This window comes from Martes martes (assembly GCF_963455335.1).
Source record: "Martes martes genome assembly, chromosome: 8".
NCBI lineage: Eukaryota > Metazoa > Chordata > Mammalia > Carnivora > Mustelidae > Martes > Martes martes.
Genome location: NC_137895.1, coordinates 131,891,346 through 131,963,434, shown reverse-complemented (window position 1 = coordinate 131,963,434; position 72,089 = coordinate 131,891,346). Strand labels below are relative to the sequence as shown.

The 72,089-nt window shown below is 38.0% G+C and overlaps 1 protein-coding gene across 1 annotated transcript; it reads right to left on the bottom strand.

Annotated features, from left to right (window-relative positions):
- Nucleotides 1–38,287: 38,287 nt before the first annotated feature.
- Nucleotides 38,288–71,306, bottom strand: MTPAP (mitochondrial poly(A) polymerase). The gene is made up of 9 exons (XM_080811230.1): nt 71,125–71,306; nt 64,370–64,542; nt 62,468–62,701; nt 61,132–61,356; nt 53,413–53,624; nt 51,057–51,283; nt 41,123–41,215; nt 40,965–41,038; nt 38,288–39,307 (listed from the first exon to the last, which is right to left on the bottom strand). Exons 1-9 carry the CDS (start codon nt 71,276–71,278, stop codon nt 38,945–38,947), a joined length of 1,755 nt encoding a protein of 584 aa, XP_080667356.1. The 5' UTR covers nt 71,279–71,306; the 3' UTR covers nt 38,288–38,944.
- Between the last annotated feature and the right edge of the window lie 783 nt (nt 71,307–72,089).

Genomic DNA, 72,089 nt, shown 5'->3' with positions numbered 1-72,089 from the left:
ATCAAAGGTAAAGAAATGGACGTGGCTGACACCATGTGTGGGGGTAGGAGAAGGAAGACATCTTCTGCCTACCCTGCGCGGTAAGAAACTTCTTTGTTTCTGAGGCTTCCTGGTCCTGCCTAACCAGCAGCCACACTTCCCTGGCACCCAGGCTAGCCAGGTTCTTTTCCATCACCGCCTCCCTCTCCCGCCCCACCGCGGGTGTCCAGCTGCGTCTCTTGGCAGCTGTTATCCTGGGTCAACTCCCTAGCCTCTCGCCCTTGATCCAATCCAAGACACTAAATTACTTGGGGGGGGGGGGTTGGTCACGTGGGTATTTCCTTTATGTCATGGCAGGAAATGGGCCCAGGTGTACAGCCCACAGTGGGAGACAATAGCAATTCATTAAATACACTCAGCAAATGTTTACTGAACTCCTACCATGGGACAGACACCATCTTTCAGGTCAAGCAACCTTGAATTCAAGGAAGTCCACTAGATCTGCCTCTTCCAATATACACCTCTGGTGCCCTTTTTTTTTTTTTTTTTTTAAATAAAGATCCCAACAATAAAGTTGCCTTTGACATAGATAAAATCATAATCTCCTCCTCTGGCAACAGTATACAAGTTTTATGTCCGAGAGTAAGACTTCTCTGATCCATAGATGATAAGCTCATGCATACTAACAAAAGTTCGAGTAATTATTTGATTGCAACTCCTTTAGATTCTTAATTAAGTTCCTCAGTCTTTAGTTAAGCTCTCCAGCATCCATTCCTATCACTAAAATGAAATGAAGGCTGGGGCACATTCGATCTCTTCACCTACAATATTACTTTCTAGCCTCACTTTTTTTTTTATTTTTATTTATTTTTTCAATTTCTTTTCAGTGTTCCAGAATTCATTGTGTATGCACCACACCCAGTGCTCCATGCAATACGTGTCCTCCATAATACCCACCACCAGGCTCACCCAACCTCCCACCCTCCTCCCCTCCAAAACTCTCAGATTGATTTTCAGAGTCCACAGTCTCTCATGGCTCATCTCCCCCTCCAATTTCCCCCAACTCCCTTCTCCTCTCCATCTCCCCATGTCCTCCATGTTATTTGTTATGCTCCACAAATAAGTGAAACCATATGATAATTGACTCTCTCTGCTTGACTTATTTCACTCAGCATAATCTCCTCCAGTCCCGTCCACGTTGATACAAAAGTTGGGTATTCATCCTTCCTGATGGAGGCATAATATTCCATAGTGTATATGGACCACATCTTCCTTATCCATTTGTCCATTGCAGGGCATCTTGGTTCTTTCCACGGTTTGGTGACTGTTAGCCTCACTCTTTAAGCAGTGAACTGTTAGTGTCATTCGGATGGAAATATCCTGTATAATGGAAGTTTAGAAAATGCTTCCTGCTGAAAGCACATTTTTCATCTCCAACTCTACCCAAGTCTGTAGGAGGCTGACAGCCCTTTCAGGTTCAACCACACCCTCAGGAAATATACACTTGGCCTTTTTGGATGCAAACCTGAGGACAGTCTTCCGAGCAAGCACCACATTTTTATTTATTTATTTTTTTTACCTTTTCTGACTCATCTAGGACCTTGTAGCAGTTCTTACAAAAGCAGCAGGTGGATCAAGAGCATCCCAAACTCTTTACAACAGGTATGCTTTTCCTCCAATTAAAATGCTGCTGATAATGGAGGTTAGTTTTTTAGCCGTTACAAATTCTAGTTTCTTGGGGCGCCTGGGTGGCTCAGTGGGTTGAGCCTCTGCCTTCGGCTCGGGTCATGATCTCAGGGTCCTGGGATCGAGCCCCGCATCGGGCTCTCTGCTCAGCGGGGAGCCTGCTTCCTCCTCTCTCTCTCTGCCTGCCTCTCTGCCTACTTGTGACCTCTGACTGTCAAATGGGTGAATAAAATCTTTAAAAAAAAAAAAACAAAAAACAAATTCTAGTTTCTTAATTGTTGAGATGCTAAGCAGACCCCAGTAAAGCAGGGAAGCATTTCAATAAGAAATCAATCTGAGAAGATGCAAACAAAATGTATTAAATGATTTTTTTTCTTTTCCCTACCTTTTAATAGTATTTATATTTATTGGCTGAATTCATTTAAGTAATTTAGAAAGCAACTACATCGTCATAAACTCTACTTTCTTAGGACCCATACACTGGTCTCAACTGAACTCCGAGTAGATTATTGCTTTTCTGAGCTTTGGGGGGTGGGGTGGGGAGGTAGGTAGTTCCCCATAGTTATTAAGGATTCATATATAGTGATTTTAACTTAAAAAATTGTTTTTTCTTACATAGCAAATACTGAAAGAAGCCCCACGTCAAGTCCTATATGGTGTTTAACTGGGTTAAAGAATCAGGAAGCATGCTCCATGCTGACCCCTGTCTCCCTGTGTCCATCTCCCTCTCATATGAAGAAATGAACACACATCTGGAAATCAGACCCAGGCATCCTGCTTGCAGTGGTCTAAGCGTCCACTCCCTCAAAGCTAGAAGACTAACAGACATCAGGTCACAAATGTCATAGGATTGGGAGACTTCTGAAAGTACTTCCATTCTCCCTAGGGGACCACAATGCTCAGCTCTTTTCTAACCTCTAGTGTCCCTGAGGCAAAGAAATATCTCCTCCCTGAGAAAAGTATGGGCAACAAGATTTTTTTTTTTAAATTCACATTTTTCTCCCCATGGACATTAGCAAGTGCCAGTGGTAGTCTTCACCCTGCCTACCTTCTCCAGATACACAAGAGTGGACGGGCGGTATGGCGCTGTGGGCAGGCGTGGCGGGTTGTGTCAAAGGTGCAGTTTCCAGTGCGACATCTGTTGCCTCAAAGGCTAGGTGTGTCCTGCCACATCATGTGGAATCTCAGGGTTGTGACCAACACTGTGCTTTGCCATCACAGAGACAGCATAAAGATCAAGAACTGGATTCTCAACATCTGCGTAGGACAGGCTGGGAAACTGAGTCTCACGCAACCCTAGAGCCAACCACTCAACCTCAGACCATCCGCTGAATTCAGGGCCCTGAGAGAGAAGGTTTTTATTTTCAGTTAAGCTGGGTTCCCGTGACAGAGCCTTCTGTGGATGCCAAGACGTCCTTGCCTCGACCCTCCCCAGCTCAGGAAGTTGTTGGGACATGGATTTCAGCGAGAAGATGATTTTTCAAGTAAAATTGCTCACCCTGAAATGTTTTAAGCAGTAAGGCTTTCTATTACAAGACTAGAAGGAACTATATTAACAGGGAGTAGCTTTGGGTTGGATATTACGAGTGACTTTTTTTCTTCTTTTTTAATGTGTTTTCAATTTTCCAAAATTGTCTACCACAAGCATGTATTACATGTATAATTTTAAAAAACTAATTTAAAGGGCAGATGGCAAACTATACAGAAAAGGCAATGGCTCTTCCTAGAGACCCCCAAAATGCTGAGGTCTCTGCAAGCCAGATTTCCTGTGGCCTGTCCCTAGAAGAGATTTTCAGAGACTTTCAGAAACTCTGGAAACTTCTGGAGCAAATTTGACTAAAACCCTCTATGCACTGTACCCCACTTCCAGGGTGGTAATCCATTACAGGGGGAAGCAGTAGATAAAGCAAAAACTACCTCGACTCTCTAAAAATATATAGTTCATAAGTCACGGTGTGATGGATACACAGCTGTAAAACCTACATTAACTAATTCAAGGGGGGAAAAAAGCACTGAGCTCCCTCTGCAGGTCAACGCTAGCATTAACTGGCCAGCTTTCCATTCTAGGTCTCCTTGAAAGAATCTGAGACCCTTATCAACAAAACTGCAGTTATTTTAAAATGAAAATGAAATGTACTGATATTACTACTACTACTACTAGTAATGGTAATAACAAAAATAACAAAATTAAAAACCTTTCTCTTGTGCATTCTATAATAACAGCAAAATAGCATTTAAACAAGAATAGGAAATAGAAACAACCCTTACAAAATTTCAATTCCATGAAAAAATTCAGCAGGGGGTGATTAAAAAAGCAATACTAACTAGAAAGCCAAAACCAGGGCTGCAAGACATTATTTCCAGCTCCGACGGACAAAGGCCTCCCTCATGTTCTCAAGCTGCTTCACAGAGAAGGGATTGGTAAAACTTAAGTGACAGAATCACATGGAATCTATTTTTCCTTCTTTCAACTGTAAATTTTAGTCACCTCTTTGATAACCCTGCATCATTCTCCTCCTCGATGAAAGGCCATATCTTGAGATTCCGAGAAGCCCTAACAGAAAAACACCGAATCTATGGTAATAATATATGTTACTGAGGTATATACTAAAGAATTGAATTATATTAAAATGGGCAAATCTTCGGGGCGCCTGGGTGGCTCAGTGGGTTAAAGCCTCTGCCTTCGGCTCAGGTCATGATCCCAGGGCCCTGGGATCGAGCCCCGCATCGGGCTCTCTGCTCCGTGGAGAGCCTGCTTTCTCCTCTCTCTCTGCCTGCCTCTCTGCCTACTTGTGATCTCTGTCCATCAAATAAATAAATAAAATCTTTTTTAAAAAATGGGTGAATCTTCAAGCTCATCTCAGGAGAAGGGTTAGAGGTGATAATTTTACATGAAGTATGGAACACAACACACAGCCGGTGCTCACCAAAGGGTTGCTGAAAATGAGTGAGCACTGCCATCGGGGATAGGGACTCTGCCCCTGGTCACAGTGGCTGGTGGTCTCAGCACCTCTGGCCTCCGCTCTCCCTGGAGGAGACCCTCCAGGCACGCAGCAAGATCTCTGCCTGGCCTTCCTCACTATTCTTTCAATATGTTTGGATTCTACATTAAACATGACTTTGGATCAACCTCTAATGATCAGCTAGCATTTTTTTTTTTTAAGACAGAAAATTGAATCATGGCGTTCATGCTAAGAAAATTGAGAGGCAGGAAAAACCTTTGAGAGACTGTCTATAAGATTGGAAAACCAAAACCAAATAGATTAACCTAGACTTGACAGACGTGAGAGACCACGCAAACAGAACTGGGGCATGCATGCACAGATGTGTTTACTGGACAAATCCTGACAGGACCTTTAAGCTGAAAGATGACAAGAAGGAGATCCACAAAAATGGAAATGAATGTATTAGGCACAGGAAATACTAATGCAAGTTTCCTAAAGAGAAACCAGTTTGGTATTTTGAAGTAAAGAAAATGGCAGCAATAAGTTGGAAAAGGACCTGAAGAATTTCTGTTTCTAGCTATATGGTAGAAAGCCTGACTATCCCTCCCAACTGAAAAATAAAAATCTCGGTAAAATTAGGGATTCTTTTAAATGAACTGTTGAACTGAAATGAATGAAAGTATTCATCAGAAGTAAAAAATATATAATGAGATAGGCTTTTATCCTGAATGTTTCCTCTGAGCCTTAGAGACTTGAATTTCTGCTTCAGCGACCACATGGGCTTGGGGGATAGGTGGTGTAATGATTCATTTTATGTGTCAATGTGGATGAGCCACATTGCCCAGACATTTGGTCACACATTACTATGGATGTTTCTGTTAGGGTGTTTTCGGATGAAATTTACGTCAGTGGACTCTGAATAAACCAGATTGGTCTCCATATGGTGGGTGGGCCTCATCTAATCAGTTGAGGTTCTGCATAGAACAAAATAGAACAAACTCCTGCCAGCAGACTGGCATTAGACTTCATTTGCCACATCAACTTTTTCTGGTTTTCCAGAAAACTGCCTTTGGACTTGAAGTGCAATCCCTTCCAGAGTCTCTAGTCTACCAGCTTACTCCATCAGATTTAGGATTCAAGCCTACACACACACACACACACACACACACACACACACACACACACACACAAAACATACACACTGTATGGGTTCCATTTCTCTGGAGAACCCCAACCCCAACTAATTATAGAAGGGAAAACCTAAATGGAGAGGATAGTAGGAAACCTATTACATAAACCTGAAATCTCAAAGAGGTATAACCTCAATATATGGATATTCAAGAAACAAACTTACCACACGAAATTAACTCAACTTTGACACCAGCTGGTAGTGGTGAAATAAAATAACTAGAGAGATCACAATTATAAGCCACTTCTCATATGGGTCTGCAGTCCAAATTCATATCACTTGTGTGATCCCAAAAAAAACCTTCAAGGGCAGATTTTTTAATCAATAATTTTTAAAGTTTTTGATAAATTTCAACACAGTAAAACTCAGTCTTTGTGATATACAGTTCTACAGGTTAACAGACATACAGTGTAGTGTCTCCATAACTATAACCAGGACACTAAGCAGTTCTGTCATCCCCCCCAAAATTCCTGTGTTACCCTTTTGGAGTGAAACATTTCCCCAACCACCAAATACTTGCAACCAATGCTATAGCTTTTTCTCTGCTCTCCACTGCTATCATTCTGCCTTTTCCATAGCACATACAAATTGAGTAATAACGGAGTAAGAAATTTTTTTGGTAAATCATCACCCTTGATGGTTACCATCATGCATGGCAGCTCAGCAATTCATTTTAAAGGATTCTTAAAATATTTTAAATATGAAAATGTACTTGAGAGTCACACATGTTGTTACATGTATCAATAGCTCTTCTTTTTTATCGTTTAATAGTATTCCATTGTATGAATGCACCACAGTCTGTTTATGCATTCACTGGCTAATGAGTAACTGGGCGGCTTTCAGGTTTTGGTTATTATGAATAAAGCTGGTCTTTTTCATGTAAAGTTTTATACATTCACATAAAGATTTTTACGTGAATTTAAGTGTTATTTCTCTTGGGTGACTACCTAGAGGTAGAACTGCTGGATCATATGGCAAGTATATACTCACCTTTATAAGAAATCACCAAACTGATTTTCAAAGTGGCTATACCTGTACCATTTTGTATTCCCACGAGCAATTTATGAGTTCTTCCTCATCTTTGCCAGAACTGGGTGCTCTCTGATTTTTTTAAAAACAAACCATTCTCTTTTTTTTCAAAGTACCACAAAATTTAACAGAAACAGCCAACTTTATTTTGAATAACATTCTTAAATCTGCCCATCAAAATCGTAGTAGATAATGATTTAAGAATTTTTATTTTATTAGTGAAATTAGATTTTTACATAAAAAAAATCAGCCAAATGACTTTGTTTTCAAAGACAATAAGAACTTTATTTGCTGTGGAAAAATAACCATTTTGATAAATGAAAAAAATGGTTTTCTTCTCATCTGTTTGGTTGTCTCTCCCATTTTCATTATTACAAGTTAAGAAAGTCAGAATGGTTTTGTTGGCTTCATTGTCTATGATCTAGTTTGACACAAATGGGGAATACTTTGGTATTTGGTAAAACATAAATGATAAGTTTCCTAAAGATTGAATAGAAGGTTAAGTTGGGTGTTCAATATTTTGAAAGCTGAATAAACTAAACTAATTGGAGCTTGTGGTCACAAAGGATTTGTCATTTTTCTTCTTTTGTCCATTTGAAAACATATGAATGGAAAATTATCAATGGAAAAACATTTTAAAATTTATGTTACATTCCTGTCAACTTTAATAATAATACTTAGTCAGCAATTATATCAATTTCTTTCACTTACTAATACTTTGCCTAGAATTAGAGTAGAGGTAGACTGATAATTTTTACTCAAACATTCTGAAATACACGAGTTTTAAGTGCCATATAAGGGATCATAGAAAATTATATTTTTTATATTTGGGATTTAATACTATTATATTAAAAAATAAATGCCCTTTTTAAAGATTTATTTATTTACTTACTTATTTGAGAGAGAGCAGGTGAGCAAGCATGAGGGGGAGGGAGAAAATCTCAAGCCAACTCTACACTGAGCATTGAACCTGACATAGCGCTTGATTTCACAATCCTGAGATCATGACCTGAGCCAATACCAAGAGTCAGATGCTCAACCAACTGAGCACTGAGGCATCCCCAAAGTAAATTTTTTTGATGCATAATAAGTTGTTGCTTAAAATTCATTTTCATTCGGTTGAAATTATTACACTAAGGAACTACTTTAGTTACTTTTAACTACTAGCAGTCTTTATAAAACAAGAATACCTAACTTCTTATATGGATTTTCATTTTTGGAAAAAAAAGTTTCAGTGACATCAGTACACTTATAGATCCTCCTATAACAAAGAACTGGGTGCCAGAGTGACTACTGATATCAAAAATAAAATTTAGAAATGCAAATTGGGTTCAAGACAAATACTTGTATTACATGTTTAGTTATTTTAATCTTAAAATGCACCTTATACCTATTAAGAAGTAACTTTTATTTTTTCTCTCATTCTTGTTAGCATCATGTTTTAGAATAGAGGACAGAAATGTATGGATCCCTCTGCGGTTCCTCTGTTCCTATGAAGGCATCCCTGAAGCCCCCAACAACATAAAAGTTCATTCCGGTGGGTGAGATGGGAAGCTATCTGCCAGAAATAAGAAAAAGGGCTTAGTAATAAAAAATCAGGGGAAGAGGGCCCGAGTGGCTCAACCATTAAGCATCTGCCTTTGGTTCAGGTCCTGATTCCAGAGTCCTGGGACCGAGCTCCCGCAAGGTAGTCTCCCTCTCCCTCTGACCCTCGCAGACTTGTGCAGCATAAAGGAATAACACGGAGGACATCAGGAGAAGGAAAGGATAAGTGAATTGGGGAAAATCTGAGGGGGAGACGAACCATGAGACTGTGGACTCTGAGAAACAAACTGAGGGTTTTGGTGGGGAGGGGGGTGGGGGAATGGGTGAGCCTGGTGGTGGGTATTAAAGAGGGCACGGATTGCATGGAGCACTGGGTGTGGTGCATAAACAATGAATCTTGGAACACTGAAAAAATAAAATTTTTTAAAAAACGATTTTTTTAAAGTCCAAAGAAATACTTTCGCTTTGAACAATTATAAGGTTATCAATATTAGTCTAGCTTATAGGATAATCGGTAAAAACCCAAGTTTACTAATAAGATCCAAATTTAATAGGCAAAAAAATTATAACCCTAACCCATTATGTGACTTTATGAATGAATAAATTTTAATTAATAATGGCTTCTGCTTCCAGCCAAGATGGAGTAACAGGGATAGGACTTGTTTCCTCCCCTAGAATAACTAAAATACTAAACAAACTATATGGGGAAAAACAAAAACAATAATGAAAAAAAAAAAAAAGCTTTTATGACTTCGGACCTAAAGGAAAAAACAAGTGAGCTCTGAGAAATGAGAAAGAAATGAAACAAGCCCTAAGTTTTTCCCAGCCTCCTGTCTTGAGAGTTTCCAGCTCAAGTTCAAGGCAAGGGAAGTCAGGCAGAACGATGAGGACTTCCTGAATCAAGGCACTGCAGTTTGCAGAGCAGAATACTTAGGATGTTGGTATGCAGACAGCATATAGTTGGATCTTGTTTCTTAATTCATTCGGCCATCTCTGCCTTTTAATTTTCACTTAAAGCAATTACTGATAAAGTATTTATTTCTGCCATTTTGGTATTTGTCTTATATATGCCATATCTTTTTTTTTTTTCAATTCCTTCATTACTGCCTTCTTTCGTTGTAGGATAAAATTTTTAATGTATTCTTACTTACTTTTCTGTATACTTTATAGTTGTTTTCTTAGTGGTTATCCTGAAGTTTGAAATTAACATCTTAAAAATAAAACAATCTAGTTGGAATTAACACCAGTTTAGCTTCAATAGTAGAAGAGTAGCTTCAATCTCTGTTCTTATATAGCTTTGTCCCCTATGTTTATAAATGTCACAAATTGTATCTTTACTGTGTGTCCATAACATAATTTTATTATTATTTTATGCATTTGTCTCAAATCATATATAAAATAAGATCAGAATTACAAACAAAAAATATAATTTAACACTGGCTTCTCTGTTGCCCATGTAGTTAACCTATATTGGTGTTATTTCTTCATATGGCTCAGAATTAAGTCTGGTATCCTTTCATTTAAGCCTTACGTTTCCCCTTAGCATTTCTTGTAGGGCAGGTCTACAGGTGACTACCTGAGCTTTTGTTTATCTAGGAAAGTACTATTTCTCCTTCTTGATTTTTGAAGGGTAGTTTTGCCAGATACGGTATTCTTGTTTGACAGGTTTTTTTCTTTCAACACTTGAAATTAACCATCCACTACCTCGGGCCTCCATGGTTTCTGGTAAGAAATTAGCTGCTAACCTGATTGAGGATTCCATCTACACAATAGGTCACTTTTTTCTTGGTGCTTTCAAGACTCTCTTGAGCTTTGACAGTTTCACTTTAATGTGTCTTGGTGTGAATCTCTTTGAGTTTATCCTACCCAAAGTTTGTTGACCTTCCTGGATGCATAGATTCATATCTTTTACCAATTTGAGGAAATTTTCAGTCATTATTTCTTCACATAATCTTTGTGCCCCTTTCTCTCTCTCCTCTCCTTTTTGGATTTCTATTATGTGTGGGTTGGCAAGCATAGTAAGTTTCCATAAGTTGGTCAGATTTTGTCTCCTTTTCTTCATTTTTTTCCCCCTGCTCTCCAGACTGGATAATTGCAACTGATCTATCTTCAAGTTCACTGATCCTTTCTTCTGCCTGATCATATCTATTGTTATGCCCCTCTGAAGCATTTTTATTCTGTTATAATTTTTTAGATCCAAAAATTTTTAGCTCCATTTATTTGATCCCTGTTTATGGCTTTTAATCTCTTTGATATTCTCTACCTGGTAGGACACTTCTCCTTGTTCTCTTTACTTCTTTGTCTGATTTCCTTTATCTCTTTCAGCTTGTATAAGATGATTTAAAGACTTTGGTAAGTACAATTTCTGCTTCCCTGGGGATACTTGCTGCTAATTTCTTTTCTTCCTAATAGTGGTGCTACTTTGTTTCTTTACATGCCTCATCATTTTTTGAACGTGGACACTTTGAATATTATAGTGTGGTAGCTGGAAATCAGGACTTTGTCCCTCCCCATGATTTGGTGTTGCTGTTTCAGGAGGATTTTATTGGCTTTTTAGTGAGTCTTCTAAACTAATTTTGTAAAGACTATATTCTTTCTTGGTAGTACACACATTAATCTCTGTTATATAAGCTTACTGGTCAGCTAGTGACTTGCCAAAGATTTCTGTAAGTGACTTCAGCCAGTAATCCTTGTCCTCATCGTCATCATCTCCCAGTCTTTGCAGACTGGCTCCACTTGGACACTCCTTCAATTCTTAGCCAAGCTGTGTATAACTTCATTTCCTGCTTTCAGGAGCCTAAAAGTCAGCCAGAGATAAAAGTTCAGGATCTGCTCAGGTCTTTTATGAACAAGCCTCCAGTCCTGTGTGTGTGTATGACTTTCTGTATACCTGAGAGCTTCCCATAACTCTTACATTCCTACATATCGATCCTCTTTTCCCCCTTTCCCCAGGATTTTTCAGCATATCTACTGTTTGGTGTAACTGTTATCTCTTGCCCCAGGCAATTGTAGCTAGTATATTTGCTATTAAGTGTTTTGACAAATGCTTCCCAGACTCTGTTTTGATTCTGATAAACTCTGAGGAAAACAAATGAAAGCCAAGCCTTTGAGCTGATTCTTCAGGGAGTCACCAAACAAGTCAAAACACGTAACACAGTTCTTTGAGAATAGGGTCTGTATTATCCCCTCTGCACCAGGAAGCTACACAAAGAATGCAGGCTGCTGTTTTCATAGCCACTGTCAAGCTGAAGACTAGGGAATAGTAAGCAGGTGAATGAAAATGTCACAGAGTTCTCTTACTGAAATTCATCAGCTTCCTTCTTTATTATGTATCCTTCAGTACATCGTATAAAGTGTTTGTTAGATTGCAAACTTCCAGAAATATTGATTCTGAAAATTGTCTCTAGCTTAATCACTGTTTCAGGAAAGGGATGGAATTTTGGAGTTCCCTACTAAAACATTTTAATAATGGCTGATCAGGAGTAATGTCACTCACAGACAACTGATTTTTGACAAAGATACAAAGTCAATTTGATGGATATCTGTATGCAGATATGTATCTGAATTTCAATGCATACTCTATACCATATATAAAAATTAAGTCAAAATTAAAGATAAACTAAATTTAAAATGTAAAATAATAAAACAGTTAAAAGAAAACAAATGAGAAAAATATTTTTCCTTGGATTAGGCAAAGATTATTTACCTATGCCTCTAAAAGCATGATCCATAAAGGAAATATTTGTATATTGGACTTTATCTAATTTAAAACGTTTGCTCTTCAAAGATACTGTTACATAGTATAGGGAGTGATGTCAACAACATGGTGGGATATGTTCCTGCTTTTTATCACCCTTTTTAGTAAAACGATTAAACATCCATACACTAACAAAAGTACTTTCATGGTTATTTTTGGACCGGGTACTTTAGCCCAAGAGGCTCTTTAGGAATCTTGCCCCTGAGTACAGCCCAGCCTGTAAGATGCAGACAGAACTCTGTAAGGGCTGCAGAACCATGGAGCCAGTGAAATTGCATAGAGCCCTCTAACTGCTGAGTGTCATCCTGGACAGGTACTAATGCAGGAGAGAGAATCTGCAGAAGTATTGGACTTCCTAAAGGGAGGCTGGACTTCCCAAAGGGAGACTCCAGGACACCACTGGGAAAAAAAGAAAAGAGAAAAAAGGAAAAGGAAAAAGAAAAGAGATACCAATTTGGTTGCAGTGGAGATAGTAAGAGAAACTTTCCCAGAGCCACCCCTCTCTCAAGGCAACACTGACACAGACTGAATTACCAGGAAGCAAATTCTCCCCAGGGAAATAAATAGGAAAGTGGTGAGTGACAGCTGAAATATACCAGTTGGGCGATATATTTCTCCCCATCAATACCTGCAGTACTAAGGTGGGAGCTCTGCGATGGGGGAAGGGAGCATAATGAGAAAGAGGCAGATAGGAATTTCAAACAATGTTAGATTGTGCTCAATAGAAAGTCCACCCACAAGCCTCTGGGAGTACCACCCCTGGAGATCTCTCTATTAGGTCCAGGGACACCCCAATGCATGAAGTGCTAAACCCACATCTCCCCGCCAACTCTGCTACCAGATCTTTGTGCATGATTAGGCGTGGACCTGGGAGAACAAGGTCCAGTACACAGGGAGCTGGCTAAGGAAAAAGGCCAGGGCTGTGGCCAAGGGGCAGGCCACAAACTTCAACTCTAGGGCCACTTGATGGGAAAGAAGAAAGGCTTCCAATATCCAGCAGGGTGAATTATAAGAATCAGAGTAGACATAAAAGTTTAAAAATTCATCCACAAGACGGAACAAGAAAAGTGAGACAGATAAACTTTCACAGAGACAGAGAAGAAAAAAAAAAAAACCCTTAGATAATAACGACACCGCAGAACATAACACTCCATCTGTTGAAGGAAAAGGGCAAAAAGTTAAAGGTGTCTGCTACTCCCAGTGCAAAAGCATAAGCACATAACTACAAAGAATATGAAAAATCAAGGTAATATGGCATCACAAAAGAAATGGTAATTCTTAAGCAAACAAATTCAATGACATAAAATATTGTGATCTAACTGATAAAAAATTCAAAATAGTTGTTATGGTCTTGAATGAAATACTTCCACTTAGATATTTGGACTTTTTTCTGTTGTAGATCTTCAATTAATGTCTATCTTCTCCCCCAACACTGTAAGTTCTTTGACAGCAGAAGCGGTTTTGCTTTTGTCATCATTCTATCACCCAGCACCTACAATGTATGTGATGCATAGCTACATAAAAATGAAATTAAAAAATGGATTATCTTTAAAATATGCATATGAATATATTATTAAAATTAATTTCACTTTTTTCTCTCAGCTTTTTTTTTAAAAGATTTTATTTATTTATTTATTTATTTGTCAGAGACAGAAGAGAGAGAAAGAGCATGCACAAGCAGGCAGACTGGCAGAGGGAGAGGCAGAGGGAGAAGTACACTCCCTGCTGAGCAAGGAGCCCGATGTGGGACTCAGTCCTGGAACCCTGGGATCATGACCAGAGAGAAGGCAGCGGCTTAACTGACTGAGCCACCCAGGCGTCCCTTCTCTTACCTTTTTAATGTGGTTATTAGAAAATATTAAAGGGGAGGTAGGTAGCAGGGATGGGTGAAATAGGTGATGGGCACTGAGTGATGTATGAAGTGTTGAATCACTATACTGTACACCTAATATAATATTAGGTGTACTAATATAATATAATAGACTAATATAACTATAGTTACAGACTAATATAACTAATACAATGGAAACGAATATAACATTGTATGTTAGCTACACTGGAATTAAGATTAAAAAAATAATTTAAAAAAGAAAATATTAAATAACCTTAATTACTTTTAAAGGTTGCTATGAAGAAATTCAACAAGCTACAAGAAAACTCCAAAAGACAATTCAATGACATCAGGAATGAAGTATATTAACAAAATGAGTTCTTAAACAAAGATATTGAAATTATTTGAAAGAACCAAACAGTGATTCTGTAGCTAAAGAATTTAATGAGTGAAATGACAAATGTAATACAAAGTGCCCGTAACAGGGCAGACCAGAAGGAAGAAAAAAATAAATGACTTGGAGAATGGGAATTTTGAAATAACACAAATAGAAGAAAAAATGGAACTAAGATTTTAAGAGTAAAGAAAGCCTACCAGAGCTATGGGAGTCCATCAGAAAGACAAAATAATAATAATTTGGGTTCCAGAAGGAGAAGAAAGGGGAAGTGGGCCGGGAGTCCATTTAAAGAACTAACAGCTGAGGTGACTTCCGGGGAAGATGGCAGAGTAGGAGGATTCTAAGCTCACCTCCTCCCACGAATACAACTAGATAACTCCCACATCAGTGTCAAGAACCCAGAAAGGAGCCTAAAGACCGGCAGAACAGATTCTCCACAGCAGAGAATAGGCCACATCTTCGAGGGTAGGAAGGGCGGAGAGGTGGTGGGGAGCTGAACGGGCCTGTCCGCGGGAAGGACGGACGCGGCGTCTCAGAGAGGGGAGAGGAGCAAGCCCGCGGGGGACCCACATGAGGAAGACGAATCCCCATAACATTTGCTGTGAAAACCTAAGAGGTCTAATAATCAGTGAAGCTTAACACCTGGAACTTTTAAAAAATCAGAGGGTTCAGCTCTGCGAGAGCTGGGAAGTCAGAGTCCAGGCCCTTGAAGAGAGCGCAACAAACAGCCCCGCTAAGATGAGCACTCGAGGCAGCGCTTTGGAAAGCACCTGTGGTATACGGGAAGATTTATTTACTAATCTTAGACTGCGCTGGAGGGCAGGGATCTCTGGGAGACTTCTTCAAGAACAAAACAGCTGGCGGGTGTCATTTCATTCCTCCACCACCCCCCCCCCCCAATTCTAGATACAGGTAACACCTCCTCCTACCTTGCCAATAGTGCAGCCCACCCCCACCTGCTTCTACAAATCTGCCCCCTCGAACCCTGTCCGCCTCAGCCCGAGGCTACAGGTCCACTCCCACAATGCACCAGGGCGCAGCTTGCTGGCACAGCACACCCCGCCCCCACATTCTCTTGCAGACCTGCCCCCCTCCAATTTGCCTTTGGCTGGAGCCCATCTAAAGTAGTGCCACAAGGCTGGCAGTGCACAAGCAGCACTGACAGGAGTTAGCACTACTCCAAATTGACTCCTGCCCTGCGGAGACGGGAGGATAAGGACGCACCATCCAACTTTGGCCCCAGCAGTGGGCTGGAGGCAGACATCGGTCTGACTTCAGGACCTGCCCAGCAACAAAAGCTTCTCAAGGGACAACACAGGGAAAATGCCTTGCAGATCAGTGCTACTGCAACACTGGCAAATGCCTAGTCTGATACAACTCAAGCCCAAGGTGGCTCCATACTGACCTGCTAATGACATAGGGACCAAACACTGCCCACAAGAGACAAAGAGAGCCACTGCAGATGACTGAACTTAAGGCAAATGCAGCTCAGCCACACACTGGGCACATGCTACACACACAGGACATACCCCTGAAACACCAAGTTCTGGAAAAGGGGACATTCCACTGTAGGGCACTGCAGGAACTCTTCATAAAGCCACTACTTTGAAGAGTGGGAGACATCACTGACTTTCCTAACACACAGAAACAGAGACAGAGATTTAGAGTGAATGAGGAGACAAAGGAATATATACCAAATGAAAGAACAGGACAAAATCACAGCAAAAAAGCTAATGAAATGGAGATAATAATATGTGTGATAGAGAATTTAAATTAATAGTCATAAAGATACTTACTGGGCTTGAGAAAAGAGTGAAGACCTCAGTGAGACCCTCCACAAAGAGACAGAAAACATTAAAAAAAATCAAAGATGAAGGACTCAATAACTGAAATTAAAAATACATTAGACAGAATAAATAGTAGACTAGAGAAAGGAGAAGAACCAATCAGTGAACCTGGAGGACAGAGTAATGGAAAGCCATTAAGCTGAGCAAGAGAGAGAAAAAGTAATAATAAAAAATGAAAACAGATTAAGGGAACTCTGTGACAACATCAAACATAATAACATTCACATTACAGGGGTCCTAGAAGGAGCAGAGACAGAAAAGGGGGCCCACAATTTATTTGAAAAAATAATAACTGACAATTTCCCTAAACCAGGGAAGGAAACCAGGAAATCCAGATACAGGAGGCACAGAGAGCCTCCAACAAAATCCACACTAAGAAACATAGCAATTAAAATGTCAAAAAGTACTGATAGAGAATTTTAAAAGCAGCAAGGGGAAAGAAAACAGTTTCATAGAAGGGAAACCCCATAATGCTATCAGCTGATTTTTCAGCCGAAATTTTGCAGGCCAGAGGGAGTGCCATAATATATTTAAAACGCTGAAACAGAAAAACCTGAAGCCAAGAACACTCTAACCAGTAAAGGTATTATTCAGAATAAAAGGAAAGATAAAAGAGTTTCCTAGACAAGCAAAAGTTAAAGAAAGGAGTTCATCATCACTAAACCAGCCCTATAAGAAATGTTGACGGGAACTCTTTGAATGGAAAGGAAAGACCATAAATAGGAGTAAGAAAAGTAGAAAGCACAAAAGCAGTAAAAAGCAGTTAAAAAAAAAAGGTAAGTATATCTATAAAAATCAGTCAAGGGATTCACAAAATAAAAAGATGTAAAATATGACCCCATATACCTAAAATGTGGGGGAGAAGAGTAAAGAACAGGTTTGAACTTAAGCAACCATCAACTCAATATAGACAGTTATATGCAGAAGATGATAAATAGAAACCTAATGATAACCACAAATCAAAAACTGGTACTAGACATGCAAAAAATAAAGAGAAAGGAATCCAACTATATCACTAAAGAAAGCCAGCAAACTGTGACAGAAGAAAGCAAGGAGAGAAAAAATACAAAACCAACCATAAAACAAGTAACAAAATGGCAATGAGTACATGCCTATCAAAAATTATTTTGAATGTAAATGGACTAAATGCTCCCATAACAAGATATAAGGTGATTGAATGGATACAAAACTAGGACCCATCTATATGCTGCCTACAAGAGGCTCATTTCAGAAACTATAGACACATGGAGATTTTTTTTAAGATTTTATTTATTTGACAGACAGAGTTCACAAGTAGGCAGAGAGGCAGGCAGAGAGAGAGGGGGAAGCAGGCTCTCCGCTGAACAGACAGCCCGATTCAGGGCTCGATCCCAGGACCCTAAGATCAGGACCTGAGGCAAAGGCAAAGGCTTTAACCCACTGAGCCACCCAGGTGCCCCTAGACATATGCAGATTTAAAGTGAAGGGACACTTACCATGCAAATGGAAGTGAAAAGAAAGCCAGGGTAGCAATATTTACGCCAGACAAAACAGACTTTAAACACACAGTAACAAGAGACAAGGACAGTATATTATCATAAAGGGAACAATCCAACAAGAAGATATAACAATCGTAAACACTTACTCACCCAATGGGGGTGCACCGAAATACATAAAGCAGCTAATAACAAACACAACGGAAGTAATCAATAGTAATATAATAATAATAATAATAATAATAATAATAGGGAACTGTTACACCCTATTTACATCAATAGATAGATCATCCAAACAGAAAATCAACAAGGAAACAGTGACTTTGAATAACACATTAGACCAGATGGATTTAACAGACATATTCAGAACATTCCATCCTAAAACAGCAGTACACAAACTCTTCTCAAGGACACAAGGAACACTCTCCAGAATGGATCACATAATAGGCCACAAAACAAGACTTAACAAATTCAAAAAAGATCTTAGTTATACCATGCATCTTTTCTGACCACAACCCTATGAAGCTACAAATCAACCGCAAGAAGAAATCTCAGAAGAATATAAATATATGAAGGTTAAATAACATGCTACTAAACAATGAATGGTTCTACCAAGAATCGAAGAGGAAATCTAAAAACACATGGAGAAAATGAAAAACACAACAGTCCATAATCTTTGGGATGCAACAAAAGCTTTAGTTCTAAGAAGGAATCTCATGGCAATACAGGCCTACCTCTAGAAGCAAGAAAAATGTCAAACAAACAACCTAATCTTATGCCTAAGGGAACTATGAAAAGAGGAACAAACAAATCCCAAAATGAGTAGAAGAAAATAATAAAGATTAGAGTAGAAATAAATGAAATAAAAACTAAAAAAACAGTAGAGCAGATCAATGGAACGAGGAACTGGTTCTTTAAAAAGATCAATAAAGTTGATAAATATTTAGTCAGACTCATCAAAACAAGAGAGAGAGAGACTCAAATAAAATCAGAAATGAAGGAGAAGAAATAATAACCAACACCAAAGAAATACAAAGGATTGTAAGAGAATATTATGAAAAATTACATGGCAACAAATTGGACAAACTAGAGAAAAACAGATAAATTCCTAGAAACATATAACCTCCCAAAACTGAATCAGGAAGAATTGGAAAATTTGAACAGACCAATTCCCAGCAATGAAGTTAAGTCAATAATCAGAAAACTCACAATAAACAAAAGTCCAAGACCAGACGGCTTCACAGGTGAATTTTACCAAACATTTAAAGAAGAGTTAATACCTAGTCTTCTCAAACTATTCCAAAAAACAGAAGAGGAAGGAAAGCTTTCACATTCATTCTATGAAGTTGGCTGATAACAAAATCAGATAAAGACACTATAAAACAAAACAAAACAAAAAACAATACAGGCCAATATCTCTGTCGAACATAGATGCAAAAGTCCTCACAAAATATTAGCAAACCAAATCTAAGAACACATTGCAAAAATCATTCACCATGAACAACCTGGATATTGAGATACATTAAAAAGTTGCGGTAATCAAAACAGTATGGTACTGGCACAAAAAAAAACACATATATCAAAGCAACAAAATAGAGAGCCCAGAAATAAACCCATGATTATATGGCCAATTGTTCTTTGATAAAGGAGGCAAGAACATAAAATGGGAAAGACAGACTCTTCAACAAATACTGTTGGAGAACTAGAGGGTGACGTGCAAGAGAATGAAACGGGACCCTTTCTTACACATACACAGAAATAAAAGCCATATTGATTAAATACCTAGATGTGAGACCTGAAAACATAAAAATCCTAAAAGAGGGCACAGTCAGTAATCTCTCAGACACCCAGCTGTAGCAACTTTTTTCTAGATATGTTTCCAGAGGCAAGGGAAAAAAAAAGTAGTAATAAACTATTGGGACAATATAAAGATAAGCTTTTGCATAGTAAAGGAAACAATCATCACAACTAAAAGACAACCTACTTAATGGGACAAAATATTTGCAAAAGTTGTATCTGATAAAGGGTTAGTATCCAAAATACATAAAGAATCTATAAACCTCAATACCAAAAAAAACAAATTAACTGAATTTAAAAATGGGCAGAAGACATGAACAGGCATTTCGCCAAAGAAGAAATCCAGATGGCCAACAGCCACATGAAAAGATGTTTGACGTTCCCCATCACCAGGGAAATGCAAATCAAAACCATAATGAGATACCACCTCATACTTGCCAGAAAGGCTAATCTCTAGAACACAAGAAACAACAAGCACTGGAAAGGATGTAGAGAAAAAGGAACACTTGTGCACTGTTGTTGGAAATGTAAACTGGAGCAGCCACTCTGGAAACAGTACGGAGATTCCTCAAATAATTAAAAACAGAAATGCCATAGGATCCAGAAATTTCATGATACATGTACCCCCATGTAGCATTATTTACAATAGCCAAATTATAGAAGTAACCCATGGGTCCATCCACAGATAAATGGTAAAGAAATGTGGTATATATATATATATATATATATATATATATATATACAATGCAATGTTACTCATCCATGAAAAAACAATGAAATTTATTTGCAACAACACAGAGAAAACATATGAAAGTACACAACACACTCGTAAAGGTGAAAAATATACAGTCAGACTTAGAAAAATACAACTCTTTATTAGGATAGTGTATTGACCACTCAACTGTAGTTTAAATATTAAAGGAAAATAGTAGTAAAATTAACTATATAAATTATTAACAAAAACACAACATAGTGACATAAATAAGTAAAGAGTAACATCATTAATACAAACATGAAGACTAAAATGCTGAAGCCTTTATAGGTGATTGAAGATAAGTTGTTATCCGTCTAAAATGTTATCAGTCTTATCTATAAGATGTTTTATGTAAATTCCACGGTAACCAAAAAATGAAAGTAGTTAATAAAATGGCATTAGTAAGTACTTATATATCAGTAATTACTCTAAATGTAAATGGATTGAATTCACTAATTAAAAGACATAAAGTGGCTGGGATGTATTTTAAGAAAATAAGACCCAACTATCTACTACTAGCTGTAAGAGACCCACTTCAGAATTAAGGATGAATTTAGACTCAAAGTGAAAAATTAGAAAAAATATTCCATGAGCAACAGAATCAAAACAATAAAACACCTAGGAATAAATCTAATCAAGGAAGTGTAGTATCTGTGGAAGTAAAGTATCTGTAACACTTTACTGAAAAAAACTGAAGAAGACAAAACAAATGTAAGGACATCCTGTGTTCATTGACTGGAAAAATTAATATTGTTAAAATGTCCATTCCAGCCAGAGCCAATATAGATTCAGTACAATCCCTATAAAAATCCCAATAGCAATTTTCACAGAGAAAAAATAACCCACTAAAATTCATATGGAACCACAAAAGACCCCAAAGAGCAAAAACAATCATAAGAAAACAACAACAACAACAACAACAACCGGAAACATCACACTTCCTGATTTCAAACTGTACTACAAAGCTATAATAATTAAAACATTATGGTTCTGGCATTAAAAAAAAAAAAAAACCCACACAGACCAATGGAACCAAATAGAGAGCCCAGAATTAAACCCCTACATGTAGAGTCAACTAATATTGATAAGGGAATCAAGTACACTAATGAAGAAAGGATAGCCTCTTCCACAAATGGTGCTGGGAAACCTGGAAAATCCCATACAGAAAAATGAAATTAGACTCCCACCATCATCATTCACAAAAATTACCTCAGAATGAATCAAAGATTTAAACATAAGACTTGAAACTAAACTCCTAGAAGAAAAAGTGAGGAAGAAGATTTTTGACACTGATCTTGGCAATGATGAGAAATCAAGAACAGAGGCAACAAGGACAGAAAAAAAAAATTAACAAAAAAAATTTAACAAAGTGAGACTGCATCAAATTTAAAAGCTTCTGCACTGCAAAAGAGATCATCTATAAAATGAGAAGGTAATCTACAAAATGGAAGAAAATATTTGCTAACCATGTATCAGATAAGCGGTTAAAAACCCAAATTCATAAAGAACTCCTATATTTCAAATAACAAAAATATTAAAAAATACAATTTAAAAGATGGGCAAAGGAACTAATCAGACATTTTTCCAAAGAAGACATCCAAATGGCCAACATATACCTGAAAAATGCTCAACATCACTAATCATTAGGGTGATGCAAATCAAAACCACAATGAGCTCACCTCATACCTCTAAATATGGCTATCATCAAGAAGACAAGAGATAAGTTATTAGTAAAGATGCAGAGAAAAGAAAATCCTTGTGCACTGTAAGAATTATAAACTGGTTCAACCACTATAGAAAATAGTATGGAGTTTCCTCAAAAATTAAAAATAGAACTATCATATGATCCAGTGATTCCTCTACTGGATATTTACCTAAAGAGAACAAAAACACTAACTCAAAAAGATATGAGCACTCCTATGTTTATTGCAGCATTATTGACAATAGCCAAGAAACGGAAGCAACCCCAGTGTCCATCTGATGATGGACATCTGTTGATGGACAACAGACGAATGGATTGAAAAGGTGTGTGTCACACACACAGGATATCAGCCATAAAAAAAGAACGGGATCTTGCCATTTGCAACAACATGGATGAACCTAGAAGATATTATACTAAGTGAAATAAGTATGACAGAGAAAGACAAATACCATATGATTTCACTTATATGTAGAATCTAAAAAATAAAACAAACAAAACAGCAAGAGATCCATAAATACAGAGAACAAATCAGTGGTTGCCAGGGAGGAGGGCAGTGGAGAGATGGGCAAAATGGACGAATGAGAATAGGAGATACAGGCTTCCTGTTACAGAACAAATACCTCAAGGAGATAAAATGTACAGCATGGGGAACACAGTCAATGACGATGTAGTAACACTGTAGGATGGTAGGACAGATGGTAACTACATTTGTGGTGAAGGTAGCACAACATACAGAGTTATCAAGTCACTATGTGGTACACCAGAAACTCGTGTAACATAAAAAAAGATACTGTTAAAATAATGTAAACATAAAGTAAAGAATGGGAGAAAATATCAGCAGCTCATGTATCTGATAAAGGACTTATACCCAGAATACAAAAATAAAATACTTAAAACTCAGTAGTAAGAAACAAAAGGTTGAAGGTTGCCAAGAGTAGATCTTAAAAGTTCTCATCACAGAAAAAAAAAATTGTATGTTTGGTGACAGATGTTGACTAGAATTATTGTAGTGATTATTTAGCAATATATACAAATATCAAATCATTGTGTGTACACTTGACACTCACATAATGTTGTTATAAGTCAATTATACCCCAATTTTTTAAAAAGTAAAGAACTTAATATTTTAATCATAAAATATTTGGTCAAACACTTTAATAAAGAATGTATATAATATAAAACATACATAAAGTATATTTTATGTAGGAGTAAGAATAAAGAAGGTATAAATAGGATATCAGCAACATGGCAGATTAGGAGTTCCAACCCAAACTCTTCATAAAAATGATCATTTAACAACTACTCACAGATTAATGAAGGTCTGGGAGGGCTCTGTTAGAATGGCTATTAACAACAACAAAACATAGTAAGTGTTGGAGTTGATGTGGAGAAAGAGGATCCCCTGTACACGGATGGGAATATAAACTCATACAGCCATTATGTAAAACAGTATGGTGAATCCTCAAAAAATGAAATAGAATTACCATGCGATCCAGCAATCCCACTTCTGGATATACAGTCAAAGACAACGAAATCAATATCTCAAAAAGGTATCTATGCTCTTACATTCGTCACGGCACCATGCACAACCACCTCGATACAGAAACAACCTAAATGTCCATCCATGGATGAATGAATAAAGAAAGTACAATTACACACTCAAACACGCATACACACAGGAATATTACTCGGCCTTAAAGAAAGGAAACCCTGTCATTTGTGATAGCATGGATGAACATGGCGGACACTATTAATGAAGTCTGTCGGACAGAAAGACACATACTGCATGATCTCACGTATGTGTGAAATCTCATACAGTCCGACTCACAGAGGCAGAGTGGAATGGTGGTTCTCAAGAGCTGGAGGGAGAGGAAAATGGGGAGATGATCAAGGGGTGCAAGGTTTTGGTTATGCAAGGTCAGTAAGTGTTGAAGATACAGTGTACATCAGTGGTACTATAATTAATACTGAGAGGTATACTTGAAATTTGCTGGAAGAGTAGATCTTAAATATCCTCACCACAAAAAAGGAAGGAAGGATGGAAAGGAAGAAAAGACAGAAGGAAAGAAGAAAAGTAGGAAGGAAGGGAGGGAGGAAATAATAACTATGTGAGGGGATGGGTATGTTAATTAGCTTGATTGTGGTGATTATTTTGCAATGTATATGCTCATCAAAACATCAAATTATATACCTTAAATATATAAAATTCTATTTGTCAAATATATCTCAAAAAAGCTGAAGGGAATAAAACGAGTTATAAAGAAAAAAAAACTGTTTAAAAAGAAGAAAATAAAGAGGTCATATTAAAGGAACTTCACCAGGGATTATGGGTCCAACTTCAAGTATAAAATCTATTGTACATTAAAATTCCTCACCGAATTTTAAAAATAAATATATAAATATGTCATGTAAGCTCATGTTAAACATCATTAGTTACTGGGAAAATACAAACGAACACCAAAATAAGGCCCTACTACATGAACATTTGTTTGTTTGTTTTTTAAAGATTTTATTTATTTGACAGACAGAGATCACAAGTAAGCAGAGAGGCAGGCAGAGAGAGAGGAAGGGAAGTAGACTCGATACCGAGCAGAGAGCCTGATGCGGGGCTCCATCCCAGGACCCTGGGATCATGACCTAAACCAAAGGCAGAGGCTTTCACCCACTGAGCCACCGAGGTGCCCCCCGCCACCTTTTTTTAAAGATTTTATTTATTCTACGTGATCATTTGTAATAAAATACTTGACTCCAATTTTGATGTTTGGTTGCTAAGTTTTCAAGCCCATCTTTTCCTCTTCCCTTTCTGCCCACAACTGAGAAAGTGGATTTAAAAACAAAAACACAAACAATATAGGTGTTCCCAGCCTTAGTGCCAGTGGGAAGTTTAAACCACACAACCATAGCCCATCTATACAAACCTTCACTCCAACCTCACCCCTTAACCTCACTAAAACCCCAAGCAACTCTCCCTTTCTTGTTCTCTCAAGCTAATTTCAAAGCAGCTTAGGAACCCTGCCCTGGTCTCCTCAGAGTCCTATTATGTGATAAACCTTTTCATACCTTGTTGGTCTGTCTGTGTATGACATCATCAGTGTTGAAATCCAAACCAAACTAGTTGGGGGTCCATCCTACTAGTACCAGATGACCAAATCACCATTAGTGTGGCTAAAATGAGAAAGCCTGACTATATTAAATGTTGGGGGGGATGAGGAGGAAGTACAACCAACACATATAATGAGAAAGTAATATACAACTGCTTTGGAAAATAACTTGTCAGTTTCTTACAAAGCCAAATAGACATTGGCCATATGACCCAGAAATTCTACTCTTAGGCATTTAGCTAGGAAAAAAGAAAACATATGTTCAAATAATGTTCATAGCAGCTTTATTTATAATAGTCCAAAGCTGGAAATGACCCAAATAGTTTATAAAATGGAATACTATTCAGCAACTTAAACAAACTGAATAGGTAATAAATGCAAAAATATGGATGAATCTCAAAAAAAAAAAAAAAACTGTGCAGATCTGGGGGCACCTGGGTGGCTCAGTGGGTTAAAGCCTCTGCCTTCGGCTCAGGTCATAATCCCAGGGTCCTGGGATGGAGCCCCACGTCAGGCTCTCTGCTCAGCAGGGAGCCTGCTTCCTCCTCTCTCTCTCTCTGCCTGCCTCTCTGCCTACTTGTGATCTCTGTCAAATAAAAAAAATCTTTAAAAAAAAACCCAAAACTGTGCAGATCAAAAGCTGAGTACATACTTAATTTCCCACTTATATAATTTCTACTTGCAAATATCTACAGGATAGAATGCAAGAAGTTGCTGCCTGGAGACCACTCTGGGAATGGAACACAGGCACTGGTGGGGAGACACAGGAAGAAGGGACTGCACGAACGCAACATGGAACTTTTGGAAATGATAAATATATCCAGTATCTTCATTTTGGGGATGGGTGCATGCCTATGTCAAAACTTATGAAATTTTATACTTAAGATGTGTGCAATGGTTTATATGGAAATTGTGCTTCAAATTAAAAAAAGATTGAATATTTCACCTTGATTACTTATTGACAGAAAAGAATTCTAAGGACTGTGCTTTGGATCATTTCTTGGCTCTCCCCCCAACAATCATTCTAGGTATTCTCTTCAGTTTTCTCCTCTTTTTATTCTTTTTCTGAATCCTGTCTTCCTCTTTCTTGGTTTGCTCTCTGATGTTAAGGAAGACATCCTTCAAGGATACTGTGAGAAATGACACTTCTGTAAAATTACCTCAACAGTATTTATATGACAGCTTGCTGAGGCACAGAATTTTGGGTCAGAATTCCTTGTCCATCAGAACTTGGAAGGCATTGGCTGTTACCTCGTTTCTCTGTTACTGTTAGAAAGATCAAAGATGGGGTGCCTGGGTGACTCAGTGGATTAAAGCCTCTGCCTTCAGCTCAGGTCATGATCTCAGGGTCCTGGGATCGAGCCCCACATCCCCCTCAGCAGGGAGCCTGCTTCCTCCTCTCTCTCTCTCTCTCTCTCTCTCTGCCTACTTCTAATCTCTGTCAAATAAATAAATCTTTTAAAAAAAAAAGAAAAAAAGATCAAAGCTATTCTTATTCCTGATAATATTCCTTTGTAGGTAGACATTGTTTTTTGTACTGATCTTTCCTTTTCTTCACTCCCTCTCTCTCTGGAGGCCTGTAGAATTTTCTAATTGCTTCCATCAAAGTTTATGATAATGTGGCTTAGGATGGGTTCATTTACCCATTTTGCTGGTCACTCAGCAAACACCTTCAACCTGAAAACTCATATCCTTCAAATATTCTTTTTTTTTTAAAGATTTTATTTATTTATTTGACAGACAGATCACAAGTAGGCAGAGAGGCAGGCAGAGAGGGAGGAAGCAGGCCCCCCACCGAGCAGAGAGGCTTGATCCTAGGACCCTGGGATCATGACCTGAGCCGAAGGCAGAGGCTTTAACCCACTGAGCCACCCAGGCACCCCTCAACTTTGGCAAATATTCTTAATGAATTTTTTCCGTCTGTTTCCTCCTTCCTCTCAATGGAAGTTCTACTCTTCAGGTTTCGGACCTACTGCTTTTTCTCCTTTAATTTTCTTACCTTTTCTTCCTTGTTTTCTCCTGTTTTTTTTTTTTTTTTAATCTTTCTGGGCAATTTCTTTAACTTCATCTACCAACCCTTATATTGAGTTTCAAAATTCTATTATATTTCCATTTTCAAGATTTTTTTTTGAGTGTTCATATGTATATGTATGATTCTGTTCTTTCAGGGATGCATACATTCGCTTGTTTCTGCAAGCATTTAGGGAAAGCTTCTATCTTTCAGGTGTCCCTCCTCTTGGATGGGAATATGTTCTATAAATCACTGTTCTGGTTTCTCCCACTTCAGAAGTGTTTCTCGGATACCTTGTGTATTATTTTCCTATTGCCAAACAAATTACTGCAAACTTACTGGCTTAAAGCAGCACAATCAAGAAGTCCTAAAACCAGGGTGTTGGCAGGTCTGTATTCCTTGTGGAGGCTCTCGAAGAAAATCTGTTTCCTTGTCTCTTCCAGCTTCTAGAAGTACCTACACTCCTTGGCTCACAGCCCCCTCCTCCATCTTCAAAGCCAGCAGCGTACCATCTTCAGATGCCTCTGACTGCATCATCACACCTCCTTCCCTCTCTCTGGCCCTTCTCTCTCCTTCTCCTAAGTGATTATATTGGGCCAACCCTGGATCATATTAGACCCACCCAGATAATCCAGAATAGTCTTACCATCTCAAGACCTTTAACTTAACCACAGCAGCAAAGTCCTTTTACCATGTAAAGGAACATAATCTGTTTCTGGAGATTAGAATGTAGACACAGCTGGGGCCACCACACGGCCTACCACACCTAGTAACCTTTGTTTATCGAGGGGTCCGCCTATTCCGTCTCCATCCTTTCACTGCTGGTCCTGAACACTTGCAATGTTAAGATAATTAACTTTCACCAAAAAAAAAAAAAAAAAAAAAGACGACGACAACGAAGAAGAAAAAGAGAGAGAGATTTTCCCAAATGTATTAATTTTCTGTTACTGTCTAACAGATGACCACCAATTTAGCAGTTTAAAACAATGTATTTATTTTCTCACAATTTCTGTGGCTCAGGGTTCAGAGACTGATTTAACTGGTCTTAACTGGTCTTCTGTTCAGGGTCTCAGAAGGCTCAATAAAATCAAGGTGTTGACCAGGATGTGCTCTCACCTGAGGCTTGGGGGTCCTCGTAGAAGCTTACTCATTCATTATCTCACAGTCTTTTCTTGTCTGGAACTGAGGTCCCTGATTTCTTGCTGGTTGGTGGCTGGGGAGAGCTTACAGCTCTCAGAAGTCATCCTTGGGTCCCAGCCACGTGGCCCTCCACAATACAACAGCTTCCTCCTTCAAGGCCAGCAGGAATCTCTCCCCAGTCAGCAAAAGGATCTTAGATCATATAACATCATCACAGGCATGATGCAACCATCACCTGTGACATTTAATGCCACCCAACCAAGAAAGTGAGGGTTCCATCCTAGTCACAGATCTGATCACACTCAAGGACACAGGGTTCTACAGGGTGTATACTCCAGGGCCTGGGAATCCTGGGAGCCACAACAGAATTCCGCCTACAACATCATGTATTAATGTTGAATCTTTGTTTTAGAAAAAGAAGTTTAAAGATTTACATGGAAGCTGAGCTCTTAAACTCTTCTTGGTACTGTTTTTATATCTTAACACATTTAAAATCATGAGCTAAAAATGCGTGTGTGGTGGAGGTTTGAGGCAGGGCGGGGGGGGGCAGATTTACTGATTACCAAATATATGTCAGGTAGGGTGCTAGATTCCTTTACTTTATAGTTCACTTCCTGTCTGAAAAAGAACAGCATTTGAACCACAGAGGCACTTAAAAAAAGCTTGTAGTCAAATCAGTCATCAGCATGTTCTTAAGGCTTTTAAGTACAGAGAAAAAAAATTAGACAATGATAGTAACTGTCATTAAGTTGAAAGGCTAAAACTAGTACTTCCAAATTTTCCTAAATGAGTGACTGAGCATGCTTTTGATGGTTTTGGAAAACAAATACTCCACATTTCCCAGCGTAATGAACATTTTTTTAAAAAAAGCAAACCAGATTTTAGTTGCACAGAATTTAAAACAGACTGTAGCTTATGTAACTAAATTTAATGGCCTAAAATACCTTCTCCTGAATCATGCCGGACAGATTTTATTAATCTATGAATAAAATTCACTCCAGGATGGCACTGCACATATTTAATCCCAGTCAAATCTTTCTTCATCTAGAAGATCAAATACAGCTAATATTGCTTGGAAAATAAAAACTACAAAGGACTTCAGAATTAAAAAACATTTAAACCACATTTAAATTCAAATATTGCCTAACCCGACTTTCACCCTGAAGCATCAAGGGGAAGTTTGAAGTACGGTCTATGTGCAGAGCGATCAAGATAAGAACATCAAATAATTTCAGTTTTCACCAAAAACGGTTTTATTAAATATTTAAAGACCTGTATGAATGTCTCTGGCAATACTGTAATGTTAGAATATATGCAGCAAATCACAAACACAAGTTGAAAACCAAAAATAATGAAAACTCAAAATAATGATGGTTATTTTTAATTGCAGGTTCTGTTACCTATGCAAACACAGGCTGATAAGATAGCTGAAAAACAACAAATATGAAATGGCTGAACATGAGAGCACTGACTCATAATAAGACAGAACACCCATACTATTTCACTGACATAAAGATGCACTGAGATGTTTATGTTCACGTATAAGATATGATAATAGTACAGGCTCAAAGTTCAAAAGAAAATTTCTTCTTATAAAATCATAAAAATTTTAAGAAGCATTATGGCCAAAAATGCCTCATTCTTGGTCTCAACCCAGAGAAATGTTTTGGAAAACTGGAAGAAAAATTGTATTTCATAGTTGTCTGAGGTGTCTCAAGACGGTTGGAAAAAGATATTTTTCCCATTCTTATTTGGGCATTTTGCACACATTCACACATGGCATAAATTTAAACTTTGAACTGGCATGTACAAAATCCTGTATGAGGAAATCACAGTCCAGAAATAATCACAGTCCAGAAATAAAAGCAATTTCTGAAGCACAGCACGAAACAGCACTTGCAGGGCCCTGTTTCCTTACTGGTGAATTAGGCATTCGCTGCGGACAGGTGTTCACACTGTTACCCAAAGCCCAACTCAACACATGTTGTTAAGTGAGACAGCATTTGGAAGCTTCTTACAAGGAAGCGTTTGAAATGAATAGTATTTATCATTTCTATAAGGTTTAAAAAAATACACACACACACACACACACACACACACACACACACACATATACAGGGATGGGAAGCTGGAATCACAAAGAATTCAATGTAATGGCACACCAGGTAATAAACACCAACTCTGAACATTAAAAAAGGTGGGCAAAACTGAGGGCAGTTACTTGAAAGCACTGAATGCCAAGGCAGTGAAAAATTACAGGACAGTAGAGAAGTAAACGTACACAGGTAAGCCCAGCATCTGGGGCTACTGTTCCCATAGGAGCATCTGCTGATGAGGTAAGCTGAGTAGAGCTTTCAAAAGACTCACAGGAAAGGGGACAAAAACTGAAGTTTGGGGCTTACCAAGGACAAAGGACGCTGGTAAAGGCTGCTCTGGCTTTGGATTGGGGACACACTCCGAGGGTAAAGAGTAACTAAAATCAGGAACTGAAACCAACTTCAAAATCTCAAAGCCCTTTCTTGACTAAGGTGATTCAAGATCCTAAGTATCCCTACCTCCTTCTGAAAGCAAAACTAAATCGATTCTGAAGGATGACACCAACCTCTGGGAAATAATCTCTGTTCTTTCACATACAATGACAACACACAAAATAACACCTAGTTGTACTAGTAGAGAAATCCACATCATGAAAGACAGAGAAACACAGGGCAGCAGATATCCAATTACCACCCACAGACTTTAAAGTGAGTGTTTAATACAAGAAAAGCAGACAAGACAGTTTTTTTCAGAAAATTAGAAAAAAGAATTTCAAGTGGATACTCTAGAACTAGGGAAAAAAAAACCAAAACACCAAAACCTACTAAAGATGATAGATGATTCAGTGAATGGATTTAAAAAATTAGACACAGCTTAAGAAAAAAAAAGTAAACTGTAACACAGTTTCAGAAAGAAATATCCAGAATGAAGACGAGGAAAAGGATAGAAAATACAGAATAAAATATGGTTGGAAGTTTTGTAAAACTGGTGAAAATTATTTTTAGGTCATTAAGTTAATGTTGAACAACTTCACAGCACATAATCATATGTCGTGGGAAACTTAAGACAAACCATTATCTTCAATAATTTGCAAGGACAAAGGGAGAGGAAACGGAAATCTAAAGATTAAAGAGACTCCAGAACCAGGCCCGTCAACCAGAGTATGTGGACAGCTGGCTCCTGACTCAAACAAATGTCCTTGGGAAAAACCACTGCGAGATCTGTAAGACAACCTGAACACTAACTGGATGTGATGATACTGAGGAATTATTGTTTTTCCTTGTTCCATTTAGATTTAATAATGGTTTGTGATTTTGTTCCAAAAAGTATCTTCTGGAGATACAGATTTACAGATGAAATGGTAGAATGACTGAAATTTGCTTCATACAAAAGGGGCAAGTAACAGGGTTATAAATTAAACACAACTTGCCAAAAGTGTTGAAATAAGTGACAGATTCATGCAAATTCATTGTACTTTTCAGTTTACTTTGTTCAAAAGTATGGAGATAATAAAGTCTTATGGAATTATTAGTACACTTGATCATCTTTACTATTTACATGTGCATTTTCGTTGCTTCTGTGGTGTCTTTGTTTTTGCCTATTACTTATAGATTTGTAGATCTTATGTATTACAAAGATTAGCCCTTTCTCAGGAGTTGCCATTTTGTTTATGGTTGTTTTGTGGCACAGCTTCTATTTTAAAGTAGTCAAATTTATCAATATATTCTTTTATCAGTGCATGTCATACTTGAAAAGACATACTTCCCCACTTCACATTTATAATGTTCATCCACGGTTTCTTTTTGTACTTTAGGATTTCACTTTCTCCACCACCACATTTAAATACCAACTCATCTGGAATTTATAAGAGTGAGAATGGGATCAAGCTGTTTTTTTTTTCCCCCCAATAGCTATCAGCTGTCCCAACACAAATTATCGAATAATCCATGTTTTTACTGATTTGAAATGCTGTGCTTAGGTTACTGAATTCCCACATATATCCTGAATCTGTTTCTGGGCTGTTTCATTGACTTGTCTATCACAAACCAGCAGCACTGTGTTTCACTTACTTATGTCTTATACTGTAGTAAGTTATTTACCAAATTAAAAATTTCTCCTAGCTATTCCTGTATGATTATTCTTTGAGACAGTTCTGATGACTTTCACACTTAAAAATCTTATAGGATTTTAATTGATTGGATCATTATTAATTGATAAATATGAGTAAAACTGTTACCTTTATACTAAGCCTTTCTATTCAAGAACAAAAATCATTTTTTCCAGTAATTCAAACCTCTCATATCTCTTAGTAAGCAAGGTGTCTTGATTTACGGTGTCTGGTACCTAGTAAACATGGTTACTGAATGAATGACCCTACTGAACCAGTATTTGGGGATTAAGTATTATTAGAGAAGTCTGAAAACTTTAAGAAATCAGTGGAGCTTATAAACAGAATACCTTTTGGATGTTACAGAAAAAAATCCTAATTAAAACATTTAATCATGGGGACGCCTGGGTGGCTCAGTTGGTTAAGCAACTGCCTTCGGCTCAGGTCATGATTCCAGCGTACTGGGATCGAGTCCCACATCCAGCTCTCTGCTCGGCAGGGAGCCTGCTTCTCCCTCTGCCACTGTGCCTGCCACTGTGTCTGCCTGTGCACTCTCTCTCTCTCTCTCTAATAAATAAAAAATAAAATCTTTAAAAAAAAAAAAAAAAAAAAAACATTTAATCACTATCTTTTTTTGTACACCTGTACAAAAATTTGCATGGATATTCAGAATGACCTTAAGTACAATTCCAAGGTATTCTCAGAAACATAACAAATACACACCCATAATTTAATATTCATTTATCATAACAAGTCTCTCTTAAATCCTACTCATTTGAAAATCAATGGTTCAAATGGGTAGATAGAAGAGGGAAATCATTAGGATAAAAAACAAGTTAACAGATTATTGCATTAAATTAGGAGAGGTAATCGAGACAAGAATTAAGCTAACGGCAACAGGAATAGAAAAAGATTAACCAAGCAAAGGGGAAAAAACAGAGCCTAAAAGGTCCCAGCATTTGGGCTGCGGTGGCAGAGAATAATGGCACTAACCACAGAAAAAGGCAAATTATGAGGTTAGTCAATTTTAAGGAAGAAGATCATTTTAACCTAATGCAAGCTGCACTGGAGGTGAGGACACAGGACACAAAGCCCAGTGCACAATCAAGATCAAGTACAAGCAGGTGGGACTACAACAACGACTGGTCTTGTACATACGCCCGGAAGGGATGATGAAGCTATGGAAATCAATGTTACCTGAAAACTGTTTATCTGAACCCATCTTACTGGTTAACAAAAGATAAGCGAAGTGCTACTGCTCACCATTAATACAAATGTAGTTACTTCTTTAAAAAAAAAAAAAGGGTAAATGATGGGGCGCCTGGGTGGCTCAGTCAATTAAGTGTCTGCCTTCTGCTCAGGGTCTGGAAATCAAGTCCACATCTGGCTCCCTGCTTGGGGGGGGGGTGCTTCCCTCTCTCCCTCTGCCCCTACCCCTACTCGTGTGTTAGCTCTCTCTCTCAAATAATCTTTATTTTAAAAAAAAGGTGAAGAAAAATTGAAAAGTAAGTAAAAATAAAAAAGGTGAGTCAAATATAAAAATATGCAAAAGGTATTATGGTTCTCTTTTCAAAACTCTCAATTACACAAAGTTAAAGGAAACCAGTCAATATTGATAACTGAATTTTATAATCAGTAATGCCAAGAAATCAAGCAGGGAAACTCCAAAAATGTTTACTGTTGGGTCTATTACAGAATGGGAAAGAAGAGGATATAAAGAGACATTATCGCATAAATCATTAACAAACAGCCCTTCTAAATCTCCAAAATTAATTGTTAATGAAGAACAGCAAGGTGAAGCTTGGCTCAAATGTTGGGATCCTTTCAGACTCTTTTTTTCCCCCTTTGTTTGGTTAAACTTTTTCTATTTCTGTTGCCATTAGCTTAGTTCATGTCTTGATTACCTCTCCTAATTTAGGTGAAGCTTGTGCAAGTTTTATATTGATATGTGTATTTATAGATTTGCGATAAATTTTTTTTTAAAGATTTTTTATTTATTTGAGAGAGAGAGAGAATGAGAGAGACAGAGAATGGGAGAGAGAGAGAATGAGAGGTCAGAGGGAGAAAGAGACTCCCTGCTGAGCAGGGAGCCAAATGTGGGACTCGATCCCGGGATTCTAGGATCATGACTGAGCCAAAGGCATTTGCTTATCCAACTGATCCACCCAGGCGTCTACAATACACGTTAGATGGAATAAAAAAACAAAAAAACACAGGCTTTGAGTTTCAAACTCCATCTCACGACACCCATCAGCTTCATAATCCATCTTTTACTATTAATTTTTCGGGCAGAGAACACATCAATATGTTATTTTACACCACTCTAAGTCCATGCGTAAACTCAGCAAAGATTCATTAAAACTCTAATCATTAAAACACATTAATTTAAGCCAAATACCAGTAATTTTGTAACAGGAAAAGTTTAAAAAATGTAAGACTTTCACCATACCTAAAAATTTAGCAAGTTAAAGAATTTTGGTAACCCAAAACATAACAGAGACCTGATTTGTAATTTTGTCATTAATCTGAAGCCATTTTATTTGACAGCATTCCATCACAGTAAGTTTTCAATCTATAACCTATATTTTTGGCCTATTCCAAATTAGGTATTTTGCCATGCTATACCGGCTTCAAAGTAGAACATTTATTATTAAAGGTGAATCTTTCCAATACCCTCTTTAAAAATGCTTTAGCTCTATGTGCTGACAGCTTCGAAACTTTACCACAGGGGGAGGATAAGTTTAAGTGCATTCATCTAAGAGTGGACAGAGAAAGTGAATAATGCCTTTAATCTAGCTTTGACTTCACTGAGTTCTTACAGGTGGGTGGGATACACATACCACAGATAACATACGAACAGTATATTTTTAAATAACTTGTGGTGACTTTACACATCCTGTATTATACATATTACAGATTAAAGATCCTATATAAAATAGACATTTTCTGGGAGTTGTTCCATGGGAATTCCAGAGGAACGTTGTAATGTTTATATTCTTTGGAATATGTATCCCAAGTAACTGAACTCCGCATGAAACCAAAATAAGCCTTTCAAGTATTTAAAATAAATTTTCCAACATCATCCCGAGGTGAAAAGTGATTTTTGGTTATACTTTCATTCCAAGTATATATTGCAAAGAATTTTTCATTAATAAGTCTTTACATGAAATTGTGTGTCATGACCTGGTATTTCCTGATTAACTTTAAAAACTACTTAAACCTTACTTCCTTATTAAATATTAAGAAGAAAAACTCTTCTGAGGTATATGGGGGTCAGCTTCTGGACCTTCACGGAAAACTGAACAACCAAATTTTATCTGACTTAATGATGAGATCCATGAACTCAAACTTGCAAAAAAGGAGCAGTGATCTAAAACTACTTGGTATGAACAGATGAATCATCTAAAAGCACTGCCTTAATTTTTATTATTTTTACACAAAAACCTTCAGTAGCTTACCACTGAAAACACACTCAACTTCCTTAAACTGCCATCGGCAGTCCTTCGTGATCTCACCCAACCTTAACTCTTTTTAGTATCCCGGTAAAAACTGCATCCCAACCCACCCAAACTGCCAGTTCTCCAAATACTCTTCCCTCTTCCTGACTTTTCCTCGGGCTGTCCTGTTATTTCCCAAACAATAAGCCCTATGCCCTTCTCTGTCTACCTGTACTTTCAAGATCTACCTAAGCCGGGGCACCTGGGTGGCTCAGTGGGTTAAGCCTCTGCCTTCGGGTCAGGTCATGATCTCAGGGTCCTGAGATCGAGCCCCGCATCGGTCTCTCTGCTCAGCAGGGAGCCTGCTTCCCCCCTCTCTGCCTGCCTCTCTGCCTACTTGTGATCTCTGTCTGTCAAATAAATAAATAAAATCTTTAAAAAAAACAAAAAACCAAACAAAGAAACGAAAAAAAAACAATGTTTAAAGATCTACCTAAGCCATTCATCAGTGAGGCTTTCTCAGGCAAAATGATTTGTTTCTATGGCGTTCTGAATGTTGCACTCCTACAAGGTTTCCCAAAAGGACTGAACAGAGACTGAGGACAGCTACTCACCAACCGAATGCCAGACTCTGGCAAGTGCAAAGTTGCCACATGGGCAAGCTGTGACTGCTTGGTTGCTCTTCCTGATGGCTTTGCTGCGATGTTCCCTGTGCTGGCTTAAAAGACACAGGCAAATGTAGCTTTTCCCTACTGTGGCACCAGCAGGCTGTAAGGAATTGAACAGAGCTGTACTTTAAAGGCCAAGGAATTTCTAGGAACATGACATAACTTGAAACAATTCTAATTCTGTTCTCACCTGACTATAGCCCCTGAGCAAAAGGAAGAAGAGGCTTGTAATGACAGCAGGAAGTCCTACTTCGACTGTATTTTCTCTTCTCCTCTATGATCCCTAGAGATTTGTGAATGAGAGAGATTACAGATTTTTTTCCTAGAATGCCTCTGGCCAATTCTCTAATTTCCTAAGGACTGGAATTATACTAGTGGGCCATAAAATCTGGAACGAAGTAGAAGTGAAATCCATCTGATCTAGGTAGGCTCATATCCAAATTCTTTCACATACTTAGCAAAAGTTGTTGTAGATGAAGGGGACCCAAAGGAAGCTGAGTAACAAACAGCTAGAAAAGAAACACGCTGAACAAAACTTCTTCCTGACCTTATCACCACAATCAGTTTTAAGAAGTGGCAATGACAAGTGCAGATTATCTCTAATATGCAATAAAACCACATTTTAAAAATTTGGGAGATGATACAAAGAACTTATGAGAAAACATTAAATTTGCTTGTAGTAGTCTATGTTCAGTTGACTTGAACGAAACTTTAGATTAAAAGATCCTTGTAGATTAAAATTCATCACATAATTTAATCTCAGCCTGAAAAGTAACACAAACCTACAGTGTCCAAGCTGTTGTATAGATTATCAAAAAAAAAAAAAAAAAGCCAACACACATTTTATGTGCCTAAATGATTATTTTAGGCTTAACACCAACCTAAAAAAGAAAATGTCTGATCAAATATCTGGGATCATTTTATTTAGAAACTCTAACATAGGGACGCCTGGGTGGCTCAGTTGGTTAAGGGGCTGCCTTTGGCTCAGGTCATGATCCCAGCATCCTGGGATCGAGTCCCATATCGGGCTCCTTGCTCGGCAGGGAGCCTGCTTCTCCCTCTGCCTCTGCCTGCCTCTCTGCCTACTTGTGATCTCTCTCCCTCTCTCTCATTCTCTGACAAATAAATAAATAAAAATCTTAAAAAAAAAAAAAAAAGAAAAGAAACTCTAACGTAATTATGCTTTTTAAACCTCTTTTCAATTCCTAGTACAGATTCTAGCCCAACAGAATCAACCTAACTGAAGAACAAATGAAAAATGGCTTTTCAAAGAACTGTATAAAAGAACATTGCTACTTGTTTGTATAAAAGCACGCCAAATATATACGCAAAAATACGGGTATTTGTCTGCTGGTTTCGGATGTAAAATCAAAACAGCAAAGTCACATGAGCACTCCGAGAACTTCGCTGCTTCATGACAATTCTATTAGTGAGTCCCCCAAAATATCCCAAGCAGAGTTCGTTAGAGTTTCTGACCTAAACTGTAAATCTGAATTCTGAGTAGGAAGAATAACTTACATATCACAAAAAATAAAAAATAAAAGTAACACGTATAATGTGTCAGACTCTTGACCTAGCACTTTCCTATGCACCTCATGTAATTGTCAACAAAAATCTGAGAAGCAGGCACTATTATTGTCCCCCTTTTACAGAGAAAGCAATGGGGGCCCTGAGAGGCTGAGTAATTTACCGGGAAGCCAGTCTGGCTCAAGTCCCCTGTTTTCAAGCACTACTCCGCTGGCTTCTAAACCTGAAAGTCCATAGGGAATGTATGGAAATTATATTTCAATACGTATCTGCTTTGAACAGGAAGAAAGGAGGTTTCAAAAAATAAGAAAAAGAATACTGCAAATATCATATAGTAGAAACAGGGTTTTATTTTTGAAAACAGAAAAAGTACCTAATCTAGAATACAATGCACCGATATTTTTATGTATCTGGCTTAGAATACCAAGAATGTACTGAAGGATCTGCACTCATATCTTTTAAAAACATGAACCTTTTTGGAAACCTGCTTTAATTTATATATGAAATAAAACAGGAAAACCTGTTTTAATTTATATGTGAATAAGAGTACTTTGCTTGAAGACTATAAAACTACATACTAAAGAGTAATAGCAAATTCTGAAGCTTTATTAAATTCAATGACTACATATGTACATACCCAAAGTCCTTTTAAATGATTTCCATCCGGGGCCTAATGTTGATATCAATAACGGTTTGATTCTAAAACTGATTTTTTACCTCTTGCTTTGTATAGTTTACCTAAAGTGCATTCCAATCCTCTGTCACCCATTCCTTGTGGCGGACATTCTAGGTGCCGATGGATCTGAGGCTTATTAGGTTGAAAACTCCCAGAACTTCAGACCAGGAGGAGGCCCAGTGAGAAGATCATGAAAAGAGACATCGGATGACAGCGGGCATCTGTGAGAGTTTCACAACAGTTCTTCCAGGCGCTCCAAAGCGCATGTTCTCAGGGGAAACCAGTTCTTAAAGTGAAGGAGGAGCCACTATGCCTGAGTACTAACTGTTCTTTTCCCATTGGTGTTTGTGTCATTTTCTGGACTGCTACTTTTTATGGATTCCAGCAAATTTTTAATTCTTTCACTTGCAGGCTTCTTCCTTTTCTTCTTGGCAAGAGACACACTACTCACCACTGAAGGCAGCAGCAGCGCTGCCAGCCCCCAGGGCTGATTACTTGATGGGGAAGGGCGATCTTTATCTTCCTGACTTAAAATCCAGGCACTTTCTCTGGCCAGATCTACAAATTTTTGTAGCTGGCTTTGATTTACATTTTTGCTGATGTTGAGAGAAGTTTCAAAAGGATTCTGAATATGCAGTGGAGAAGACTCAGGTTTGTTTTGTTCCCTTCCCTGCAGATTATTATAAAAAAAAATGTATAAATATACGAAAGGCTCAGCTATAAGAACAATTCAAGTCTAATAAAATGTCAAAAACAGGGAAAATCCCAGCATTTACTTTACAGAGTAAAGAACTGCTTTCCTAAGAGAATTGGGTATGTATGCATGTTTTGTGTGTGTGTGTGTGTGTGTGTGTGTGTGTGTGTGTGTGTGTGTGTGTATGTGTGTGTGTGTGTGTACTTCTGACTGGGTTTTTTTACCACTGTAGTTCTGCGATTTTTCTTTAGAGAAATATAAATTAGGTTTATAGCTATGGATGATGATGCTCAGATGGGAGTTATCTAGACTAACTCAATCAACAGAAGTATTTTTAAAGTATCAACTGACCTAAGTAAGAGGATAAAGCAAAGGGGAAAAAATGAAAAATAGCAGAAAATAAAATGAAGACACACTTATTTTTGAGACTTGCTAAAAACAAATAGAAGCACACAAAATTAGAATCCTTAAATACAGTAACTAATGTTTCCCAAGAATAAAGTCAGAAAAGAAGAGAAGGAACAAAAGATTATTCACTATTCATTATAAAACACTGCAAGTTTTCTATTACATTCCTAAAGATCCAACTTCTATAAGCCGCTGACAGGTAAGGCCACATCCCATAGAAATAAAAGAAAAGCTAAAGCTGTGATTCATACGACCAGCAGTGATGCATCAGTATATGTAATCTTCTCTTTCAAATGATATCACACATATTACTAAAATATTAACAAAACATATGGCCACGATTCTCCAATGTGAGCAGCACCTCTTTATTCCCTAACTGGTCTCAAGCCCTGCCCAGCAGGGGTCCTGCCTATCCATCACCCCTGAGGCCCAGGGGTAAGAGGACCAAAAGGATAAAGAACTTTATGTGATCAGTGATCTTCTCATACAGAATCTAAGCCATATGAGCCTGCATTCCAGAGCCCTGTGTCCCCTTCTCAGTTCCCCACACTTTTTTGTTGTTGTTGCTGTTAAACAAAATCTCCGTAAGGAGGATAAGAGGCAAGAATGAAAAAAGGAAGAGGTAAATAAAACAACAAAAGAGAATATCTGATTATATGTTTTATGTAGCCAATCTTAACAATGGTTATAACCAAGTACCCAAATGCTAAACAGAATAAACCCAAACAGAGATCTACCTCAAGTATCCCTCATTTGGTAACAAATTTTGCCTAGGATTCTGCTCTGGATTTTCTTTAAAAAAAAAAAAAAAGTCTGTTATTCCAGCTACTCATATGAATCCAAATCATAAATTCATTTGCCCAAATAAATTTATAGAGCTCAAATTGAGAGAACCACTAAAATCAGAACGGCTGCGTATCCTACTTCTTCCATGAACACAAAAGCAGTTTAATAAGAAGTGTATATAAAATTATCTTTCCAGAAGATTTTTCAGAATATATTCCACATTTTGAAGGAGGCAGTATTAAATGCTGAAAGAGCTGGTTTTGCTCTTCCAAATAACTAAATGAATGATCTTACATAGCTCCTTTAGGCATCGATTTCCTTATTAATATCTACTACTTTGGAGCTGAAATATACTAACACGTTAGAGTGCTTTGAAAACTAATTAAACAGTAGTACAGCAGAAGACCACTTAGTCATTAAATATTAAAATATTATTTACCTGTCGAATATTTATGGAATTTTTGTTGAAAGCGAAATTGCCAAAATATTCAAAAAATTCTTTCAGTAGTGATTCTGTAAGAAAATAAAACAAGGAAAATAAGAGGAAGGTCTATTTCAATTAAAAACAAAGAAAAAGAAAAAAGAAAAAACACCTACCCAGTGTTTCTGTGTTTCCTGAAGGTTTAATTCTGTTCAAGTCACTAATAAATGTACAGTTGTGGCCTTCTATTATGCATTTATCTTCTGCACCTTCAAAAAACAGAAATGGAAAATTTTCACATTTCAAACATATTGTCTACTTCAAAAAGGATTTGATAATTAAATCAAAGTTACAGATTAATGTATCCTATTATTAGTGTTATACATATTTACAGTGAATAGGATTTAAAACTTCTTACCAAAAGATTTGAGACTAATTACAGTACAGTGAAATTAGCATTACATTTTTTTTTAGCATACTAAAGTTGTCTATCAACAACCCAACGATTCTTAATCTATCTTTTGAGGTCATCAGTTTTTCAGTTATAAACGAAAATGGAGATAGCTCCCATCCTTCACCAACTCAAATGTTGGCACTATCTTTGATCAAAATATTGAATTTCCTCTCCATTTCTATCCTCATCACCCCTTCATGCATGTATTTGCAACAATTCATCCACGACAAAAACTGAATGGTCTAAGAGTTTTGAAGAACTTCTGGTGATTTCTAAAATGCAGTATTCTGGCAAAACTAGAATTCACTACCACAAAGTAAACAGCACCCTAGACTTGAGCATTCACCTCTTCTAATGGTATCTGTATCTTCAGAAGGATTCATCCCCCTCATGATAAATATATAGTCCGCATGAAATTCCTCGCCCATTCTAATCTACCTTCCACTGTACAATAAGCAGGCAAATTCTCACTCTTCGAAAATCGAATTAACAGCCACCTCATCTGAAAGCATTTCCCAACTCCAAGTTGGCCATCCTCCGTTAGTTATTTCACACTCCATGAGCACTTAACTGACTGCCCTGTGATTGTGTATGCATGCTGCCCATGCCCTACCCCAGTCTGGGATTACGAATGTCGAATGTCGCTGTCCCATTCACTATTCCCCCTCTCCACATCCAGTCTCGCCACAAATGTCTAGCATACAGCAGGCACATAACTAGTATTCTGAATGATCAATTATATTTTGAAGGGATTAAATACAGAAATCAGAAAGAGATTGATAAAGGTCCTTCAAATTTTTGTCTCCTTTTTTTTGTCATTTTCTGTATTTTTTGTTAAGACCTGTGTCACTAATAAAATTTCTCAAGTTACTCTAGATCCTAACATATTAATTTTATGTATTTTTAAAAAAGATTTATTTATTTAGAGAGGGAGAGAAAGAACATGCGCATGATGAGAGGTAGGGGGAGAGGGAAAGGGGAAGCAGCCTCTGCACTGAGCACAGAGTCTGACGTGGGGCTCAATCCCAGGACCATGAGATCACCTGAGAGGAAACCAAGGGATGGATGCTTCAGTAACTGAGCTATCCAGGCACCCCATATATTTATTTTAATAGCAAATTTTATGTCCTCTATTACATTACTTAAAGTACCCTGAAGAACTTATACTCGGTTATACTTAGATCTATTTTTCTTTAAAGATTTTATTTATTTGAGAGAAGGAAAGAGAGAGAGAGTACAAGAGCGTATGCATGAATGGGAGTGGGGGGGGGCGTGACGGGGCGGGGAAGAGGGACAACCTTGATTTCTGACCATGGAGCCTGATGCTCTGCTCAATCCCAGGACCCTGAAATCATGACCTGAGCAGAAGTCAGATGCTTAACGGACTGAGCCACCAAGGCATTCCACACTTAGATCTATTTTTTTATGGGACCCAGGCACATGTTTTACTCTCTCAAATTATCAACAGTTATATTTCTTGTGACACAGTGACAGTCACATATATTCATGGTCTTTTAGCTGTTTTGTCTTTTTTCAGCAAGGTATTTCCAATTAAAGCATTACAGAAAAATGAGATCCACATTAAAACATTTCGAGAACTGTACAATAATGAAAAACCAAGACTGTCTCTGTGACCGCTACTTTTCACTAAACGGGTTTCTAACAGAGTGTATTAAAACTTGGAGGACAAAAAAAGTATCCTCTGATTTAAGATAGGGCCATCTTTGTTTTTTCAAAATTCCTAAGGCATTCAAAGCTAGTAGCTTGACTGTCAAGTCTTTCCTTCTCCTATCGTCTCTGCCCCATTTGTCTACTCTAACACCCAGACAACATGCACACAATCCAATATAATAGCCACCAGCCACATGTGGCTATTAAAATAAAAAATTCACTTCCTTGACCACACTAATCATACTTCAAGTGCCTAAGAGCCACAAGTGACCAGTGCCTACCCTACTATGTATAGTATGGATCTGGAACATTTCTATCATCACAGAAAGTTCTACTGGATAGTACTGCAATAGAAAAACGATTCCCAACCTATTCAGACATATGAACCGTATCACTATTAGTTTAAACCTGCAGTACTCTTTTCTTAAAAGTATTGTATAACACAGTGACAAAAATTTCTAAGTAAATACAAACTCCTGATCATGAGGAAAAGAGCCAGGTAAGCACCTTAATTAACCCATATTAGGAGCTTGATGACACATTCCCCCACCTTTACCTTAAGTGAGCTTAGAAACTATGAAAAAGTAAGGTTATGTATTTACTAAATTTGATTTCCTTGCTTCCTTTGGAAACCTTAGAGCCTCATGGACTGGTATATCCATAACTCTTTTTCAGCATAGTATACATGACAAATGAAATGCACTGAGTAATGTTCTCAGAGACATAGCTACATTGATAACTTACCCACAGTTTTCCAGGCAATTAATATCCACACTACAGGAATTCATAATTAATAACAGGGATCACTACTGGCACTCTTAATAGATTACTGAGGGGCTGCAGTACAGATAATCATGTCTACGGGCTGTGTAATTATTCTGGTTAATCTTTCTGGTCAAAAGAACAAAATCTATACTGTGCCAACTACATGTATTTCTAGTAAGTCACCTTAAGTTGACAGGCACATATGTAAGGGGCGTAACAGGAATAAAGTTCATATGAAGGCTTACTATTTTTTTCTTTGATAACAAATCTTTTGTGATGTCCCATTTTTATAAGAGGAGCTTACTGGAACAAAGCTTGAAGAGCTAAAAGTCATAACTATATTCAGCTTCTAGTAGCACTATTAACAGGTCCAAACGTTCCAGTACGCCATGGATCAGCAGTAATTAAATGGGAGAAGCCAACAGGTGATCCGTGCTGTATAATTAATGCAGACAGTTTAATATGAGGGGGCGGAGGTGCTATTCACTTAGACACATCGCCGTTTTGTTTCCTTCTAACCTACCCAGCCAGAATGCTTTCCGAAATGCCCATCCAAGCGAATGCCTCTCAAGCACTTGGACCTAACCTTGTGAAGAATGTGTTATGGTGATATCTGTGTTATCAAAGGAGCTTTATTTATTGCCTCGTAGCTCACTCAACTCTAGAATGACTCAGATACTATTCTTCACATACACACATCTATATACTGATCGTTCCCTATTAATCACTCACGCTCATCAATGCACAGGGTAAAGTTATACCTGCTTCTCCCACCATGCCATATGCTCCACTAACACTTGGCCTCTCCAGAAGGGAGCCTATATACTGATTAAGAGCACATGCTGTGGGGTAAAGGTGATGAAAGGAACACAAGTGTCTATCTTCACCCCCTCCCCAAACACCAATGAAATGACACTAAAATGACATAAAATCTTAAAGATGAAGAACAGAAGAAATACGAAACAAAAACTTTTCAGTTTTAGAACAGATGGACAAGGAGATCTGAAAAGACTGAATCCTGAACTAGCAGTAAAGAAAGCCAAGAAAAAACCCGATCTACGAGGCAGAGCTCCCAACAACTCAGGAGCTGCGAGCACCAGGGCTAACTGGAAGCACCAAGACTGGAGCCTGATGGCTGAGAAAGCAGTTAGACTCCCCCAGATCTCTTCTTCCTGGACAGAAAACCTTAGGCTTACTTTGGAGAGGATACAAGAAAGGATATCTATACACAGGAAGACAGGAGACACAGATGAGGGTAGGAATATTGTTCTACAAGGAACAGTAAGTAAACAAAAGCGTAGTAAATGTCTACGTGACAGCATGCTAGTAACAGGGTCTTTTCTTCCAGAAAAATAAGAGTCATTTCTGGGGAGTCTGAATAGCTCAAGAGGAATGACCCATACAGTGACATAAAGCATCCTGAGATCATGACCTCAGCCGAAGGCAGAAGCTTTAACCCACTAAGCCACCCAGGTACCCCATCAACTGGACTTTTTAGTTCCTAACTCAAACATGAGCAGAAAATCAAAGACTACCAGACACCTAAGGAAGGCCTCTAACATGACACTAAACTTAAAATGAAAAATGAATAAAATGAAAAAAAAATTTAGAAAAACAGAAGCTACATAAGTAAGAATTAATTAATAGGATATTTGATGACTGTTTTGACAAAAGATTTTAGACAACTCGTAGCAAGCTGGAGATTCAAGTAATGTTAAGTACATGAAAAACTAAGCAAACAAGAAAATAAGGAATATTAAAAACTATTAATTCCAAAGAACAGAAAAAGTTGGGCAGGAATGAAAATTAATTTTAGTTTACTCCATGGATTAGACAGGAACAGCATTTACATAGTCATGAAAGTATAAAGAGTGCATAGCAAAATTAAGCCATAGCCACATTCAGAATATGAGGCATGGAAGAGACATGTGTATGGTGAGGAAAAAAGGTAATTCCTCTTCTTCCATAAAGGGAAGTTATACATACTGTCTAAAACTAAAAATCAAGAAACATGGTCATCGTTTTGCAACATATGCAAATACTGAATCATCACGCTCTATTACCTAAAACCCATATAAAGTTGTATATGCCAATTATACTCCCTAGTTAAATAGAGAAATTACGACACTTTTTGAAAATACAGTTTATAACAGCAAACAGATCAGCTAAAAAAGTTAAAAGTGGTTACCTACAGAGAGAGGCAAAAGGAACAGGAGGCAGAGGCTCAGAGTGTGAGTTACTGTTACTAAGTTCATAGAGTATTTTACTCTTCACCTATTATGTGCATCTGTACTTTGGTAGAACTGAACTTTCAAAATCAGTTCTTTTCACCGAACACCATTAAGAGAATGAAAAGGGAACCACAGTATGTATTTATTTGAGATATAAAGACATACACATGAATCCGCAATGTATGACCAAGGACTCATGAGGAATACATAAAGAATTCCTACAAATGAATCTTTGAAGAAGACAGGCCAAGAGCAAAATTGGCAAAAGACTTAAAGAAACATCACAAGAATTACTCAAGTGACTGATGTAGATATGAAAAGGTGCTCAACTTCATTAGTCATTAGGGAAAAGAAAACCAAAACATGCCATGATGCCCCTACACATACATTTGGAACAGCTACCATAAAAAAAAGATACCACCACGTGTTGGCAAAGATATAGAGCAATTAGAACTTGTCCATAATGCCTGTGGGAGTTTACACTTTGGAAAACTGTTTGGCAGCATCTACTGAAGCTGAATATACCCAAATCCCAAGACTCAGAAATTCTACTCCTAGTTTATACTTGACAGATAGGAGTGCCTCTGCTCACCAAAAGAGATGTGCTAGAATGGTATTAGTAATTACCTGTAATAGTCCCATTAAAAGTAGAATTAAAAATATTTTTTGGTTTGTTCACGTAAAGAATACTGTGCCACAATGACGAGTGGTCCACGAATACATGAACAGTAGGAATGAATCTCCTAAACATAATATTGAGAGGAAAGAAACCAGATGCCAAACAATGCACTCTCTCTGAGACATAAACAGGTAAAATGAACCCATGCTGGGGGGGGGGGGGGCGTGGAAGGGCCCGAAGGGAAGACAGCTAGTGCTTCTGTGGTATTCACTCAGGGAGGACTTCCCATGGGTGTGTTCAGTTTGTGAAAACTGATACATATACACACATGTACTTCTCGATGTAATATATTTCAGTTACCTTAAGAAATTTGGAAAACCTCTCAAAGTTTTCTCACCTATGAAAATAGTAAATGTGCCTTATAAGATTTGCTGGGAGGACTGAATGAGATGGTGTATATGACTTTTTAGCCAAGTGCCCAGCACAGAGTCAGCACCCAATAAATTGTTACTGCATCACACAGAACTAACAATTAAAACTCTCTTCCATCCTGGGGTTTCTGCATCAAAACTGCCAAAGATATTATACCCAGTCATTTCTTCCTCAAACCTTTAATTCATCACAGGAAGGAAGCACAGGGATCCTAAACAAAAAGGTATAATCTAACAACTGTTTATGAAAGGAAAATGCCACAGAAAGCACTAAGTGAAGAAGTAAATTTAACAAAGACAGCAAAGCTGAAATAGGAGAGAACACACAATAACAGACATAATGGGGAAAGGAGCGGAGATTATAAGAAAACACAAAGAAACAGAAATTCAAGAGTAACCAAAATATGAAAGTTTCCATCATGCTCAGTACAAAAAGCTCTCAACTGTAAAATGCTTAGCCTATCCTCTGAAATCTGTTTACTGAACTTCTCCTATGAACCCAATACTATGCCAGGAACGGAAGATGCAGAAATGAATCAAAGACTGCCTGCCCTAAGAAGGCTGGGCCAACACAGGCAGGTAAGTAAGTCGGCAACGTGACAGCTGTTACACTACACATGTGTACCAGGTGTTGGAAGCCAACAGAGCGCTACCTCCAGGAAGCAGGCAGGGGGGAGCCATCCAGGAGTGACTAACAAATGAGATCTTGGACTGGGTTTGTCTTCTCCCTTCCCTGGCAGAACCCTGAAGAGCTCCTCTCCACGGGAGAAGAGGAGGCAGTGAGAAGAAGGCAGTATCAGGCAAAGACAGGTACACAAGAGCAGAACACGAGGATCAGCAAGGAGAGCAGAGTGCTGAGCCTCCAGATTTGCACACAGAAGTGAATGTAAGAGAAGACGAGGAAAGGGAAGATCAAAGGGACCCTAAATATAACTCTACGACCTCTCGATTATTCTAAGTTCCGACCAGGTTTATAAAGCCCTAGAAGTGATAGAAGGTGTTCCAGAAATTCATGCCACCTTCTATTAATAAACAAGCAAGCAAGCATTTTTCTTTTTTAAAAAAGACAAATTGAGAGCCACTATCTGGACATCGAGGGAGAGGCACAATGCAGATTACACACAAGACTTAACTCACTCAGCCAATCAACCATAGAGCACCCGAGATGGTTTTGATGGTTTCAGAGTTTAACATTGTTTTTATTCTTGGGTCCTGCTACATATATACCAATGTGGGACCACTGGTTAAAATCAGGAAGTATAAAAAACATGGAATTTGAAAAATACCTAAATGAATAAAAAAAAAATTTTTATAAAGTCTCCTTAAAATAATCTTCACCACATCCTTAATATACATTCATTTATGAAAAATTCTTTTATAACAAATTCAATGTATTATCAGAACTTCAAAAAATCAAAGATAAAAATGTAGCAATAATGCTATCAAATTCGTGTATTCATTTATTGGCAATTCACACCCACAATGTGCTGTGTGTGGAGATGCAGCTGCAAAAAGCAGCCTGAAAATTTCTCTTACAGTGTTTAAAAGCTATCACAAGGGGCGCCTGGGTGGCTCAGTGGGTTAAGCAGCTGCCATCAGCTCAGGTCGTGATCCCAGGTCCTAGGATCGAGTCCCACACTGGGCCCCTGCTCAGCAGGGAGTCTGCTTCTCCCGCTGCCTGCCTCTCCCCTGCTTGTGCTTTCCCTCTCTGTCAAATAAATAAATAAAATCTTAAAAAAAAAAAAAAAAAAAGCTAACACAAAAAATTGTAAACAACCAATTTGGTATTTTAAAATAGAAAATTAAAGAATTCCAAAACTAGTGTGTCTGTTTTGATGCCATTAGATGTGAATAAAGGTAAATTGTTTTGAAAAACAATTTTAATTGTTTTTTGTTTATTCCATTTGTTTTTTGTTTATTTCATTTATTTGTTTTTTGTTTATTTAATTGTTAATTGTTTATTCCAGAATAAACCTGGAATAAAACCTCAACATGTCATTTTAAGTTTGTCCACCAATCACATTCTTTTTCTAAAATAATTAGCAGAAATTTTTTCAAAAAGACTTTAGAAGTTACCTAAGGATTTCAAGTGAGAATAATATAATAGATGAATTTTTGACAATCATTCTGCTAGTTACAAATAGACCGGTGGGAGGGAAACAAATGGAGGTAAGGAGAGAAGGTAGGAGAACTGCTCCCAGGAAGGGTATGTTAAGGGCCCAACTCTGGCAGGAGTGGCGATTCCTGAGACTGGAAAAGAGCAACAGGCTGTTAGGCACAGTTTGCCCCCTACATCAACTTGCCTCTCTTCTTCCTCCTTTTCATAGCTTCTGCTTTCCTTAGCTTCTAAACTCCAAGAGTTCCATGATTTTTCCCCAAAATGGTTTCTGCGAGGGCAGTTTTTGTTTTTGTTTTTTAAGATTTTATTTATTTGACAGAGAGACACAGCAAGAGAGGCAACACAAGCAGAAGGAGTGGGAGAGGGAGAAGCAGGCTCCCCTGCTGGGCACAGAGCTGGATTCGGGGCTCGATCCCAGCACCCTGGGATCACGACCTGAGCCGAAGCCAGAGGCTTAACAACTGAGCCACCCAGGCGCCCCTGTGAGGGCAGTTTTAAGCATGAGCACACACGGCAAAGGTTGAAGAGGAAGTGCTATTTACAGGTTGTTTATTGTGAGGAAATACCCACATTTTCTGTCTGTCTGTCTGTGTGTCTGCTTTATGCCTCTACCAGATTGTGTGTTACCTAAGAATATCATCCATATCCTCACTGTACCAAAAATGCAAGCCAATGTACAATAAGCAAACCAGGAAATATTGAGTGAATGAATGACCCCAAACAATGAAAGAGCACAGCCATGGATGTTGCCTCTTTAGTTCAACCTCAAGAGAAAACTTCCTACTCTGCCTTACCCTACCCCACTGAGCGTTTTTAAAGCTCGGTTTCAAGCTACACCAGTGCTTAACAGGGTTCACAGGAAGAATTACTTCTAATTTGGATAATGAGAGAAGGTGGCACAGAAGAGAGAACTGAGAGAGGTCACAGTCCAGGCAGAAAAACAAAGAGTCTGAACCGAAGAGCTAAGATGGAGCGTGAGGAGAGGCATCGCGGTAGTGAGCGCAACGTGAGCGCGCATGAGGAGGGACAGGAGAAGAGGCTGGGGGGTCGGTGTGGCTAGATAAGTGAACATCTTCAATACCAAGCTATGTAAATGGAGATTTATTCCATAGGGAATAAAATCCCCTTAAGGTTATTTTAAACCAGGAAGCTTCAGAGATGTACTTTCATCTGGCAGCAGCACACAGGATGGGTCGAAGACACAGTGGCTATACATTTTGAGCATATTCCTTACTTACCTTCTTTTTAGAATTTAGAACTGTTCAGACTTTAGTATCTCTGCAAGCAGTCTACCAAAATGTCAATTCATTTATGATATAAAGAATGTACTTATTTTACAATAATTCACCCAAGATTGCTTGTAAGCTTTTAACTAAAAAACACATTTAGAATCTTTAAAACATTATGAAACTTTTTAGCAACTTCAAGAAAAATCTGGAAATAAATTCAGATTTGGAAAGCCATCACCGAAACTCTGATCCACTCAAAAGTTGTATCTGGGATATGTTTTCCTCCCCCAAGGTCATTCCAGGCTTGGTCAACTAAAAGAGAAGCTCCAATTGTTTCATGATAGCTGTAAACAACCTTGCCAACTGACACAAACAGGACAGAACTTTAAGGGCCTCAGCTTCGCAAATCATCTGCTCTCATGACCCCTTGTGGGCATTAAAAAACACAAAGCACTTTAATTTTAGATTCACAAAGTTTTAAAAATACAGGAGACAAATTTTATGACTAATAAACAAACACACGTGTCTGATAACACATGGTAATTATATTCATTTAAAAAGTCAGAGAAAACAGACTGCTTCCAGTCTTACCTGCTAGAGTTTTTAGGTAGTCAAGTGTTGGAAGAATAGGAGGTGATCTCCTCTGGAGAAAAAAGATGACCATCATTGTAAGAGAGAAATTTGTAATCCAAGAACCAGGAATACTACTCGTTAATGAATGTGCTCGAGCCCAACACCGAATACAGAACACCAAGGCTCTCACTCTTGAGTCGAGAGCACCATAAATATAAAGGAGTTCAGAACTTTTCAAGGCAATCCTTCAAACAAAAAACAAAAAACAAAAAAAAAAAATTTCAACCCCCAAATTATGGCTCCAGATTAGAGTAAAAACACATACCTGGAAACATACGTAAATATCTTACTGTTATCTACACATACTCAGAACACCATGATCAGATAATCAAAAGCATTATGTATATGCAATATAAAATTTAATGTGAATGGCTGAATATCAAATACATTCATTAACATTAAAACACTGTTTTAAATGCTGACAGTCATAATGCAATTGTAAAACTCAGAATTTTTAATCAAAGTTCCTAAACATGACTTAAATAATAAAGGAAACACACTACATCTGTGCTCTTTAGTAACTATCAATAAAGACACTGACACATTTGTAAATGAGAGGCTCTACACCTCACTTTCACACCTTAGTTATCTAGTCCTTTCGCAAGCAAGGAAAATATTCTACTTATTTTATCAAGAGAATATATATGTCTTAAAATTTAGCCAAAATTACGTAAGTCTAACATTTATAAAAACCAAAACCCATGAAGATAAAGTGTCTTTTAAAGAAATCAAATTTCAATAAATAAAATCTTTTAAAAAAATAAATTAAAAAATTTAAAAAAAAATCAAACTTCAGAACCTATTTTCAGAGTCCAGCGTGCTAAACATTACACCATGGAACCCACTCCTCAGAACCCATTTTCAATAAGTTTCCTAGTCATAATGTTACAATGCAAAAAATTATTAATCAAAAATATTTTAAAATTAAGCTCCTACTGATCAAAACATGTCTTGTAATTTCCCAAAGAACCAACAGAGGGAACAAGACCATTAACAGTAACAACTTCAACCTATAAAGTTTCATCATGGCATTTACTTCCTGAGTTTAAAGGAAACAGAACAAACGGCAAATTAGAAATTCCACGTGATTAAATGCGTTATGTAAATAAATCTAAATTAAGCTGAAAATAAGTATCAAATAGTGCAAGGTATTTTATATAAAGAAGCAATGCAGGAGTATAGAAACCTGAAGGATAGTAAAACAAATTTTAAAAACCTGTCCTGACAAGACAATAATCGTAACACTACTACAAAGATGTCATTTTGTTCTAGTTTACATGTTATTAAAAAAAGTAATAATGATAGGAAGTACATTATGTATTTTTATTTATTTTTACTCTCTGAACTACTTGAGAGAAATTCCAAAGCACTCAGCACTGACTTGTTAGTGAACACGAGTTGAAGCAAAACAGCTCTGGAATGGATTTTCTAAATCTGTTTTTGGTAAAGAGTATTTATCTAATAAATAATATAGTAAAATCTGGGGCGCCTGGGTGGCTCAGTGGTTTAAAGCCTCTGCCTTTGGCTCAGGTCATGATTCCAGGGTCCTGGGATCGAGCCCCACATCAGGCTCTCTGCACAGCAGGGAGCCTGCTTCCTCCTCTCTCTCTGCCTGCCTCTCTGCCTACTTGTGATCTCTGTCTGTCAAATAAATAAACATTAAATAATATAGTAAAATCTAATGCATGCAATGAGAATACTACAGTTATGAAATAAACTCAATTGAGAAGTTTCCCTAAGAACGAAAGAAAAGGAATCAAAGTATGGAAAAAAGTGTCATTTGCACCCCATTTTTTTAAGGAAGCAGGTTGCTAGGATAATGAAATGAAACTATGCTAAAGGAAGAAACTATGCGGTATGAAGCTGCGTTGACTGCTTTCTGACCTAAGCAAACACCATATGGGTTTAGGACCCAAACTATATCTGGAGCCAACTCAAAGGTCAAACTCAAGGTGCTACTTTATTTTCTAAATATACTTGGAAGACTACATACAGAACATCTACTCTAGTGCTTTCATGTTGTTACCAGGCTACACAGGTTAAGAACAATGAAACACAGTTCTCAGAAGATGATGTTAGTTAGGTATGATAACACTTTAAACACAATATCCTAAGGTTTTATTCATGAAGACCAAAAAGCCAATAGATATGTATGAGAAAACATTTCCAATTTTTAAATCAAAGTGTCCAAAACTTTAAAAAGTTATTATTATTAAAACATATATGAATCCAAAGCCACTGTTTCTATATAAGAAAAACTATGTTAAAACCTCATAATATTCACATTTAAGATGATAAATTCAAGAGATCATACCTATTATTAGTAGTCAAATCACACTGAAATCCAGAGGCCTGGTGAGAGAACCTCACAAGAGGACAGCGAGCATTTAAGATTTTCTGTACACCCACACAACCAGGGCCAAAGTGGTCAAGGCATTCTCCTATCACGGACAGGATCTTCTGAGTTGCAATCCTTTCTGAAGGAACATTTTTCACTTGAAATTCCATCAGAAAATTTCCGGAGGTCTGAATAATAAAAACATTTGTAAATAGGAGCTTTTTATAGGAAGGAATTTCTTAAAACTTTCTAGAAGGATGCTCTAAATCATTTTTGGCACAACAGAAACCAAAAAACAAGAAACACACACTCAAAAAGTTCTTCATGAAATCAAAGCCAACAGCAGACTTAAAAAATCTTCAGTTGTCTTTTGTTTCTCCAGAGTATAAAGTACTAAATTTAAAAATCACTGGCTTTGTACAATTAACTGATATGCCACTATGTATCATATAACACAAAGTAACATTACATGTAGAACCACTGACTCTATAAATTCAGCGGCCATCTATCTGCCTTTTCCCAGTTAGCCATTACATTATAAAAGATGTTTTAAGCCCACAGTAGTTAGAATAGGGAAGTACATGTACAAATCAAATCAAACAGCAAATAAATCGAAGAAAACAAACTATAATCTGACTTTAACTATATATAGGAATTTAATACAAATGACTCCATAAATCACTGGGATAAAATTACTATTTAACAAATGAGTCAAGTAGCCACTGAAAAAAATAAACTAGATCCTGACTTTAGCCCTTAACCGAAGTAAATTCAACATAAATCAGATTTACACACAAAAAGTTTTATCAGTAAAGTACTAGAAAATAATGAATGTTTTTGCAAGTAGTAAAGGATTTCCTAAGCATGATACAAAATTCCAGAAGATACAAGAGAAGAAATATGATTGTATGAGACCATCTCAAGGTAAAGCATATATTCACTACTAGATAAAAGACAAAAGTAAAACAATAATACATATGTCATATAAAGGACTAATTTCCCAAATTTATGAAGTGTTTATATAAATGAAAGGGAGAAAAACTTACCCAATTCTAAAAATAGGCCAAAAACAAAAATAAGAAATAACAGAAGAAATAAAAATGGCTAACAAATGGCTAACAAAGGCAATAAAAGATGCTCTTGTGGGGTGCCTGGGTGGCTCAGTCATTAGCCATCTGCCTTTGGCCCAGGTCATGATCCTAGGGTCCTGGGATTGAGCCCCACATCAGGCTCCCTGCTTAGTGGGAAGCCTGCTTTTCCCTCTCCCACTCCAAGATGCCCTTGTTTTCTTTTTTTTTTTTTTAAAGATTTTATTTATTTATTTGACAGAGACAGAGATCACAAGTAGGCAGAGAGGCAGGCAGAGAGAGAGGAGGAAGCAGGCTCCCCGCTGAGCAGAGAGCCCGATGCGGGGCTCGATCCCAGGACCCCGGAATCATGACCTGAGCCGAAGGCAGAGGCTTTAACCCACTGAGCCACCCAGGCGCCCCGATGCCCTTGTTTTCTAGAAACTAAAGAAGAAATTAAAACAACACTGGGACTTTTCATTTATCAGTCTGCCAAAGACAAAAGGTTGCCAGGATCACCACTGGCAGGCGTAGGGAAACAGGTATATCCTGTCAGTGGGAATGTAAACTGGGACATATTTGGTAGATAACTGCAGTATCTACTGAAACTCTACTGTATACTTGGACCAGTTACTAAAATTCTAGGAAATTATCCTTAAAAAAAAAAAAACACTTGCTTTGACAGGCCGATTTACAAAGCTATTCACTCACTGTAGCATTATTTGTATGGCACACACCCTTTGGTAATTCTATTTAGTTTAATAAGGCTCCCTACCCTCAACCACACATTTTCTAGAACCCATTCCTCCTAGAAGGATTCAGGCCCTAACAATGTTTATCATAGAAATCCACCCCCTTACTCCCAGCTGAGAGGACCAGGCATGGCAGCTGACGTAAGCACTAGAGGACTGTACCATACAGTCATCTGGAGATCTCTCCTGGGAACTGGACCGGCGGTTCAGAGGCGACCATAAGGCCAAAATATGCACCTCAGAAGCTTTGGGGCAGGCACATTCTACATTGCAAGGACAAACAATATAAAGAAAATCAGTCGGGGTGCAGAGAGTGTAATAGAGGGGAGAAAGAAAAATAAAGCAACTAAGTAGAAAGAAACTGAATACTATATGGGCTCTTGATAATTTACACTTCCTACTTTTAGTTCTTTCCTAAGACTCATCCACATTCCTAGCCCTGGGTTCTAGGATGCTTCCTCTACTTCTTCTTTATTTTGTTTAAGCTAGTTTGAGTTGGTTTCTGTGAACAACCAAGGAGTATTAACTAATACAGCTGATAGTAAAAAAGGGGGGAAAATACACCACCCTAACTAGCTAACAAATAAAGGACTGGTTAAGTAAATTATGGTACATTCTTTCAGTGGAATACCCTGCAGCCACTGAAAAGGATGCAGGAGACAGAAATGCCACGGCACAATTAACTGAAGGGGCAAAAAAAAAGATCAAGTTAAAATCTAAAGATTAACAGTTTTTTGTTACAAAAAAGAGTTTCCACATGTAAAGGAAAAAAATCCAAAACAAAATACATTAAAAGATTCACAACAGTTACCTCTGGAGGTGGTGGAACCATCAAAGATATTTACAGTACACATTTTATAACTACTACTTTATAATCAGAAAAAAAAACCCTTTAAAAATATATACATATGACATGTTTACAAACAATCCCCAAAAATAAATATGTTGTGTTTTCTCTATTTATTGTCATCCAGGTTTTTTTATTTACTAGGAAAAATTATACCTCAGAGAAAGAAGGATTCCTTTAAAAACATTAAAACTTCAAAAATCTAGCTTAGCTTCTTTTTTAAAACATCTTTCTAACTTTTAGTTGCCTAGTCTATTTAAGATTCATACCAATTTACATGGGAAGCAGGAACCCAAACAAGAGTAACCAACAAAGAGGGCACAGAGCTCCTCCACAGAAAACCAAAGAAGGAGAAACATCCTCCATCAGGACTAAGCAGTACTAGGAGAAAGAGACAGATCTGGCGTCAAATCATCTCAGGATGGCAGAAGAAAAGCACCTGGGAGAGTGGTATCAGACCAGATGACAGAGGAGTCATGATGAACTCAGACGTATGGGAAGGATTAGAAGTAATGCACAAGGAAGGAGATAATGAAATTTTTTTAAATTAAATACTATAAATGAGAGAAAAATAAAATCACCGAAGTAACAAGTGAAAATGACACCAGGGAAAAATAGATCTGAGTAAAGGAATCAGGGCCAAGAAATTGGAGAAACTGAACTGTAAGCGGGAATGTGACAGTTACTGAAGCTCTTCACCAAAGAGCCTACATCACCTTTCCGACATTCAGTAAGATGATCGTGGTCCTGTCCCTCTGAGTTAAGTGCAGTCGCATGATGACTTGCTGTCACCAATGAAATATGAACAGAGGCTTTACAAGCCACTTCCAGGCGGAATTTTAAGAACCAGAGCTCAGGGGCGCCTGGGTGGCTCAGTGGGTTAAAGCCTCTGCCTTCGGCTCAGGTCATGATCCCAAGACCCTGGGATCCAGCACCACATCGGGCTTTTTTTTTTTTTTTTTAAGATTTTATTTATTTGACAGACAAAGATCACAAGTAGGCAGAGAGGCAGGCAGAGAGGGAGGGGAAAGCAGGCTCCCTGTCGAGAAAAGAACCTGATGCGGGGCTCAATCCCAGGACTCTGGGATCATGACCTGAAACTAAGGCAGAGGCTTTAACCCACATGGTGCTTTCTACTCAGTGGGGAGCCTGCTTCCCCCTCTCTCTCTCTTTGCCTGCCTCTCTGCCTACCTGTGATCTCTGTCTGTCAAATAAATAAATAAATAAATATCTCAAAAAATAAAAAAAAAAAACAAAACCAGAGCTCAGTTCTCCGCTGTGCCTTTCTACTGCCTTCAGCAGGACAAGCACAGGCCCGGCGGTTCAAGGTCCTCAGCCTGGGAGTTTGAGTGCCCCCTGCTGACCTGCTTTGGCCACACAGCCTTTAGCAATGGTTGATGTGCTAACTCATGGAGATTTGGGAGCTGTTTACCACCAAGGCATAACCTGGACTAATCTGGCCAATGTGAGAAGCAAGAGATACAGAACCACATGACGTAATTCCACTTACATAAATGCACTCTGCACAGAAATAAAACACAGCAATTAGGGAAGACGCAGATGATAAACCATACCTATCACCAGCAAAACAAAGATCCTCCCCAAAATTACTCTTCTCTTACAAATAAAACTTGGAGAAATTCTTCACAGACATCTTACCAATAAACATTTACTAATTTTGCTGTACCTGACACTACTTTGTTTCAGATAAATTTTTAAAACATTACTGCATGTTCTTCGTGACTACTCTGGTATTAGGCCAGTATCTAATAAAAATAAAACACAGGGAGGGTAAGCACCTTGTCCACACAATGATTTAGACAATGGAATAGGACTTAGCCACCAATTTTTACTTCTGTTACCTAAATCCCATCAGATGTAAACCTTTTAGAAAAAAAACTGAAAGAAAGAGCAAGGCAGATTTTAGCTTAAAATTTTGTGCTAAAATGATCTTTGTGATAAGTTAGGGGGCACATTTCCCTTGTAAGCATCTTCCACACATTAGGAAACTTACACAAGTTTACAAGTTTAGTTGCTAAATAACTTTGACTTATTTGTTAGTAAACCATCTGTTTAGTGCCTGTGGTACAAGAATATCTACACAGGCTGAAAGACATACAAGAGTCTAACACCCTCTTCCTAACTCCCCTCAGTCTGGGTCGAATAAAGCAAGCACCTGAACTACAGAGCAAAGTGGTGTACACATACCAAGAAGGAAGAGGAAAGAGAGCTCACAACTACACGAAGCAAAGAGGCTCTTTTACGAAGCTGATGAATTTAAAAGTGCTTCTGGGGGCGCCTTTGTGGCGCAGTCGGTTAAGTGTCTGCCTCAGTTTAGGCTCTGGCCATGATCTCAAGGTTGTGAGATGCAGCTCTGAGCTCAGTGCCAGTCTGCCTATCCTCCTCCCTCCACTCCCCCTACCACTCCTGTGAACACACGCTCTCTCTCAAATAAAATCTTTAAAGAAAAGTGCTTCTTTTTCATTATATTTCATTTTGAATGTTTCTATTAGCAAAGCTATTATAATCATAAGCAAGCACATATTTCAAAGTACACATTTATAACACATTTCATTAATTAAACCTACATACCAAACAATGTCAAATTGTTTAGTGAGACTGGAGCACTGTCTTTTAGTTATTTTTAAAAATTTTTATTTATTTATCTGAGCGAGACAGAATGAGCTGGGGGGGTGGGCAGAGGAAGAAGCAGATTCCCCGCTGAGCACAGCAACGGATGCAGGGCTTAATCCCAGGACCCTGAGACTATGACCTAAGCCAAAGTCAGATGCTTAACTGACTGAGCGACCCAGAAGCCCCTGGAGCACTGTCTCTTAGAATGTCTTTTCAGAATGCCTCTATATTTCAGAAATCGAAGACCCAACTAAAAGTTTCCAACACCTCTACTTTCAAAGAAAAAACTTTTCCTATTTGCATAATAATTAAGTAACTAGGAATACTGTTGCTGATAGTGACCAACATCTGAACACTTATAACATGCCAGGCTCCATTCTAAGTGTGTCATGTGTATTAACTCAGTCGGCCCCTCCAGTGCTCCACGAGACAGGTGCTAGAGCACGACCCCAATCTCACAGCTAGAAAAATGTCAGCATAGAGAAGACAAGTAATTTACAAAGGATCCCAGAACTGGTAAGTAAAGAAGTACCTTCCACAACTTGGCTCTAGAGCACAGGCTTTAACCATTACAATACATTATCATGCACCTCGATTATTTCGCCAAGTCTTTTTACCTACATTAAAAATAACCCAGCACAATTTAAGTGTCCCTGCCAGGAATTCAGTACGATATCAAGTACATGCTAGTCTTATTAGAGGGATGAGCCATTTCATTTTGAGGTACTCTGCCTTCCTTGGCCAGTTTTAATTCAATAAGTATATACTGAGCATATTAACTTATGCCAGGCACCATGTGGGACAGGAAAATGAACCAATATGGCTGCTGCCCCACCCCAGCTTATGACACGGTGGGAGCAATGTATCAGCCCCTAACTAAACCTAACACAGAAGGAATTTGGAGAGAGACAGAAATACAAGCAAGATACTGCTAGAGTTTACAAGGAACTGTGTGACTACAGCTTTGAGGATATACGTAAAGGGAGAGATACAGAAGATAACTTAGAACAGAATTAAGATAGCAAATGTCAGGAAAACTAAAATGTCACTAATTAACATATGCAACATATATAAGAACTCTCATAAGAACTTATAAAGAATATCTGCAAAGAATGAAAAATGTTTTGTTTTCAAAATGGTAAGCTGAAGAGCCACCTGGACATCCACATAGAGAGAAGTACTAGTTTGAAATACATAAGAAAAGACAGACATAACAATCTACATTTTATAAACACATAGAAGTCTTTTCAAAGTTTCATATTTATATTATATTGTTTGGGAGGATGGCAGAAATATTGGTTAACTTTACCTGTTAGACATGCATATTTATAAGAACTAAATAGAATATATAATTTCCAAACTGTATGAGGAAAAAGTGGAATGAGGCAGGAATAAAGCAGTAATCCACAGGAATAAAAGGTACAGCATAAAGAATATTGTCAGTGGTACTATAACAACATAGTACTGTGCCAGACCTGACATGACAGATACTTGTGAGGACAGAGTAACATAAACTTTTCTAACACCGCACACCTGAAACTAACGTAACACTGTGTCAGCTATATTTCAGTTCTGCTTTTTTTTTTTTTTTTTAGCAGTAATCCAATAAGAGGAAGGGAAAGGGAATGAAAAGCAAAGAAAAAGTACAAAAAATAAATTAAAAAAAAAAGACAGTAGAAATGAATTCAAAAATCATCAGTAACAATGAATAAATACACTGACTTCAAAGACTCACAGCTCAGAATTAAAGCACAAAATTCAGTGATCTGCTATTCATCAGGGAGACACCCAAAATATAACAGCATATTTAAGGTCAAAAAGAAGATACAGAAGACACACGAAGCAAATAACAAGTGGTTATCTTAACAGACAAAAAAGAATTTAAGGAAAAAGCATATATAAAGATAAAGGACAAAATTTAATGATAAAAGAACAGTAAGAAGATATAATAATCATATACTTATATACCCACATGAAGCTAACATAGCCTTTAAATAACACAAACATCAAAAGAATTCCTAGGAAAACTTAACAAAACCAAAAAATCATGAGATTTCAGAATATTTCAATGACTAGATCAACAGATTAAAAAAAATTAGTTAAGATACAGACAATCTGGATAACACAATAAATAACCTTGGCCTAACGGAAAAACTTCAGAATCCTTGGAAAAAAATAATTCATTTTATTGTGTATGTGTAGAATATTTACAAAAAAATGATCATATATCTTATCAATACAAAGAAAGACTTTAGAATTCCAAAGAATCAATATCAAATAGATCATATTCTTTAGCCACAATGTTTATTAAAGTTTAGAAACCAACAATTATAATTTTAGGAAGTCCAAAGATTACTTTTAAAATATCTTTAGTGATCTAATGAAATATAATTACCTTGTTGGTGTTGAATTTTCCAATTTCACCTAGATCCAAAAACATGTCCAAATCACATCCTAATTTCCCAAAATTGTTCACGGAGGAGCCAAAGGGTCTCACTGTACAGTCCTGAAAATATGCAGCTGCTAGGTCTTCAATAAGAGAACAGGTGAGGTATCTGAGCTTAATGTCCTCCTCCGTTAGCTGGAACTCCTTCAGAAGAGTGTTCAGCTGATCATCTATCTAGCTGGCCAGAACAAAACCAACAAAATACAGAAAATGTACAGGTCATAGAAAATAACTGTCATTTTACTTCCAGAGATCTGATGGCTTTGGAGACCTACCATAAAAAATATTCTTTTTTCCTTCAATCGTAAAAGTTGACTAAAAAATTTTTTAAAAGATTTTTAAAAAATATTCCTTTAAAAAGGAACTGAGGGATAATAGCATTGGCAAAATCAAAGTTGGCTAGAACTAAAATCACTATTACTTTACAATTAAAGTATTGTTTTAGGAAAATGAAAATAGTAAAAAGCTCCAGAAAGAGATCAAAACAACCACAAAGCTAGACATCTTAAATGAAGTTGGGGGAAGGAAGAACCAATGTTAAAGACAAGAAACACTAGAAATAAGCAATGCATCAGGTAACGAAGGCCCATGATTTCTCAACTCCTCAGAATAATAATCCTGTATCTTCACCTGAAAACTGGTGTTAAAGGCATCACATTTTGAAACTGCACTGAAGTATTTAAAATAAAAATCATAGCCTCAAATGCCCATATTTGGAGACAGTACTGAAATTATCTGAACTAAGAAGCATTCAACTCAAGAAAAGTAAGTAAAAGAAAATAAAGGAAATGTATAAGGTTAGGAATAAAATTTTTATAATTAGAAAATCAAATCAAAAATAGCATTTCGATAAAAATCATGAACTAATTCTTCGAAAGTACTAAACTAGCTAAACTTCTGACAAGCCTTTGTAAGAAAAACTAAAACTAATATAAACAATGTTAGGGCAGCAAAACAGATTAAATCAGAAATGATATTTTTTCTGAGATATTTTTAAATTTCTAGAAAAATGCCAGGCACAACAGTATGTCATTATGCTGACTGGAAAAAGAAAACCTGTACAGACCAAAGGCTAAAAACTCTAGAAGAATGTGGTTACTTGAGAGGAGCACAAGAAGGGTGTGGAGACAGGGAGTGGGGAAGGATTACTTTCACTTTTCACTCAACATATTCCCTAGTCTGACCGTTTTATGATAAGAACCTATAATATATAAACTAATGTCATACACACACACATAATTTTCAGAAATTGGGGGAAACTGGGGAAGTATACTTAAAAACTTACACTTTCTGCATAACAAAGTAATTCAGAAAGCTTCTTGCTTGAAGGAGGAGTATGATTACTGCACTGTATGCAGGACTGTTCTGAAGTCTGGTTTGATGGATTCTTCATCTTTAAATTGAAGAAACGTGACTTGAATGGAATTGCAGCCTCTGTGTCCATACTCGGAGTGCGAGTTACATTCTGTAGTGAAGCGACACTTTCCTTTTGACAAAACTCCACAACAGCATAAAGACCCTAGGCCAAAATCATAAGGAAAAACAGAAGACATGTCAGAAGGATATATTTCACATAGTATTTCAGTTCAAATATCCGAATGATTATCGTAATACTAAAAAAGATTCATTACAAATGATACACTTCTAACACAAGCACTGGTTTTACTCATTTTAAGCAAACTAAGAAAAGGAACACCATAAAGGGATATTAGTCAACAGAAGCTGAAAACAATGATGAAACAGAAAATCAAAAGGCAAGTCTTGAAAGAAGTTGCTGTGGCCGATGTGGAAGAGGTTACTGCCTATGTTCTCTAGGATTCTGATAGATTCCTGCCCCACGTTGAGGTCTTTCATCCATTTCGAGTTTATCTTTGTGTATGGTGTAAGAGAATGGTGAGTTTCATTCTTCTACACATAACTGTCCAATTTTCCCAGCACCATTTATTGAAGAGACTGTCTTTTTACCACTGGATACTTTCTCCTGCTTTGTCGAAGATTATTTGACCATATCGAATTGTGGGTCCATATCTGGGCTCTCTACTCTGTTCCACTGGTCTATGTGTCTGTTTTTATGCCAGTACCATGCTGTCTTGGTGATCACAGCTTTGTAGTAAAGCTTGAAATCAGGCAACGTGATGCCCCCAGCTTTGTTTTTCTTTTTCAACATTTCTTTGGCAACTCGGGGTCTTTTCTGGTTCCATAAAAATTTTAGGATTGTTTGTTCTAGCTCTTTGAAAAATGCTGGTGGAATTTTTATCAGGATGGCTGTGGAAGTGGAAGTGTAGACTGCTCAAGCCACTTTGGAAAACAGTGTGGAGATTCCTTAAGAAATTAAAAACAGAGCTACCGTATGACCCTGAAATTACATTACTGGGTATCTACCCCAGAGATTCAGATGCAGTGAAAAGAAGGGCCATCTGTACCCCAATGTTCATAGCAGCAATAGTCACAATCGCCAAACCGTGGAAAAAGCCAAGATGCCTTTCAACAGACGAATGGATAAAGAAAATATGGTCCATATAAACAATGGAGTATTATGCCTTCATCAGGAAGGATGAATACCCAACTTTTGTATCAACATGGATGGGACTGGAGGAGATTATGCTGAGTGAAGTAAGTCAAGCAGAGAAAGTCAATTATCATACGGTTTCACTTACTTGGGGAGCACAAGGAGTAACATGGAGGACATCAGGAGAAGGAAAGGAAAATTGAGTTGGGGGAAATCAGAGGGGGAGATGAACCATGAGAGACTGTGGACTCTGAGAAACAAACTGAGGGTTTTAGAAGGGAGGGGGGTGGGGGGTTGGGTGAGCCTGGTGGTGGGTATTAAGGAGGGCACGTATTGCATGGAGCACTGGGTGTAGTACATAAACAATGAAGCTTGGAACACTGAAAAAATAAAATCAAATTTAAAAAAAAATCAAAAGGCAAAACAAAAATCCCCCACCCCCGGCCTTTATCCCTAAGATAACAGACTACTTAAAGTATTCAAATAATGGAATCAGTCAGCTTTAAGTTACTTATAATTCTGTAATAATGCCATAAGGATGTCTATTCTCATACCAAAAAAATCACTTAAGAAATTTAAGGATATCAAAAGAGAATCTAACTTTACCATATTTGCAAATAACAAACAGGACCTTTTTCTTTCAAAGGCATAAATGGTCAATTGTTTTCAAATACTTACAAAGCTCTCATAGAAGAAATGATTACTAATGGGTCCATGTTGAGATAAGTATTTCAGAAACTTTTTTTCACTGATTTTATTCGGGCAATGTATTAAAACAGTTCGCTGTGCCTGTTCTCGTCTTTCTTTCTGCACCTCAGAGAATTTCTTTTTGGGAGTCCTGTCTTCAGAACCTATGAATGAGACAAAAACATTTCCAGTGCATGCGTGTGCTTGCACGTTCTCTCTCTCTCGCACACACACTCACACACACACAGATATAAAATTTAAAACATATTCTGAAAAGGTATATAAAGATTTTATAGCTGACTAAAACCATTAAATCCAAATCTCATCTTCTTTCTTCTTTACCTATGTAAGAATGAAGCTATACTACTTCCGATTTTCATTTTACCATTCTCCTGGTTTTGATTTACTGTATTCAATGCCTAGCACTGAAAAGAGAGAGCCACAAAATTTTAAAAGCAAAATCAGGAACGTAAAATCACTTGTGTAACACCTTCCCAAATGCACACATACAAAATCTGTACAAAGTATAACATTCCAAAGCCTAAAGGAAATTATTACAAGCCTGAGTGTAATGAGAATGAGTTTAGAACTTTAATGTATTAAAGTAAGTTATTATCGTTTTTCTTTGCCGTGGGCCTTGATCCGGCTGAAACAATTAACAATGAGTTACCAACTGCCGTGCTATATATCACAGGGAAATCAAAGAACTTAAAATCCAGTTGCTGCCCATAAAAGTTCATGATAATTTTACTAACAAAATACAGGGTTGTTTCTTTTTTCATCAAAACCACTCCAGGGGATACCTGGGTGGCTCAGTGGGTTAAGCGTCTGCCTTCAGCTCAGGTCATGATCTCAGGGTCCTGGGATCAGGTCCCACATTGGGCTCTCTGCTCAGCAAAGTCTGCTTCTCCCTCTCATTCTCCCTCTGTGCTTGCCCCCCCCTTCTCTCTCTCAAATAAATAAAATCTTTGGGGGGGGGACCACCCCAAGGGTTAGGGGTTTTATAATCAAAGGAAATGAAGACAAGAGCTGTGAAAATCAAGATTTAGGTATTAATAATCGATGACCAAGAAGGAAAGATCGCCAACTAAGTATAAGGAAAAAGAAAATCATTCAAGTTCTAAGAGCATATTAAAACGAAACACTGAGTTTTAGAAACTCGTTTTTTTCCTCCAATCTATTTAACTTCTAGTTGGGTGGCTTAAAAGTGTTTCCAGAGGGGCACCTGGGTGGCTCAGTGGGTTAAAGCCTCTGCCTTCGGCCCAGGTCATGATCCCAAGATCCTGAGATCGAGCCCCGCATTGGGCTCTCTGCTCAGCGGGGAGCCTGCTTCCCCCTTTCTCTCTGTCTGCCTCTCTGCCTACTTGTGATCTCTGTCTGTCAAATAAATAAATTAAAAAAAAAAAAAAAAGTGTTTCCAGAAATCTGGAGAGATAGATTCTAGAGATTATAAACCACCAAGTCTGGTATCGATACTCCAAAGAAATTCCAAAGAAATTAAATAGTACAGAAAATAGAACTGTTATATGGAAATTGGCAGATGCTTTTAGACCTGTCTTCCTTCAGAAGATTAAAATACTGATGGATCAAGGAATAGTACAAACACACTGCACCTTAATTTCAGCAACTCTAAGACATTCTCACAGACCAGACAGACAAATGCGTTTATACCAGTAAGGGCTTGCTGAACCCTAAATTCTGTTCATTAGCACAGACCCAGAGGCAGTTTCTAATGGCACACCACAGAACTCCTGGCCCTGAGTCTACATTTCCAACTGATCAAACACATATTGAATACCTTTCCTACATTCACTGTAGCAGGTACTGAAAACACATCTCCATTCTGAATGCCAACTCTTTAACATCAATCTCTTATTTCAAGGTCTGATTCCTAAACTGGTCTCATTCACACCAGTCTTTTCCTTCTTAAGCCATTCTTTGTTGACAAAGTGATCTTTGTAAGTTAATCTTTTAAAAAAGTCTCATTGTTTGACCTCTCTGCTTCAAACCCGTCAGTAGCTTCCCTACTGCATTCAAGATCAAGTCTAACCCTGATAGCATGGGTATAGTTACTGGCATTTTGTCCTACACTCCCCTTCATATTTCTACCATTTCCTCCTTCTGCACTGTTCACTTAAGCTACTCCACACACAATACAGCCACATACTGTGAACTTGTAAAATTGTCCTGTCTCTGAGTGGAATGCCCACTTTCTCATTTTCTGCCTCGAAAACTCTATTCACCTTTCCATAGGTCTGTGAAGACTTTTGACTTTCCAGGTAGAATCTCCTCCATTCCGTATTACCTTACTCCAACACTTGTGAAAGAAGGTAATTCATGGTGTTGTACTTACTTAACAAGATGGAAAAATATCTGTCCTCCATACTGAGGAGAGACTATTATTATTTTGATCTCAGTCTACTGACAGTTCTTCCAATTTTTCCTATTTCCTTTTTTTTTTCTTACACCGGATCTGCCTAGATCACCTCGCCCACTCTTCCCTTTGTAATTACTACCTATATATTCCTGTCTCTGTTTTTCACTGAGTCTAGACTGATGTCTAAGGGATTACTGTAAAAGTAAAGTCAAATTGTTAAATTTTATAAAGTGAAAGTATAACTCCTTCCCTTGTTCTCTGTCCCTAGTAACACCCAACCATTAAGTTTGGTATTTAAGCTTCCAGACATTTTTTTTTTTTTAAAGATTTTATTTATTTATTTGACAGACAGAGAACACAAGTAGGCAGAGAGGCAGAGAGAGAGGAGGAAGCAGGCTCCCTGCTGAGCAGAGAGCCTGATGCGGGGCTCGATCCAAGGATGCTGAGATCATGACCTGAGCCGAAGGCAGAGGCTTTAAACCCACTGAGCCACCCAGGTGCCCCTAAGCTTCCAGACATTTTTAAGGCACATATAAACATAAACATTTGTATTCCTCCACAGATAAACATTTTTTACATAATTAAAAGATTACTGAAATCATATTATACATTGTTTTATAATATACTTCCGAAGACTTAATACATTGGGGACACCTGTGTTTGTGTATGTTGACCTCATTATTTAAGTGACTGTTTAAGTATTCTTGTTAATTTATCATAGTTTTGCCAATCCTCTGCTGATAAATATTCAGGTGCTTTTCTTTTCTTCACTACTACTAACAATACTGCAGTATCAACTGCAAACAATGTCTTTGCACTTTTATGCAAGTATATCCCTGCAGTTGGTCACTAGGAAGAGGAGAGACTGAATTTAAGATTAATAGAGAAGTCTGATAAAAGATCAAGAAATGTGCTTGAGAAGATGGGAGAGGTAGAAACCAGAGAATTAAGTTCTGGCCTTGAACAACAGTAGGTAAGAATGATGAGGACAAGACAAAGTTGTGAAGGAAGGGACAAAAAATTCAGGTTGTTTATTATCTCACAAAAGGCTTAGCAAATCTACAAATGACACAAAGTTTAGAATAAGAAGTAGTGAGTGCTAATGTTTTATGACCGACTCAACTTATGGTATTGATGACCAATTTGGTAAGCATAAACTTACCACAAAAAATAAGGCTAAATTCTGTCCTACATCTAAAATTAAAAACAACATAAAGATACAATGACATCGTGGGGAAGAAAATCAACGTAGGAGTAGTTGCATATAAAGGGCCCAAAATTTCGATTTGATCACAGCTCAGAATTAGTCAAAGAAATGTCTTAATTTCTGAGGTATGGATAGGGAGAGAATAGAGAAACATACATAAAACTCCAAACTTTATTAAAACAAATTATTTTCAAAAATCCAAATCCAAGAGATAACAGCATTTCTTTACTATTTACTGGCCAGGCCACATATGCAATATATGTTCTCCTCTGGACATACTGGATATGAAGGATATTAAAGAACCAGATAGGGGCGTCTGGGTGGCTCAGTAGGTTTTGTCTGCCTTTGGCTCAGGTCATGATCTCAGAGTCCTGGGATTGGGTCCTGCATCAGACTCTCTGCTCAGCAGGGAATCTGCTTCTCATTCTCCTATTCCCTCTGCTTGAGCACGCACTTGCTCTCTCTGTCAAATAAATTAAATCTTAAAGAAGAGAAAAAAAAAAAAAACCAGAGAACATCTGGAGAAGGGTAGTAAAAGGTCTAGAAACTGACAGAGAATTACTATAAATAAAGTGGGATTTACAGCCTGGAAAAAAACTACCGAGAACCCAAATGCTATCTTCAAATATAACAGTGAGCCCTCCATTCGCTGCAGCACTTCACTTTTCCAAGCACTTTCACATATATACTTTATATTTCCAATCTCACAATAATCTCTGAGATAGAGCAGGTCTCATAACTGGTGAAAAAATGGCACAAAACCAAACGTCTAATAAGGTAGGTAGCCATTTAGAGAATTAATCTGTTGTCTGGTTGCCTAGCAACGGTCCCCCCCACCCCCCGTTGGAGGAACAAGACATCCCTGCTTGTAGAAAACCACCTGTGACACTGACCCTCACTCCATTAGATGTCTAAGATTATGAGACTATTTTGGAAAGCTCCTCTGGGTCCAAAGGCAGGGGGTGGGGGACGGTGATCAATCAAAAGTTCTTTCTTCAAATTCTACAGATTGAGGTGAAAGATGATCTTATTTTTCCTTCTGGTGAAGGCTACAAACAGATAAACATGAAGCTGTGGTGGCCATGCCTCCGTGGAGAAGATTCTGAGATCAGGAGGCCACCAAACAACAGCTGAGGAAAACAACAATAACCTACACTGGCCATATCCATCCAGTGACCTTAATGCACCTAGCTCTCTCTTTAGTTTCGTTACATGGGTTGGTATGTCCTCGCTCATGTACTTAAGCTAATTCAAGTTAGCTTCTGTCACCTGGACCCCAAAGAGGGATGAATAATACCTGCATATTCTTATTCTTAAAATTGGGGTTCTTCTCCACTACTCAAATAAAAGCTATGTCAATGTTAAGCTTATTTAGCTCATTACAAACATTTTCCAACCATTGGAGCCTGACCAAATAATGGAATTGACTGATTTTGGAATAGTGTGTTCCTTGTTACTACAAAATATTGCTAGAGGGCGCCTGGGTGGCTCAGTGGGTTAAAGCCTCTGCCTTTGGCTCGGGTCATGATCCCAGGGTCCTGGGATCGAGGCCCGCATCACCGCATCGGGCTCTCTGCTCGGCAGGGAGCCTGCTTCCCTTCCTCCCTCTCTCCCTGCCTCTGCCTATTTGTAATCTCTGTCTGTCAAATAAATAAATAAAATCTTTAAAAAAAAAAAAAACACAAAATACTACTAGAAATGTTTTCTGTCAAGTTCTCACACTAAATGGAAACCTCAATTGGAAATTTCTCAAGTCCCTTCCAATTATAAAATGTTACATTTCTGAGTATAAAGTGCAGTTACCTTCTTCTCTTTTTAAAAATGGAAAAGTAATTCATAGGAAGATTTTGTTAGGCACCACAAGAGTCTGTTTAGCCAGTTATGATACAAAATGAAACACATTTCCTAAGAAAAACAACAAAGCTGTACAAAATGAAGAGTATAACCTGGGAATCGGGTTCTTTCCTTACCTACTTAACAGATGGGTAAGTTTGAACTAGCCATTTGGACTAGTCTGTTTCTTCATCTATAAACTGCTGTAATAACTCCTTCCACACCAACTTGACAGAGTTTTAGTTCTCAAAGAGCGTAAGAAAAAAACTCCCAAATCTAAACCACTACAGATGTTAAATAAATAGCTTCTTTGGCAGAATCCTTACTCAAATTTTCAGTTACTTGAGAATTTTTAACAGAACCACCCTCCACCAAATACAATCCATCAGTATGTCAATGAAATTTATTAAGTATCAATTCTTGCTCCCTGTCCATATGAATCTTCATTTTATACAGTCTGATGAGAAGAGCAATCCTACCATTTATTTTAGGGAACATTTTACTTGTTTAACCTATTATAAAAATATTCCCAGAACTAATTTCATCTCTTAAAACTATAGCAGAAATCGACATTTTGCTTACTAACTCTACTCAGGGTCTAAATGAACTCAGGTATGTATCCCAGCACAAGTTACTTAGCTCTTTGAGCCTCTCTGTACACCTGTTAAGTGGCGAGAGTTGATACATTCTTTGCTAGATTGTTTTAAAAATTGTAAATCAGATACCGTAGCTCCTGGGTCACAAGAGGGGTTCAATAATAGTGAGCTTCTCCATACACAAAGCAGCATATAAATTTAGAACGTCTGCGGGGATGCAGCCTGTTCCGGTGAATGCAAATCTGTTACCATCTTACCAAAAGGGCCAAAAGAATAAACCAAAGGACAGTAATTTCCACAAGCAGAACACTATATTTGGAGGCCGCGAATACTGCTATTTCATTAATGCTTCACTATACTCGTCCTCCATCAACAACTTGTAAAATCAGATAAATTTGTAAATGAAGCAATGGACTGATGTGTGGCATCGCTGTTTTCACTGGGAACGTTGTTTTGCCAAATTATAAAATATTAGCAAGCCTATTTAAATACTTTAATTACTGTAGACATGCACCCCAAAATCACCCAACCCACCGCCACCATGAGCAAGGAGCGGCCCTGCGAACCCCTAAAGAGATTAGAGGAGAACGGGACACGGCCTCACCCTACTGCCAAAGGCTCCACGGACCTATACACAAGCCATGCGCTCGCCCACGATCCCAGTCTCTTCCCCACTTCCCTGGCCCGCGGTGGGTCGCCGATACAGAGCAAACCGGGAACACGGCGCCCTCACCTGTCTCCACGTTCCTCGAGGACTGCTCTTCTCTCTTAACGTCTGCGGCCACAGTGCCTGGGCAACTGAGAAGCCTGTGGGTAGGACGTAGGACTTGACCTCTCTGAGCACAGAGGGGTAAACGTGCCAACATCCCCACGCCGCGAGCCGCCATTGCCAAAGCAACAGAAGCAGGAAGACGAAAGGGCACGGGCTCGCGCGCGTGCGCGCTGAGGCGAAAGGAATGGGAAGCCTAGAGGGTCAAACTAGGCGAAAGCTGCCCGACTGAAGATGCCTTTGCTTGCCGAGCGGTTTGCTTTACGCTCTCCCACAGTTCTCGGAAAGACCCCGCAAGAGAATAAGCCCACCACCTGCTCTTCAAAATAGTCCTGAAAGTGGAACCAGAGATCAAGGTCCTGAGGAAGGAGCACTGACTTGGGAATCTACACTGAAGACTATAATAGGGGCGCCTGGGTGGCTCACCGTTAAGCGTCTGCGGTCGGCTCAGGTCATGATCCCAGAGTCCTGGAATCCAGCCCCGCTTAGGGCTCCCTGCTCAGCTGGAAACCACCTTCTCCCTCTCCCACTCCCTCCGCTTCTGTTCCCTTTCTCATTGTCAAATAAATAAAAATCTTTTAAAAAAGTTCATCCCTTTTGGTGTACCATTCAATGGTTGTTGGTATATTTACAAAGTTGTGCAACAATCACCATAATTATTTTTTGAACATTTTCATCGCCTCCAAAAGAAACCTCCTGCCCCTTAGCTATCACTCCCCGAATCACCACACTCCCCAGCCCTACAGGACCACTTCTCTCCTTTTTGTCTCTAAGCTGTGGTCTATTCTAGACATTTCATATAGATTGAATTATGCAACATGTGGTTTTTGCGACTGGCTTCGTTCACTTGATGTAACACTTTCAAGGTTCTTCCATGTTGTGGCATCTGTTAGTATTTCACTCTTTTCTGTGACCAAAAATAACTTTTC

Bases quoted from the DNA above. Each gene is read 5' to 3' on its own strand.
- MTPAP (XM_080811230.1), bottom strand. From the start codon at position 71,278: ATGGCGGCTCGCGGCGTGGGGATGTTGGCACGTTTACCCCTCTGTGCT. The intron at 62,702-64,369 runs GTAAGTATTTGA...ATTTTGGCCTAG, and splicing joins ATTTCTTCTATGAGAGCTTT to GGTCTTTATGCTGTTGTGGA. The intron at 39,308-40,964 runs GTAAATAATATT...AATAATCTGCAG, and splicing joins ATTCCATAAATATTCGACAG to GGAAGGGAACAAAACAAACC.